Genomic DNA, 72,089 nt, shown 5'->3' with positions numbered 1-72,089 from the left:
CTTAAGAAAATGTTTGTTCAACAAGGTTTTATATTACAGCCCCTTGCATGCATTGCGCCCGTCACTGCTGCAGCGGCATTCTGGTTTGAGTCTCTGGAAGAGGCTATTCGCACAGCACCATTGGATGAGATTATGAACAAGCTTAAAGCCCTTAAGCTAGCTAATGCATTTATTTCGGATGCCGTTGTGCATTTTAACCAAACTAACGGCTAAGAACTCCAGATTCGCCATCCAGGCGCGCAGAGCGCTATGGCTTAAATCCTGGTCAGCAGATGTAACTTCTAAATCTAAATTGCTTAATATTCCTTTCAAAGGGCAAACCTTATTCGGGCCCGGCTTGAAAGAAATTATTGCTGACATTACTGGAGGTAAGGGTCACACCCTTCCTCAGGACAGGGCCAAATCAAAGGCCAAACAGTCTAATTTTCGTGCCTTTCGTAATTTCAAGGCAGGAGCAGCATCAACTTCCTCCGCTCCAAAACAGGAAGGGACTGCTACTCGTTACAGACAGGGTTGGAAAGGCAACCAGTCCTGGAACAAGGGCAAGCAGGCCAGAAAACCTACTTCTGCCCCTAAGACAGCATGAAGAAAGGGCCCCCTATCCGGAAACGGATCTAGTGGGGGGCAGACTTTCTCTCTTCGCCCAGGCCTGGGCATGAGATGTCCAGGATCCCTGGGCATTGGAGATAATATCTCAGGGATACCTTCTGGACTTCAAAACTTCTCCTCCACAAGGGAGATTTCATCTGTCAAGGTTATCAACAAACCTAATAAAGAAAGACGATGTGTACAAGACCTCTTAGTAATGGGAGTGATCCACCCGGTTCCGCGGACGGAACAAGGGCAAGGTTTTTACTCAAATCTGTTTGTGGTTCCCAAAAAGGAGGGAACCTTCAGGCCAATCTTGGACCTGAAGATCTTAAACAAATTCCTAAGGGTTCCATCGTTCAAAATGGAAACTATTCGAACCATCCTACCCATGATCCAAGAGGGTCAGTATATGACCACAGTGGACTTAAAGGATGCCTACCTTCACATACTGATTCACAAGGATCATTATCGGTACCTAAGGTTTGCCTTCCTAGACAGGCATTACCAGTTTGTAGCTCTTCCCTTCGTGTTGGCTACAGCCCCGAGAATTTTTACAAAGGTTCTGGGCTCACTTCTGGCGGTACTAAGACCGCGAGGCATAGCGGGGGCTCCGTACCTAGACGACATCCTGATACAAGCGTCAACTTTTCAAAATGCAAAGTCTCATACAGAGATAGTTCTAGCATTTCTAAGGTCGCATGGGTGGAAAGTGAACATGGAAAAGAGTTCTCTGTTCCCACTCACAAGGGTTCCCTTTCTAGGGACTCTTATAGATTCTGTAGAGATGAAGATTTACCTGACGGAGTCCAGGTTATCAAAAATCCTAAATGCTTGCCGTGTCCTTCATTCCATTCCAAGCCCATCAGTAGCTCAGTGCATGGAAGTAATCGGCTTAATGGTCGCGGCAATGGACATAGTGCCATTTGCGCGCCTACATCTCAGACCTCTGCAACTATGCATGCTAAGTCAGTGGAATGGGGATTACTCAGATCTGTCCCCTTTACTAAATCTGGACCAGGAGGCCAGAGATTCTCTTCTCTGGTGGTTGTCGCGGGTTCATCTGTCCAAAGGAATGACTTTTCGCAGACCAGATTGGATGATTGTAACAACAGATGCCAGCCTACTAGGCTGGGGTGCAGTCTGGAACTCCCTGAAGGCTCAGGGATCGTGGACTCAGGAGGAGAAACTACTCCCAATAAACATTCTGGAATTAAGAGCAATATTCAATGCTCTTCTAGCTTGGCCTCAGTTAGCAACACTGAGGTTCATAAGATTTCAGTCGGACAACATCACGACTGTGGCTTACATCAATCATCAAGGGGGAACCAGGAGTTCCCTAGCGATGTTGGAAGTCTCGAAGATAATTCGCTGGGCAGAGTCGCACTCTTGTCACCTGTCAGCGATCTACATCCCAGGCATGGAGAACTGGGAGGCGGACTTTCTAAGTCGCCAGACCTTTCATCCGGGGGAGTGGGAACTTCACCCGAAGGTGTTTGCTCAACTGATCCTTCGTTGGGGCGAACCGGAGCTGGATCTCATGGCATCTCGCCAGAACGCCAAGCTTCCTTGTTACGGATCCAGGTCCAGGGACCCGGGAGCGGTGCTGGTAGATGCACTAGCAGCCCCTTGGGTTTTCAACATGACTTATGTGTTTCCACCATTTCCGTTGCTACCTCGACTGATTGCCAGGATCAAAAAGGAGAGAGCATCGGTGATTCTGATAGCGCCTGCGTGGCCACGCAGGACCTGGTATGCAGACCTAGTGGACATGTCGTCCTGTCCACCATGGTCTCTGCCTCTGAGGCAGGACCTTCTAATTCAGGGTCCTTTCAACCATCCAAGCCTAATTTCTCTGAGGCTGACTGCATGGAGATTGAACGCTTGATTCTATCAAAGAGTGGTTTTTCAGAGTCGGTTATTGATACGTTAATACAGGCTCGGAAACCTGTTACCAGAAAAATTTACCATAAGATATGGCGTAAATATTTATATTGGTGTGAATCCAAGAGTTACTCATGGAGTAAGGTTAGGATTCCTAGGATATTGGCTTTTCTACAAGAAGGTTTAGAAAAGGGTTTATCCGCTAGTTAGTTAAAGGGACAGATTTCTGCTCTGTCTATTCTTTTACACAAACGTCTGGCAGAGAATCCGGACGTCCAGGCTTTTTGTCAGGCTTTGGCTAGGATTAAGCCTGTGTTTAAAACTGTTGCTCCTCTGTGGAGCTTAAACTTGGTTCTTAAAGTTCTTCAGGGTGTTCCGTTTGAACCCCTTCATTCCATTGATATTAAGCTTTTATCTTGGAAAGTTCTGTTTTTGATGGCTATTTCCTCGGCTCGAAGAGTCTCTGAGTTATCTGCCTTACATTGCGATTCTCCTTATCTGATTTTTCATTCAGACAAGGTAGTTCTGCATACTAAACCTGGATTTTTACCTAAGGTTGTTTCTAACAGGAATATCAATCAAGAGATTGTTGTTCCTTCATTATGTCCTAATACTTCTTCAAAGAAGAAACGTCTTTTGCATAATCTGGACGTAGTCCGTGCCCTGAAGTTCTACTTACAGGCAACTAAAGATTTTTGGCAAACTTCTTCTCTGTTTGTCGTTTATTCTGGTCAGAGGAGAGGTCAAAAGGCTTCGGCCACCTCTCTCTCTTTTTGGCTTCGTAGCATAATACATTTAGCCTATGAGACTGCTGGACAGCAGCCTCCTGAAAGAATTACAGCTCATTCCACTAGAGCTGTGGCTTCCACCTGGGCCTTTAAGAATGAGGCCTCTGTTGAACAGATTTGCAAGGCTGCAACTTGGTCTTCACTTCATACCTTTTCAAAATTTTACAAATTTGACACTTTTGCTTCTTCGGAGGCTGGTTTTGGGAGAAAGGTTCTACAGGCAGTGGTTCCTTCTGTTTGATGTCCCTGCCTTGTCCCTCCCATCATCCGTGTACTTTAGCTTTGGTATTGGTATCCCATAAGTAATGGATGACCCGTGGACTGAACACACTTAACAAGAGAAAACATAATTTATGCTTACCTGATAAATTTATTTCTCTTGTAGTGTGTTCAGTCCACGGCCCACCCTGTCTTTTTTGAGCCAGTTCTAAATTTTAATTTAAACTCCAGTCACCACTGCACCCTATAGTTTTTCCTTTCTTGTCTTGTTTCGGTCGAATGACTGGATATGACATGTGAGGGGAGGAGCTATATAGCAGCTCTGCTTGGGTGATCCTCTTGCAACTTCCTGTTGGGGAGGAGAATATATCCCATAAGTAATGGATGACCCGTGGACTGAACACACTACAAGCGAAATAAATTTATCAGGTAAGCATAAATTATGTTTTTTCAATTGACTGTCATTTTAAATTTGCGGGCAGAATTAGGCTTGCGGGGGCAAAAAAAGCTAAAGTATATTGCGTCATTTGTGGCGCGAGATTTTTTGGCGCGGTTACGTTCGATGACGCAAATTCATCATTTCTGGCATCTTAGTCGACGCCGAGTCCTTTCACAAGGTTGCATCTTCAGTGACGCAAGTGTGTAATTTCCGGATGTTGTTAGCGCCAAAAAATGTTGTGCGTCATACTTGGCGCCAAATATTTCATTATTTAAAACCCCATTCCTATATGCCTCTTGCCTTTTTTCTCTATCAGAGGGCTATTTTTTCCCATTCCTTAAACTGTCATACAAGGAAATTGATAATGTTGCTTTATATGTTATTTTTCTCTTACATTTGCAAGATGTCTCAATCTGATCCTGTCTCAGAAATCACTGATAGAACCCTGCTGCCTGATAACAGTTCTACCAAAGCTAAGTGCATTTGTTGTGCCGATTTTTTTCTCCAGCTGTGGTTTGTAATAGTTGTCATGATAAACTTTTACATGCAGAGAATGTATCTATCAGTAATAGTGCTTTGCCTATTGTTGTTCCTTCAACATCTAATGCACAAGATATACCTGTGAATTTAAAATATTCACATTTTATTGCTGATTCTATCCAGAAGGCTCTCTCTGCCATTCCGCCTTCTAATAAACGTAAAAAGTCTTTTAAAACTTCTCATAAAGTTGATGAAATTTCAAATGACCGACAACATAATGAATTATCCATCTCTGATAGGGATCTATCTGATTCAGAAGATCCTTCCTCAGATATTGACACTGACAAATCTACTTATTTATATAAAATAGAGTACATTCGTTCTTTGTTAAAAGAACTGTTGATTACATTGGATATTGAGGAAACTAGTCCTCTTGATATTAAAACTAGTAAACGTTTAAATTCTGTTTGTAAACCTCCTGTGGTTACTCCAGAAGATTTTCCGGTTCCTGATGCTATTTCTGATATGATTTCTAAGGAATGGAATAGGCCTGGTACATCTTTTATTCCCTCTTCAAGGTTTAAAACATTGTATCCTTTGCCAGCAGTTACATTGGAGTTTTGGCAAAAGAGCCCCAAAGTTGATGGGGCTATCTCTAGTCTTGCTAAATATACTACTATTCCTATGGAAGATAGTACTACTTTTAAAGATCCTTTAGATAGGAAACTTGAATCTTATCTAAGAAAGCCTATTTATATTCAGGTCATCTTCTCAAGCCTGAAGTTGCAGCTGCATCAACTTTTTGGTTGGAACATTTAGCGCAACAAGAATTGGATTCTGATTTATCTAGCATTGTTTGCTTGCTGCATGAAGGTGCGGCCCTCATTCTAGCTCAACTGGTAGGGGGCAGATAAGGTTTTTCAAGGATGTTTGGAGAAATTCTGTCTGAAATCAATAGATTCTGAGTATTGTCTCTCTGGAGTATTGAATAGGATTCAGAGTAAGGCCTCCTGTGAGAAGATTTTTTTCTCTCACGCATACCAGCTAATCCGATAAAGGCTCAGGCTTTCCTGAAGTGTGTTTCCGACCTGGAGCTTTTAGGGGTAATCATGCCAGTTCCATTTCAGGAACATGGTCTGGGGTTTTATTCAAATCTATTCATTGTCCCAAAGAAAGAAAATTAATTCAGACCAGTTCTGGATCGAAATATTTTGAATCGTTATGTAAAAGTACCAACTTTCAAGATGCATATCTTCGTATTCTGATTCATCCAGATCATTATCAGTTTCTGAGATTCTCTTTTCTAGACAAGTATTACCAATTTGTTGCTCTTCCTTTTGGCCTAGCCACAGCTCCAAGAATATTTTCAAAGGTTCTTTGTGCCCTACTCTCTGTAATCAGAGAGCGGGGTTGGTACTAGCTCAGTCTTTACATTCTGCAGAATCTCACACAAATCAACTAGTGTTGTTTCTTTGAAAACATGGTTGGAGGATCAATTTACAAAAAAGTTATTTAATTCCTCAGACAAGGGTCACCTTTTTAGGTTTCCAGATAGATTCAGTGTCCATGACTCTGTCTCTAACAGACAAGAGACATTTAAAATTGGTTTCAGCCTGTCGGAACCTTCAGTCTCAGTCATTCCCTTCAGTAGCTATGTGCATGGAAGTTTTAGGTCTCATGACTGAAGCATCGGTTGCGATCCCCTTTGCTCGTTTTCACATGAGACCTCTTCAGCTTTTTATGCTGAACCAATGGTGCAGGGATTATACAAGGATATCACAATTAATATCCTTAAATCCCAATGTTCGACTATCTCTGACTTGGTGGTTAGATCACCATTGTATAGTTCAAGGGGCCTCTTTTGTTCGTCCAACCTGGACAGTGATCACAATAGATGCGAGTATTTCAGGTTGGGAAGCTGTTTGGGGATCTCTGACAGCACAAGGGGTTTGGAAATCTCAAGAGGCGAGATTACCAATAAATATTTTGGAATTTAGTGCGATTTTCAGGGCTCTTCAGATTTGACCTCTGTTGAAGAGAGAACTGTTCATTTGTTTTCAGACAGACAATATCGCAACTGTGGCATATGTCAATCATCAGGGTGGGACTCACAGTCCCCAAGCTATGAAAGAAGTATTTTGGATACTTGCTTGGGCAGAATCCAGCTCCTGTCTAATTTCTGCGGTTCATATCCCAGGTATAGACAATTGGGAGGCGGATTATCTCAGCCGTCAGCCTTAACATCTGGGGGAGTGGTCCCTCCATCCAGATGTGTTTTCTCAGGTTGTTCAGATGTGGGGTCTTCCAGAAATAGGTCTTCCAGAATCTGATGGCTTCTCATCTAAACAAGAAACTTCCCATGTACCTGTCCAGGTCCAGGGATCCTCAGGAGGAAGCAGTGGATGCATTTAACACTTCCTTGGTGTTATCAACCTGCTTATATTTTCCCGCCTCTAGTTCTTCTTCCAAGAGTGTTATCCAAAATCATCATGGAGCAATCGTTTGTGTTGCTGGTGGCTCCAGCATGGCCTCACAGGTTTTGGTATGTGGATCTTGTTCGGATGTCCAGTTGCCAATCTTTGCCACTTCCATTAAGGCCGGACCTTCTGTCTCAAGGTCCGTTGTTCCATCAGGATCTCAAATCATTAAATTTGAAGGTATGGAAATTGAACGCCTAGTGCTTAGTCATAGAGGTTTCTCTGACTCAGTGATTAATACTATGTTACAGGCTTGTAAATCTGTTTCTAGAAAAATTTATTATCGAGTTTGGAAGACTTATATTTCATGGTGTTCTTCTCATAAATTCTCTTGGCATTCTTTCAGAATTCCATGAATTTTACAGTTTCTTCAGGATGGTTTGGATAAGGGTTTGTCTGCAAGTTCCTTGAAGGGACAAATATCTGCTCTTTCTGTTTTATTTCACAGAAAGATTGATAAGCTTCCTGATATTCACTGTTTTGTTCAGGCTTTGGTTCGTATCAAGCCTGTCATTAAATCCATCTCTCCTCCTTGGAGTCTTAATTTGGTTTTGAAGGCTTTACAGGCTCCTCCTTTTGAGCCTATGCATTCTTTGGACATTAAACTACTTTCTTGGAAAGTGTTGTTCCTTTTGGTCATCTCTTCTGCTAGAAGAGTTTCTGAATGATCTGCTCTTTCTTGTGAATCTCCTTTTTTGGTTTTTCATCAGGATAAGACAGTTTTGCGGACTTTGTTTAAATTCTTATCTAAGGTTGTGAATTCTAACAACACTAATAGAGAAATTGTTGTCCCTTCCTTGTGTCCTAATCCTAAGAATTCTTTGGAGAGATCCTTACAGTCTTTGGATGTGGTAAGAGCATTGAAATATTATGTTGAAGCTACTAAAGATTTCAGGTAGACTTCTAGTCTATTTGTTATCTTTTCTGGTTCTAGGAAAGGTCAGAAGGCTTCTGCCGTTTCCTTGGCTTCATGGTTAAAGCTTTTGATTCATCAAGTTTATTTGGAGTCGGGTCAAGCCCCGCCTCAGAGAATTACAGCTCATTCTACTAGATCAGTCTCCACTTCATGGGCTTTTAAGAATGAAGCTTCAGTTGATCAGATTTGCAAAGCAGCAACTTGGTCTTCTTTGCATACATTTACTAAATTCTACCATTTTGATGTATTTGCTTCTTCGGAAGCAGTTTTTGGTAGAAAAGTTCTTCAGACAGCTGTTTCAGTTTGATTCTTCTGCTTATGTTTTAAGTTTTTCTTTTCATTTATGAGAATAAACTTATATTTTGGGTTGTAAATTAATATTTTTCAGCGAAAAATTGCTGTTTTTATTTTATCCGTCCCTCTCTAGTGATTCTTGTGTGGAGTTCCACATCTTAGGTATTGCTATCCCATACATCACTAGCTCATGGACTCTTGCCAATTACATGAAATAACACGTAATTTATGTAAGAACTTACCTGATAAATTAATTTCTTTCATATTGGCAAGAGTCCATGAGGCCCACCCTTTTTATGGTGGTTATGATTTTTTTGTATAAAGCACAATTATTTCCAAATTCCTTTGTTGATGCTTTTTACTCCTTTCTTTATCACCCCATTACTTGTCTATTCGTTAAACTGAATTGTGGGTGTGGTGCGGGGTGTATTTATAGACATTTTGAGGTTTGGGAAACTTTGACCCTCCTGGTAGGATTGTATATCCCATATGTCACTAGCTCATGGACTCTTGCCAATATGAACGAAATTAATTTATCATGTAAGTCCTTACATAAATTATGTTTTTGTCTTCTTTTTCCAACTTGAATAAGCACATATCTCTAAAGCTAATCTTTTATTTAACATATGTTAATGTCCTTGAAATAGCTAGATTTATCCCTGAACAAACAATAATATCTCATAAAAATTTCTTTTCTTTTTAAAAAAAATATCTAATATATGATATTTTTATATAAATTAATGTGTATTTGTATTTCTAAAAACCATTATATGCTTATCTCTTCTCCTTTTTTATAATGGCTCATTAATGCTAGAATGTGTACATATATCGCTGCACATACTCAGGGCCGTTTCTAGAGAATCTGGCTCCCAGGGCAAAATTCCAAAATGCGCCCCCCTCACAGATTCTAAAGTCCCCCTCCTAGACCTTGCATGTCACTCTGTCATTTAGAGGTTATCTCCAAAGCAGCAGTGTACTTCTGGGACCTAGCTGAACACATCTAGTGAGCAAATGACAAGAGAAAAATGTGTGTTGCGGCCAACCACCAGTTAGCTCCTAGTAGTGCATTGCTGCTGCTAAGGATATGTACATATGCTTTTCAACAATGGATACCAAGAGAACAAGAACAATACATTTGTCTTACATTTTTTTGGTGTATCCTGAATTATGAAAGTTTAATTTTGACTTTCCTATCCCTTTAAATATGTCCTTTTTCTACTACAATGTTTTTTCAAATATATTGATATTATCTAAAAATATCTTTATATCTTTTACTAATTCCCATTATATTTATACTTTTCTTATAGCTATGCATATTTATTTTTTAAATGCATATCAATCCCTTTATATTCTTATCCAAAATGTATCTACAAAACATCCAATAGACTTTATTTTATAGCTATGCATATTTATTTGTTTATTGCTTATCAATCCCTTTAAATTCTTATCCATATGTATCTACAAAACCTCCAATAGACTTTATTTTATAGCTATGCATATTTATTTGTTTATTGCTTATCAATCCCTTTAAATTCTTATCCATATGTATCTACAAAACCTCCAATAGACTTTAAAGTTGAACTTTGCAAAAAAGTCATTAGGTAAGATTTTCTAAAGGATTGCAAATTGTCACTGGGTGTATTTGTAACATATTTAGGGGTCTATTACAATTATTTAGAAAAGTTATAACAATATTTTTTTACAAAATTCACTATTAAAGTCTATGAGATTTTTTTTCACATAAATAATTTGATAAAGAACTGTAATGGTTTTTTTTTTTTTTTTTTTAAATATACTATACACACTCAGGCAGTAATAGACAGAGACATGCACACACAGACAGTAATAGACAGAGACATGCAAACACAGACAGTAATAGACAGAGACATGCACACACAGACAGTATTAGACAGAGACATGCACTCACAGACAGTAATAGACAGAGACATGCACATACAGACTGTAATAGACAGAGACATGCACACACAGACAGTAATAGACAGAGACATGCACACTCAGGCAGTAATAGACAGAGACATGCACACACAGACAGTAATAGACAGAGACATGCACACACAGACAGTAATAGACTGAGACATGCACACACAGACAGTAATAGACAGAGACATGCACACACAGACAGTAATAGACAGACATGCACACACAGACAGTAATAGACAGAGACATGCACACTCAGGCAGTAATAGACAGATAAATACACACTCAGGCAGTAATAGACAGAGACATGCACACACAGACAGTAATAGACAGAGACATGCACACAAAGACAGTAATAGACAGAGACATGCACACTCAGGCAGTAATAGACAAAGACATGCACACACAGACAGTAATAGACAGAGATATGCACTCACAGACAGTAATAGACTGAGACATGCACACACAGACAGTAATAGAGACATGCACACTCAGGCAGTAATAGACAGAGACATGCACACACAGACAGTAATAGACAGATATATGCACTCACAGACAGTAATAGACTGAGACATGCACACACAGACAGTAATAGACAGAGACATGCACACTCAGGCAGTAATAGACAGAGATATGCACTCACAGGCAGTAATAGACAGAGACATGCACTCACAGACAGTAATAGACATTGACATGCACTCACAGGCAGTAATAGACAGAGATATGTACACACAGAAAGTAATAGACAGCGACATGCACTCACAGGCAGTAATAGACAGCGACATGCACTCACAGGCAGTAATAGACAGCGACATGCACTCACAGGCAGTAATAGACAGCGACATGCACTCACAGGCAGTAATAGACAGCGACATGCACTCACAGGCAGTAATAGACAGTGACATGCACTCACAGGCAGTAATAGACAGCGACATGCGCTCACAGATAGTAATAGACAGAGACATGCACACACAGGCAGTGACAGACAGAGATATGCACACACACACACACACACACACAGTAATAGACAGAGACATGCACTCACAGACAGTAATAGACAGAGACATGCACACACAGGCAGTAATAGACAGAGACATGCACACACAGACAGGCATACACACACAGGCAGTAATAGACAGAGACATATACATATATGCTCAGGCAGTAATAGGCAGATACACACACACAGAGGCAGGGATAGATAGGCATACACACACACACTCAGGCAGTAATAGCAGGCATACACACAGGCAGGGATAGATAGGCATACACACACACACACTCAGTCAGTAATAGGCAGATGCACACACATAGGCAGGGATAGATAGGCATAAACACACACACTCAGGCAGTAATAGGCAGATACACACACACACACACACAGGCAGGGATAGATAGGCATACACACACATTCATGCAGTAATAGCAGATACACACACACACAGGCAGGAATAGATAGGCAAACAAACATATACTCAGGCAGTAATAGGCAGATACACACACACACACACAGGAAGGGATAGATAGGCACACACACAAACTCATGCAGTAATAGCAGACACACACACACAGACAGGAGTAGATAGGCATACACATACACACTCAGGCAGTAATAGGCATATACACACACAGGCAGGGGATAGATAGGCATACACACACTCAGGCAGTAATAGGCAGATACACACACAGGCAGGGGATAGATAGGATACACACACACTCAGGCAGTAATAGGCATATACACACACACAGGCAGGGATAGATAGGCACACACACACACTCAGGCAGTAATAGGCAGATACACACACACAGGCAGGGATAGATAGGCATATACACACACTCAGGCAGTAATAGGCAGATACACACACACAGGCAGGATAGATAAGCACACACACTCAGACAGTAATAGGCAGATACACACACACAGGCAGGGATAGATAGGCACACACAAACACACTCAGGCAGTAATAGGCAAACACACACACACAGGCAGGGATAAATAGGCATATACAAACACTCAGGCAGTAATAGGCAGATACACACACAGGCAGGGGATATATAGGCACAAACACATACTCAGGCAGTAATAGGCAGATACACACACAGGCAGTAATAGGCAGATACACACAGACAGGGATAGATAGGCGTACACACACACTCAGGCTGTAATAGGCAGATACACACACAGGCAGGGATAGATAGGCATACACACACACTCAGGCAGTAATAGGCAGATACACACACAGGCAGAGATAGACATACACACACACTCAGGCAGTAATAGGCGGATACACAGGCAGGGATAGATAGGCATACACACACACTCAGGCTGTAATAGGCAGATACACACACAGACAGGGATAGATAGACATACACACACACACACACACACACACTCAGGCAGTAATAGGTGGATACACACACAGGCAGGGATAGATATTCATACACACACACTCAGGCAGTAATAGACAGATACACACACAGGCAGGGATAGATAGGCATACACACACTCAGGCAGTAATAGGTGGATACACACACAGGCAGGGATAGATATTCATACACACACACTCAGGCAGTAATAGGCAGATACACACACACAGGCAGGGATAGATAGGCATACACACACTCAGGCAGTAATAGACAGATACACACACAGGCAGGGATAGATAGGCATACACACACACTCAGGCAGTAATAGCAGACATAAACAAAGGCAGGGATAGGTACACACGCACACACACACACTCAGACAGTAATAGGCAGATACACATACAGACAGTGATAGATAGGCATACACACACACAGGCAGTAATAGGCAAAAACACACACAGGCAGGGATAGATAGGCATACACACACACTCAGGCAGTAATAGGCAGATACACACACACAGGCAGGGACAGATAGGCATACACACTGGCAGTAATAGCAGATACAAACACTCACATGTGACTTTGTGAAAACTTGCCATTGTCATTATGGAGTAAATGACACATACACACACCCATCACTATTAAGCATTTGTAAACAATAATTAATAAATAAAATAAAAAAAGGCATAATGTCAAAAAAAAAAAAAATTTATTCAACAGTACTGAACAGAAAACCTGTTCCTTAGTATGTGGAAACCCAATTTTTATAAAGCACCTTTTTTAATTAGCTCAGTAAAACAAAAAATATGTACATATCATTTTGTAAAGACCATGAATAATTTGTAATATGCATAAAACATCACCTCTTTAGTGACACAGATCAGTGAGCTAGGAGACTGCTTTCCTAGGGGTGATTCCTCTCCTTTTTACTTTCAGTTTTAGCTCTAAGTAGTTATCTGGTCTTAACACGCCCCCTTTGTGATCTTATTGCTCCATTAGTATGATTGACATCCAATGCAGCCAATTAACATAACAGCTTCCTTTCAAATATATATATATAATGTATATGCTTGTGATCTGTGTATTTTAAACTTTGCTATACCATGTAAGCAAGCAAGCACTGCGCCTTTAACACAATTAAAAAAAAAAAAGCACTTATTTTTTTAAGTGCTCACCACTGCCCGGTCTGCCCGCCCCTGGAAACGGCCCTGCACATACTTGTGTATCTATCTATCTATCTATCTATCTATCTATCTATCTATCTATCTATCTATCTATACTGTATATAAATATGTGTATGTATATATATATATATATATATATATATATATATATATATATATATGTGTATGTATGTATGTATATGTATATATATATATATATATATATATATATATATATATATATATATATATATATATATATATATGAGTGTGTGTGTGTTTGTTATGTCCTAACTATTTTCAAACATATTTACATGTCCCTCAAATTTTTTTTATTTTTTTTTTTAAAACAATGTTGTCTGTCATATCTCTGTGTTTATGTATACTACTATTTGTTCATTTTTTTATTATGCTTCAGAAGATTCAGATGCTTAATTAATATCCTCCTTCCACGTCAAAAAAGTATTGCATGTTCATTGTTAACTGTCTGCGACAACAAACAGCATAGAATAAAACCGTTCTGTGTTTTCAGACTCCCATTGATTTCTATGGTATTCACGGCCTCAAAGGTGGCGGTTTAACCGCTAGGTACATTGCGTCGGAATAGACGCGAGCGTACCTGTTTAATGTTTGATAAATTGTCAAGAGGGTCAATTAGAGAGGAATGTGAAGGCAGATCATCAGTATTACGCTCGAATAATGCAAGCATCGATTCGCATCGGATTGATCTTGCGGGAGCGCATATTACGCCGAACATTTTAACATTTGACGATGTGTTAACTATGACGGATAACCTTGGGGCGCAATCCGATATGCAGCGTAGTTTGCGGCGCAAGCGAGGGAACCGCCGCCGCCCGCAGTTTCAGCTCGCATTTCGTAAGTCTGATAAACCAGCGATGTCCAGAAATCTGCGTAAGTACAAATTTCTGGAGTCGCCAGTGACTTACGGCACTTTAGAAACTGCCGGTGCCTACAAAACCTGACTAAAGTATGAAATCACCCGTACTGTCTAACACGCCTCCTAAATATAGCCCGACACGTCTAACCCTCTATCCGCTATCCCCCCTCACTATCCTAACAATAAAAAAAAGTAATTAACCCCTAAACCGCCGCTCCCGGACCCTGCCGCCACCTAATAAAGTTATTAACCCCTAAACCGCCGCTCCCGGACCCCGCCGCCAGCTATATTAAATCTATAACCCCCTAATGTGAGCCCCTACCCCGCCGCCATCTATCTTACCTACCCCCTAAAGTGAGCCCCTTACACCACCGCCATCTACCTTACCTACCCCTAAGCTGAGCCCCTACCCTGCCGCCATCTGTTTTAAAATTATTAACCCCTAATTTAATCCCCCTACCCCGCCGTCAGCTATATTAAATTATTTAACCCCTAATCTAATCCCCCTACCCCGCCGCCAGCTATATTAAATTATTTAACCCCTAAAATACTAAACTATCCCTACCACTAAACCTAAGTCTAACCCTACAAATAGCCCTGAAAATGGCTTTTTGCGTGGCATTACCCCAAAGTAAACTGCTCTATTGCCAGCCCTCAAAAGGGCTTTTTGCGTGGCATTACCCCAAAGTAAACTGCTCTTTTACCAGCCCTTAAAAGGGCTTTTGGCGGGGCTTTGTCACAAAGTAAACTGCTCTTTTGCATCTAATCTAAATCCCCCTACACCGCCGCCACCTATAATAAATGTATTAACCCCTAATCTAATCCCCCTACACCGCCGCCACCTATATTAAACACATTAACCCCTAATCTAATCCCCCTACACCGCCGCCAGCTATATTAACTATATAAACCCTAATAATATTAGGGTTAATATAGTTAATATAGTTATTATATTATATATATTAACTATATTAACCCTAATTATATTAGGGTTAATATAGTTAATATCGTTATTATATTATATATATATTAAGTATAATAACCCTATCTAACTCTAACATTCCTAACTAAACTCTTATTAAAATAAATCTAATATTAATATTATTAATTAAAATATACCTATTTAAATCTAAATACTTACCTATAAAATAAACCCTAAGATAGCTACAATGTAATTAATAATTACATTGTAGCTAGTTTAGGGTTTATATTTATTTTACAGGTAACTTGGTATTTATTTTAACTAGGTACAATAGCTATTAAATAGTTAATAACTATTTAATAGCTACCTAGTTAAAATAATTACCAATTTACCTGTAAAATAAATCCTAACCTAAGTTACAAATACACCTACACTATCAATAAATTAAATAAACTACAAATATCTAAACTAAAATACAATTAAATAATCTAAACTAAATTACAAAAAAAACCCACTAAATTACAAAAAATAAAAAAAAGATTACAATATTTTTAAGCTAATTACACCTATTCTAAGCCCCCTAATAAAATAATTAAACCCCCCAAAATAAAAAATATTCTCTACCCTATTCTAAATTTAAAAAGTTCACAGCTGTTTTACCTTACCAGTCCTTAAAAGGGCCTTTTGCGGGGCATGCCCCAAAGAAAACTGCTCTATTGCCTGAAAAAAAAAAACATAATTCCACCCCACAACATTACGACCCACCACCCACATACCCCTAATCTAACCCAAACCCCCCTTAAATAAACCTAACACTACCCCCCTGAAGATCTCCCTACCTTGTATTCACCCAGCCGGGCAGAACTCTTAATCCGATCCGGGCGATGTCTTCAATCAAGCGGCAGTGAAGTCTTCTTCCATCCGGCCAATCGGATTGAACTTGAATCTGATTGGCTGATTCAATCAGCCAATCAGATTTTTCTACCTTAATTCCGATTGGCTGATAGAATCCTATCAGCCAATCGGAATTCGACGGACGCCATCTTGGATGACGTCATTTAAAAGAACCTCATTCGTCGGGAAGTCGTCGTGCCGGATGGATGCTCCGCGGCGGAGGAGCGAAGAAAGAAGATTAAAGATGCCGCTTTGCTTGAAGACATCGCCGGATGGAAGAAGATTCTCTGCCGCTTGCTTGAAGACATCGCCCGGATGGAAGAAGACTTCTTTGCCGCTTGATCGAAGACATCACCCGGATGGAAGAAGACTTCTTTGCCGCTTGATTGAAGACATCGCCCGGATCGGATAAAGAGTTCTGCCCGGCTGGGTGAATACAAGGTAGGGAGATCTTCAGGGGGGTAGTGTTAGGTTTATTTAAGGGGGGTTTGGGTTAGATTAGGGGTATGTGTGTGGTGGGTTGTAATGTTGGGGGGTGGTATTGTGTGTGTTTTTTTCAGGCAAAAGAGCAGTTTTCTTTGGGGCATGCCCCGCAAAAGGCCCTTTTAAGGGCTGGTAAGCTAAAAGAGCTAACTTTTTTAATTTAGAATAGGGTAGGGATTTTTTTTTTATTTTGGGGGCTTTATTATTTTATTAGGGGGCTTAGAATAGGTGTAATTAGCTTAAAAATCTTATAATCTTTTTTTTATTTTTTGTAATTAAGTGTTTGTTTGTTTTTGTAATTTAGTTTAGTTTATTTAATTGTATTTTAGTTTAGATATTTGTAGTTTGTTTAATTTATTGATAGTGTAGGTGTATTTGTAACTTAGGTTAGGATTTATTTTACAGGTAAATTGGTAATTATTTTAACTAGATAGCTATTAAATAGTTATTAACTATTTAATAGCTATTGTACCTAGTTAAAATAAATACCAAGTTACCTGTAAAATAAATATAAACCCTAAAATAGCTACAATGTAATTATTAATTAAATTGTAGCTATCTTAGGGTTTATTTTATAGGTAAGTATTTAGATTTAAATAGGAATATTTCAATTAATAATATTAATATTAGATTTATTTTAATAAGAGTTTAGTTAGGGATGTTAGAGTTAGATAGGGTTATTATACTTAATATATATATAATATAATAACGATATTAACTATATTAACCCTAATATAATTATTATTATTATAGGTGGCGGCGGTGTAGGAGGATTTAGATTAGATGCAAAAGAGCAGTTTACTTTGTGACAAAGCCCCGCCAAAAGCCCTTTTAAGGGCTGGTAAAAGAGCAGTTTTCTTTGGGGCATGCCCAGCAAAAAGCCCTTTTAAGGGCTGGCAATAGAGCAGTTTACTTTGGGTAATGCCACGCAAAAAGCCCTTTTCAGGGCTATTTGTAGGGTTAAACTTAGGTTTAGTGGTAGGGATAGTTTAGTATTTTAGGGGTTAAATAATTTAATATAGCTGGCGGCGGGGTAGGGGGATTAAATTAGGGGTTAATTAATTTAATATAGGTGGCGGCAGGGTAGGGGGATTAAATTAGGGGTTAATAATTTTAAAATAGATGACGGCGGGGTAGGAGCTCACTTTAGGGGGTAGGTAAGGTAGATGGCGGCGGTGTAAGGGGCTCACTTTAGTGGGTAGGTAAGGTAGATGGCGGCGGTGTAAGGGGCTCACTTTAGGGGGTAGTTTAATTTAGTTGGCGACGGTGTAGGGGGATCACATTAGGGGGTAGTTAATGTAGGTGGCGGCGGGGTCTGGGAGCGGCGGTTTAGGAGTTAAATATTTTATTAGGGATTGCGGCGGGGGATCGCGCTTGACAGGTAGATAGACATTGTGCATGCGTTAGGTGTTAGGTTTATTTTGTAGCTAGTTTAGGGAGTTACGGGGCTCCAATAGACAGCGTAAGACTTACTACTGCTGCTTTTTGTGGCGAGGTGAAAATGGAGTAAGATTTCTCCATTTTCGCCACGTAAGTCCTTACGCTGTATATTGGATACCAAACTGCGCTAGTTTGGTATACCTGCCTATGGCCCAAAAAACTACAGGAGACGGCAGAAATATACGAGCGTAACTTCTAGGTTACGCCGTATATAGGATACCAAACCAGCGCAAAATTCAGCGTCGCCGGCATTTGCGGGCGACGCTGCATATCGGATCGGGCCCTTGGCGTCTAATTTAACACAGAATTCAAGTGTATTATCAGTTGCATTGCTAAATCGGCCCCTTTATATCAGCCCCAGGTTGCATCCTGTCAACTTCTATTTTTAAAAAGAACAAACTTAAAGCGTAATTTAATTTGAAAAATACACACATATGTATAGTATGATCCAAATTTTTTAAAGTTACACAGAAACTGTGAAAGCATAATCAGAATTTGTAAAATCACAATCTTAAATACATTGATGTATATATAATCTATATGCATTAAAATAGAAAATGGAAAATGCAAAGTTTAAATCTAATAAAACTTTAATGAAAAAAATCTGAAATATAAATTAATATAAAATACAAAGCACAAAACTTAAATGCAGCAGAACTCTTGCGTCATGCAGTGCTATATTGCAATGTCTCTCCTTCACATACAGAAATGCAAGAGAAGTAAAGCAAAATCTGCCTTTTTAGATTTGTGAGGTATCTCACAGTGCTGGAGGATTATTTTATATAATTTCATCTGAGTGGAGAATTTAAAGACTTTAAGCAGTTCTAAAATGTCAGCAGTATCTAAATGCTCCAAAACAGCTCAGCACAGAAGTGTGAAATGGCTGTTAAGAAGTTAAATGAAACTAGAATTTCCAGGAAATATTTTGTTTGTAGTCTGTAGCAGCATAAAGGATTTTGAATAACTGATTAGTTCCCATATTATTCTAAATGAGCCAAAGCCAGTAGAAAAGGGGAAGGAAAATCACTGGATATTTGGAAGCCTCACCCATTTATCCTTCATATTCTTTACTTTGTGTTTAAAATTAAACTGCCTGTAGTAAAGTACATGTGCTCTGAATTACAAAAAGACACAACTACAATATTTTTTCAAATACTGAGCTGATTTAATGATGTGTGGTATTTTTCTTTAACATCTTCATGTCATCATCTTTTATTGCAGCCAATTACTGATTAGTTATTTATTAAACCACATAATTCTGTGCTTGATAAGCTGCTATTTGGATTGGTGCCATCCATCCTCGAAAGGCTATCATCCTGTCAGTCAATAATAACACTGCAATATTTGATGTGCACAAACATTTATTTATTTACTGCTTTAGAGAAAGGCAGGTGAGCTGGTTTCATTGACACGCGTGTGCATAATGAGACCTGATTGAGATGCATGTGCAACAGACCTTTTACCACTATGAGTTTTAACAAGTTATTTAAAGGACTTTTGTAGGCAAAACTAAAATACAAGACTGCTTTTCAGTTTTGTATAGAAGGAGTTTACATGACACAAAATACCACACTCTGAGCAGATGCAGTTTAAAAATCAATGTACTGAGCATATCTAGATATGCGTTACATGCTTGTGAATAGTGAAAGCTCTCAGCTTTTACTAGAAGCGTGTTTTGCTAATACATATGCAATGCAAACATGCTTTTATTTATTTTGGCTGGAAGGTCCCTTTTAAAACTATGACATCTGGGAAGTGTCTGGCATCTGTTTACTTTCTCATAGACATGTAACCAGCAACACTTCTATGCAAAGTAGTTGATTTCATGTCTAGTGCCAGTGTCTGTGAATGGGTTAAATTAATAAAGCTGCTCTATTCTCAGCAAGGACATATAATCTGTCTATGTGATACTTTTCCTGATTGGTTAGTGCCCATTGATACCCACCTGTCACTCACACATACATTATAAGATGCTGAACTGACCCTTCTCCGTTGGAAGTCTGTAGTTCCTGGATTTTCTCAGAAATAGCTCTGATGTGCAACTATAGCTGCATAAGTGACACTGATCTGTACGTTTCCTTTCTGTTTCATATACAAATTGTTGCTAACAACTGGTTTTTCCCAGTGGATGTAATCCCTGTGAGATTAATGTTAATCTCTGTCATTCTAACTATCTGTAGTGCTATAAAGAAACGCGTAGGGGTATTCTACGCAAATATCTTATGCTTTATCAAGCAGGCTGGTCCTAATTAAAGCAAAATTACAGGAAACCTTATTTTTTTATTTTAGAATAATTGTACAGGGTATAAAGGATATTTTAACTTGTAAATTCTTAAAGTTATGGTTAGTTATTTATTAAAGTGCTTGATAAACCTGCTTTTTGGGTTTGTGCTATCCATCTTTGGAAGGTGATCCTATCAGCCAATTAATAATAATACTGCAATATATGCGATATATATAGTTTTAATGTTTAAACAACTTTTACTTCACAATAGAGCTGACACCAGAATCAGATTCACAAAAGCTTTCCCCTCAGATGACATTATCTTAAAAGATTATCCAGCGCCCAAAGGTCTTTTACAGCAGTGTTTCTCAAACCTGGTCTTCTAGTACCCCCAACAGGCCAGGTTTTAATTATAGCTGAACCAGTGCACAGGTGAAGTGATCAGCTGATTAGTAACCATGGTTACTAACCTGCTCTCAACCATCATCTGATTATTTCACCTGTGCACTGGTTCAGCTATAATGAAAACCTGGCCTTTTGGGGGTATTTGAGGACCCTGGTTGAGAAACAATGCTTTAAAGTTGTGTTTTTCAACCAGTGTGCCGTGAGAGATCCTCAGGTGTGCCGCGGCAGACTGACAACAGTGGGGAGGTGTCCCTCTTTCAAATTTTGAAATATTGGGAGGTATGTGACAGGCTCATTAGGCATCATTTACAACCATGACATTGGCATTCATTCACATACATACATTATGATTGTTTGTGAATGAATGTCAACATGTCATGTATAGTTTGTAGGAGGCATGGCATGACAGCACAGTACAGAGTGTATATATATATATATATCCTGTATTAGGCTACAATGTGTGATTTTGTAAAATTTGGGATGGTGGTGTGCCACAGGATTTTTTAATGTAAAAAAGTGTGCCACGGCAAAAAAAAAAGGTTGCAAATCACTGCTTTAAAGGATTAAATAAAAGCAAAATTTAAGTTAAGCGTTGTATTTCTCTTTAAGGTCCGGATCATATAAAATACATCCTTATGATGAGAAATATACAGAATGTTTCTAGTTTTGCAAACATTTTTTTTTCCCTTCACTTTATTAAAGGGACACTCAAGTCAAAATTAAACTTTCATGATTCAGATAGAGCAGCAATTTTAAACAACTTTCCAATTTACTTCCATTAACAAAATGTGCACAGTCTTTTTATAATTATGTCTTTTGAGTCACCAGCTCCTACTGAGCATGTGCAAGAAGTCACAGAATATACTTACATGCATTTGTGATTGGCTGATGGCTGTCACATGATACTGAGGGATTGGAAATAAACAACTTTAAAATTTGTCAGAAAAAAAAATCTACTACTCATTTGAAGTTCAGACTAAGTGCTATGGCATTGTCTTTTTATCATGCATTTGTTTATTATGCAAATATACTGTATTTTCTGGTGCTTTAAGTGAAAAAAAAATCAATGAATGTATTATCACTGTGTACACAAACTAAAATAATGAATACTTAGATCAAAACTTCCAGCCACACTTTCCAATGAAACAGCTTCCAAAGTATATTGTATCAGCCATTAAAACCTCAAAGAAAATAAAAAGACAATCCCATTGTGTTACACTATTTCAATGTGTATCAATGTGGTGCAGAAGCAACAGTACTCATACAGTACAGGGCTTCTATAGCTTTAAGATATGCACTCAAGTGATCAGATAATGCCAATTGTACAGGGGGTTCCACTTTTATTAAACTTCACAATTGTGCAAATTAAAAAGGTCACACAGGGGTCATAACACTCCAAGAACACCAAAATCTGATAGGAAATCTTACAACATACGCTTTACAGCTTGCAATAACCGTATGTTCATTAGCTAATCAGTTTGTGTCCTATAGCAAAGAGTTTGCCCTCCTTGTGATGTCACAGTGAATCTCCGACGTACATTTCACCTTCCGGGTTTTTTATAAATACATTCAGTGAGATGAAACTGTGAAACCTACAGGCATAATATGCTTAGATAATTTCCGATACTAATTGCGAAAAAATTCACCAATGCTGCGAGACTCATTTCACAATAGAAGTATAAAGAAACCTCTGAAATGTTACATCTTGTTTGTGATTTCAACTTTATTTTCATAAAATAATGTACCTTAACCTTTTCACTACCGTGACTTTCAGACAAATCTTGCCCAAAATACCATAGAATTTTTGCATTTTTGCAATAACTCCATTTAAACAGAAATAGAGCCTTGTTTTTTTTTTATTTACCTGTCAAAACGATATATATATTTTTAAGTAGACAACCCAAGGTATTGATCTAGGCCCATTTTGGTATATTTCATGCCACCATTTCACCGCCAAATACAATCAAATAAAAAAAAAATGGTACTTTTTTCACAAACTTTGGGTTTCTCACAGAAATTATTTACATACTGCTTGTGCAATCTTGGCACATATGTTTGTAAAAGTTTCTCCGGTGCCCCCTTTGTTCAGAAATAGCAGACATATATGTCTTTGCCATTGCTTTTTGGTAATTAGAAGGCCGCTAATTGCAGCTGCGCCCCTCACTTCTATTATTCCCAGGAGTGAAGAAGTTTATTAGGTAGCTTAAAAGGTTAATTTTAGTTTTAGTGTAGAGATTAGCCTCCCACCTGACACTTCCCACCCCCTGATCCCTACCTGATTCCTCCCAAACAGCTCTTCCCCCCCCCCCCCCCCACTGGTAACCCCCATCCTAGGTACTGGCAGAGAGTCTGCCAGTATTAAAATAAGCTTTTTTATTTAAATAAAAAAAATTTTTTATTATTATATTTTCTACAGTGTAGGATCCCCCTTACCCCCAATTGCCCTGATCCCCCCAAACGGCTATCTAACCTCCCCCCTCTAACTATTACCTGCCATCTTAGGTACAGGCAGCTGTCTGCCAGTACCTATAAACTGTCCCCCCAACCTGCAATCTTTAGGGGGCCCCCACACCCCCTGATCCCCTTTTCTGTAGTGTAGCTGTCCCATCCCTCCATGTCCCTTTGTTTTGTATTTTCTGTAGCGTTGGGCCCTCCCACTTTCTCCCGCTCCCTCCTGGCTCCCTTACTGGGCCGCCCACACCTCCCGTCGGCACCAACAGAAGATCGTTACAGACGGTGAACTTAACAGCTGAGGGTGCTGGAGATTCCTGATGCGAAGATGTATATATACGTCTTGCAATACGATGGGCAGAGTACTGCATATATATATATATATATACGTCTTGCAATACGATGGGCAGAGTACTGCATATATATATATATATATATACTATATATATACGTCTTGCAATACGATGGGCAGAGTACTGCATATATATATATATATACTGTATATATACATCTTGCAATACGATGGGCAGAGTACTGCATATATATATATATATATATATATATATATATATATATAGATATACAGGGAGTGCAGAATTATTAGGCAAATGAGTATTTTGATCACATCATCCTCTTTATGCATGTTGTCTTACTCCAAGCTGTATAGGCTCGAAAGCCTACTACCAATTAAGCATATTAGGTGATGTGCATCTCTGTAATGAGAAGGGGTGTGGTCTAATGACATCAACACCCTATATCAGGTGTGCATAATTATTAGGCAACTTCCTTTCCTTTGGCAAAATGGGTCAAAAGAAGGACTTAACAGGCTCAGAAAAGTAAAAAATAGTGAGATATCTTGCAGAGGGATGCAGCACTCTTAAAATTGCAAAGCTTCTGAAGCGTGATCATCGAACAATCAAGCGTTTCATTCAACATAGTCAACAGGGTCACAAGAAGCGTGTGGAAAAACCAAGGCGCAAAATAACTGCCCATGAACTGAGAAAAGTCAAGCGTGCAGCTGCCAAAATGCCACTTGCCACCAGTTTGGCCATATTTCAGAGCTGCAACATCACTGGAGTGCCCAAAAGCACAAGGTGTGCAATACTCAGAGACATGGCCAAGGTAAGAAAGGCTGAAAGACGACCACCATTGAACAAGACACACAAGCTGAAACGTCAGGACTGGGCCAAGAAATATCTCAAGACTGATTTTTCTAAGGTTTTATGGACTGATGAAATGAGAGTGAGTCTTGATGGGCCAGATGGATGGGCCCATGGCTGGATTGGTAAACGGCAGAGAGCTCCAGTCCGACTCAGACGCCAGCAAGGTGGAGGTGGAGTACTGGTTTGGGGCTGCTATCATCAAAGATGAGCTTGTGGGGCCTTTTCGGGTTGAGGATGGAGTCAAGCTCAACTCCCAGTCCTACTGCCAGTTTCTCGAAGACACCTTCTTTAAGCAGTGGTACAGGAAGAAGTCTGCATCCTTCAAGAAAAACATGATTTTCATGCAGGACAATGCTCCATCACACGCGTCCAAGTACTCCACAGCGTGGCTGGCAAGAAAGGGTATAAAAGAAGAAAATCTAATGACATGGCCTCCTTGTTCACCTGATCTGAACCCCATTGAGAACTTGTGGTCCATCATCAAATGTGAGATTTACAAGGAGGGAAAACAGTACACCTCTCTGAACAGTGTCTGGGAGGCTGTGGTTGCTGCTGCACGCAATGTTGATGGTGAACAGATCAAAACACTGACAGAATCCATGGATGGCAGGCTTTTGAGTGTCCTTGCAAAGAAAGGTGGCTATATTGGTCACTGATTTGTTTTTGTTTTGTTTTTGAATGTCAGAAATGTATATTTGTGAATGTTGAGATGTTATATTGGTTTCACTGGTAAAAATAAATAATTGAAATGGGTATATATTTGTTTTTTGTTAAGTTGCCTAATAATTATGCACAGTAATAGTCACCTGCACACACAGATATCCCCCTAAAATAGCTATAACTAAAAACGAACTAAACACTACTTCCAAAACTATTCAGCTTTGATATTAATGAGTTTTTTGGGTTCATTGAGAACATGGTTGTTGTTCAATAATAAAATTAATCCTCAAAAATACAACTTGCCTAATAATTCTGCACTCCCTGTACTATATATATATGTCTTGCAATACAATGGGCAGAGTACTGCAAGGTGTATATATACGTCTTGCAATACGATGGGCAGAGTACTGCATATATATATATATATATATATATATATATATATAAATATATATATATATATATATATATATATACTGTATATATACGTCTTGCAATACGATGGGCAGAGTACTGCAAGGTGTATATATACGTCTTGCAATACGATGGGCAGAGTACTGCATATATATATATATATATATATATATACTGTATATATACACGTCTTGCAATACGATGGGCAGAGTACTGCATATATATATATATATATATATATATACTGTATATATACGTCTTGCAATACGATGAGCAGAGTACTGCATATATATATATATATACGTCTTGCAATACGATGGGCAGAGTACTGCATATATATATATATATATATATATATATATATATATACTGTATATATACGTCTTGCAATACGATGGGCAGAGTACTGCATATATATATATATACTGTATATATACGTCTTGCAATACGATGGGCAGAGTACTGCATATATATATATATATACTGTATATATACATCTTGCAATACGATGGGCAGAGTACTGCATATATATATATATATATATATATATATATATATATATATATATATATATATATATATATATATATATATATATACAGGGAGTGCAGAATTATTAGGCAAATGAGTATTTTGATCACATCATCCTCTTTATGCATGTTGTCTTACTCCAAGCTGTATAGGCTCGAAAGCCTACTACCAATTAAGCATATTAGGTGATGTGCATCTCTGTAATGAGAAGGGGTGTGGTCTAATGACATCAACACCCTATATCAGGTGTGCATAATTATTAGGCAACTTCCTTTCCTTTGGCAAAATGGGTCAAAAGAAGGACTTAACAGGCTCAGAAAAGTAAAAAATAGTGAGATATCTTGCAGAGGGATGCAGCACTCTTAAAATTGCAAAGCTTCTGAAGCGTGATCATCGAACAATCAAGCGTTTCATTCAACATAGTCAACAGGGTCACAAGAAGCGTGTGGAAAAACCAAGGCGCAAAATAACTGCCCATGAACTGAGAAAAGTCAAGCGTGCAGCTGCCAAAATGCCACTTGCCACCAGTTTGGCCATATTTCAGAGCTGCAACATCACTGGAGTGCCCAAAAGCACAAGGTGTGCAATACTCAGAGACATGGCCAAGGTAAGAAAGGCTGAAAGACGACCACCACTGAACAAGACACACAAGCTGAAACGTCAAGACTGGGCCAAGAAATATCTCAAGACTGATTTTTCTAAGGTTTTATGGACTGATGAAATGAGAGTGAGTCTTGATGGGCCAGATGGATGGGCCCGTGGCTGGATTGGTAAAGGGCAGCGAGCTCCAGTCCGACTCAGACGCCAGCAAGGTGGAGGTGGAGTACTGGTTTGGGGCTGCTATCATCAAAGATGAGCTTGTGGGGGCCTTTTCGGGTTGAGGATGGAGTCAAGCTCAACTCCCAGTCCTACTGCCAGTTTCTGGAAGACACCTTCTTTAAGCAGTGGTACAGGAAGAAGTCTGCATCCTTCAAGAAAAACATGATTTTCATGCAGGACAATGCTCCATCACACGCGTCCAAGTACTCCACAGCGTGGCTGGCAAGAAAGGGTATAAAAGAAGAAAATCTAATGACATGGCCTCCTTGTTCACCTGATCTGAACCCCATTGAGAACTTGTGGTCCATCATCAAATGTGAGATTTACAAGGAGGGAAAACAGTACACCTCTCTGAACAGTGTCTGGGAGGCTGTGGTTGCTGCTGCACGCAATGTTGATGGTGAACAGATCAAAACACTGACAGAATCCATGGATGGCAGGCTTTTGAGTGTCCTTGCAAAGAAAGGTGGCTATATTGGTCACTGATTTGTTTTTGTTTTGTTTTTGAATGTCAGAAATGTATATTTGTGAATGTTGAGATGTTATATTGGTTTCACTGGTAAAAATAAATAATTGAAATGGGTATATATTTGTTTTTTGTTAAGTTGCCTAATAATTATGCACAGTAATAGTCACCTGCACACACAGATATCCCCCTAAAATAGCTATAACTAAAAACGAACTAAACACTACTTCCAAAACTATTCAGCTTTGATATTAATGAGTTTTTTGGGTTCATTGAGAACATGGTTGTTGTTCAATAATAAAATTAATCCTCAAAAATACAACTTGCCTAATAATTCTGCACTCCCTGTACTATATATATATGTCTTGCAATACGATGGGCAGAGTACTGCAAGGTGTATATATACGTCTTGCAATACGATGGGCAGAGTACTGCATATATATATATATATATATATATATATATATATATACTGTATATATACGTCTTGCAATACGATGGGCAGAGTACTGCAAGGTGTATATATACGTCTTGCAATACGATGGGCAGAGTACTGCATATATATATATATATATATACTGTATATATACACGTCTTGCAATACGATGGGCAGAGTACTGCATATATATATATATATATATATATATATATATACTGTATATATACGTCTTGCAATACGATGAGCAGAGTACTGCATATATATATATATATATACGTCTTGCAATACGATGGGCAGAGCACTGCAAGGTGTATATATACGTCTTGCAATACGATGGGCAGAGCACTGCAAGGTGTATATATACATCTTGCAATACGATGGGCAGAGTACTGCATATATATATATATATATATATATATATACTGTATATATACGTCTTGCAATACGATGGGCAGAGTACTGCAAGGTGTATATATACGTCTTGCAATACGATGGGCAGAGTACTGCATATATATATATATATATATACTGTATATATACGTCTTGCAATACGATGGGCAGAGTACTGCAAGGTGTATATATACGTCTTGCAATACGATGGGCAGAGTACTGCATATATATATATATATATATATACTGTATATATACGTCTTGCAATACGATGGGCAGAGTACTTCATATATATACTGTATATATACACGTCTTGCAATACGATGGGCAGAGCACTGCAAGGTGTATATATACGTCTTGCAATACGATGGGCAGAGCACTGCAAGGTGTATATATACGTCTTGCAATACGATGGGCAGAGTACTGCATATATATATACTGTATATATACGTCTTGCAATACGATGGGCAGAGCACTGCAAGGTGTATATATACGTCTTGCAATACGATGGGCAGAGCACTGCAAGGTGTATATATACGTCTTGCAATACGATGGGCAGAGCACTGCAAGGTGTATATATACGTCTTGCAATACGATGGGCAGAGCACTGCAAGGTGTATATATACGTCTTGCAATACGATGGGCAGAGCACTGCAAGGTGAATATATACGTCTTGCAATACGATGGGCAGAGCACTGCATATATATATATATACTGTATATATACGTCTTGCAATACGATGGGCAGAGTACTACAAGGTGTATATATACGTCTTGCAATACGATGGGCAGAGCACTGCAAGGTGTATATATACGTCTTGCAATACGATGGGCAGAGCACTGCAAGGTGTATATATACGTCTTGCAATACGATGGGCAGAGTACTGCATATATATATATATATATATATACTGTATATATACACGTCTTGCAATACGATGGGCAGAGTACTGCATATATATATATATATATATATATACTGTATATATACGTCTTGCAATACGATGAGCAGAGTACTGCATATATATATATATATATATATATATACTGTATATATACGTCTTGCAATACGATGGGCAGAGTACTGCATATATATAAATATATACTGTATATATACGTCTTGCAATACGATGGGCAGAGTACTGCAAGGTGTATATATACGTCTTGCAATACGATGGGCAGAGCACTGCAAGGTGTATATATACATCTTGCAATACGATGGACAGAGTACTGCATATATATATATATATATATATATATATATATATATATATATACTGTATATATACGTCTTGCAATACGATGGGCAGAGTACTGCAAGGTGTATATATACGTCTTGCAATACGATGGGCAGAATACTGCATATATATATATATATATATACTGTATATATACGTCTTGCAATACGATGGGCAGAGTACTGCAAGGTGTATATATACGTCTTGCAATACGATGGGCAGAGTACTGCATATATATATATATATATACTGTATATATACGTCTTGCAATACGATGGGCAGAGTACTGCATATATATACTGTATATATACGTCTTGCAATACGATGGGCAGAGCACTGCAAGGTGTATATATACGTCTTGCAATACGATGGGCAGAGCACTGCAAGGTGTATATATACGTCTTGCAATACGATGGGCAGAGTACTGCATATATATATACTGTATATATACGTCTTGCAATACGATGGGCAGAGCACTGCAAGGTGTATATATACGTCTTGCAATACGATGGGCAGAGCACTGCAAGGTGTATATATATGTCTTGCAATACGATGGGCAGAGCACTGCAAGGTGTATATATATGTCTTGCAATACGATGGGCAGAGCACTGCAAGGTGTATATATACGTCTTGCAATACGATGGGCAGAGTACTGCATATATATATATACTGTATATATACGTCTTGCAATACGATGGGCAGAGCACTGCAAGGTGTATATATACGTCTTGCAATACGATGGGCAGAGCACTGCAAGGTGTATATATACGTCTTGCAATACGATGGGCAGAGCACTGCAAGGTGTATATATACGTCTTGCAATACGATGGGCAGAGCACTGCAAGGTGAATATATACGTCTTGCAATACGATGGGCAGAGCACTGCATATATATATATATACTGTATATATACGCCTTGCAATACGATGGGCAGAGTACTGCAAGGTGTATATATAGTTCTTGCAATATGATGGGCAGAGAACTGCAAGGTGTATATATACGTCTTGCAATATGATGGGCAGAGCACTGCAAGGTGTATATATACGTCTTGCAATACGATGGGCAGAGCACTGCAAGGTGTATATATACGTCTTGCAATACGATGGGCAGAGCACTGCAAGGTGTATACGATGGGCAGAGTACTGCATGACGTATATATACGTCTTTTTGGGTGAAGGGGTTAAAGGGAGGGTAAAGTCAAAATTAAACTTCCATGATTTTAATAGAGCATAGAATTTTAAACATTTTTCTAATTTACTTTACTTTTTGTTGAAAAGCAGGATATAAATTCAGGAGTGTGCACGTGTCTGGAGTACTATACGGCTGCAGTTTTGCAAGACTGTTATACATTTGTAAGAACACTAGATGGCAGCACTATTTCCTGTCATGTAGTTCTCCAGACACCTACCTATAAAAACAAAGACAAATTGAAAACTTTTTTTAAATGTTATGCTCTGTCTGAATCACAAAAGAAAAGTTTTGGGTTTCATATCCCTGTAATATAACACATTAAAATCCGTATTTTGTTGCTTGTTTATATGGCAGTGCTGAATGGAAGATTACTTTATTGTGAAATAAAACTCAAAAAGAAATAGATCATCCAGATGCAGATCAGGTAGCATTTTGTGTGTGCTGCTGTTTATGATGTTTAATGTGGCTCTATAACAATTGTGTTACAATTTTAAGACACATGTATGTAGCCACCAATCAACAGCCAGCTCCCAGAAGAACATATTCTATTTAACAAAGGTACGAAAGAGAATAAAGTCCATTTTACAATAAAAGTTGAATTCTTTATCTGAATCAGCAGAGTGTATTTTTGACTTTCCTATCCCTTTAAGCAATCAGTATGGTTACTTTAAATTAGTAATATTTATGTGCTTCTTTTGTTGTGGATTTGAGTGGGAGGGGCAATGCATAACATAAATGGGCGTGGCTCTGCTGCAAAGTGTCCCTGGAAATTTTAAAATGTTTTCAACTGTGCATGGTTGACTAGAGCTGGTCATGATATTAAAGGGACATTGGTCTGTCATGGTGTCATGAAAAATAGTTGAGTAAAAGTTGCTCACTTGTAACTCCCAGAGAAAATTTTGCTTAATTCAGCACTGGAACATACATAAAAAGACAAAAAGGCTGTGATACATTTGAAACATTCTCTATTAAATGGACATTTTAAAGAGATTTGAAACCCAAATGTTTTAATTTATGATTTAGAAAGAGAATGCCATTTTAAACAACTTTCCTATTTACTTTTATTAAAGGGACAGTCAAGTCCAAAAAAAACTTTCATGTTTTAAATAGGGCATGCGATTTTAAACAACTTCACAATTTACTTTTATCACCAATTTTGCTTTGTTCTCTTGGTATTCTTAGTTGAATGCTAAAACTAGGAGGTTCATATGCTAATTTATTAGACCTTGAAGACTGCCTCTAATCTGAATACATTTTGACCACTAGAGGGCTTTAGTTCACATGTTTCATATAGATAACATTGAGCTCATGCACGTAAAGTGACCTAGGAGTGAGCACTGATTGGCTAAACTGCATGCCTGTCAAAAGAACTGAAATAAGGGAGCAGTCAGCAGAAGCTTAGATACAAGATAATTACAGAGGTAAAAAGTGTATTATTATAAGTGTGTTGGTTATACAAAACTGGGGAATGGGTAATAAAGGGATTATCTTTCTTTTTAAACAACAAAAATTCTGGTGTTGACTGTCCTTTTAACTAATTTGCTTCATTCTCCTGATATCCTTTGTTGAAAAGCATAACTAAATTAGCTCAGTAGCTGCTGATTGGTGGCTGAACATAGATGCCTCGTGTGATTGGCTCACCCATGTGCATTGTTAATTATTCAAAAATGGGTACCTAAAGAATGAAGAAGATTAAATAATAGAAGTAAATTGGATCATTGTTTAAAATTGTATTCTCTATCTGAATCATGAAAGAAAAAATTTGGGTTTCATGTCCTTTTAAGTAATGCTTTAAAGGGGCATTAAATAGCTGGGTGCAACTTCAACAGGCCAGAGAGAATTGAGGCAGGTTTCTGTTCATTTTATATTAAATAAGGAGATAATTATTTAGAAACACTTGGTTGCATTTTGCATCTCACAAAAGATTGACCCACATGTTACAGATAAAACTGTATTTTAAATAATGTAGGACCTAGGATAGACCGACAGAATAATTTCCCTATGGTTAATAATTAGCCTTGGTAGGTCTGAGTACCCCTGTATTCAACAGAATATAGATTTTATAAAATACATCAGTTAAAATAATGATTTATTCGTTGAGATAGTGACAAATACATGTTTTTTTTCTTCTGCAAATGTTATCCTCTATTTTTTTCATTTTTTTTTTATATGGATCATTTTTATCTTTTTCTTTATTTATTCAAACTCAGGAGGGCCTAAATATTTTGTATAGAGGCCTTGTCACCTTTACATTACACTTATGCTAAACATAATGGGGTCAATTTATTACAATGTAGAGTATCATGTCCGCTGCACATCGCATACGCTGTCGGCATTTATCATTGCACCAGCAGTTCTTGTGAACTGCTGGTGCAATGCCGCCCCCTGCAGATTCATGGCCAATCTGCCGCTAGCACGGGGTGTCAATCAACCCGATCGTATTCCATCGGTTTGATTTCTGTCCGCCGTCTCAGAGCAGGCTGACAAGTTATGGAGCAGCGATCTACGGAGCTTGATAAATTAACCCCATTGCCTCAAAATAAAGTTACATTATACTTTACAGTACACAAATTTAAAAATACGCATGCTTAAAGGGAAATGCAACTCAAACATTTCGCAGGGTGCTGAGGGAAAAACAAAAATAAACCTTGGCCCTCAAGCCATAGTTTGGGCGTCACTGGTTGCTTAGCTTTTATATTATGGTTTAATTTGCCCATACAATTGTACGTTGTTAAAAATGCAATGTATTTTTTATTTTGCTTATTTCGTTCTTTAGTTCTTTAGTTGCCTTGTTTTGTTGTAACGCTATATAAAATGTTACTGTTTTTATCAGGATGCTGATTGTCAATTAAGGGGCTAGGAAACCCCCACATTTTCTATTGTGATTCAGACAAAGAATACATTTTTTTTAAAAAGTTTACAATTTATTATTTTACAGTTCCATTTGCTCCATTCCTATGGTATTTTTTGTTGAAGAGATACCTAGGTAGGTCTCAGGTGTACTACAAAGCTTGAAATAGTGCTGCCATCTAGAGCTCTGCAAATCAATATTATTCTTGCAAAACTGCTGCCAAATAGTGAACGCTCCCGCTGAGCTGACGTCCCTGCTTTTCAACAAAAGATACCAAGAGAATGAAACAACATTTTATAAGAGAAGTAAATTAGAAAGTTTAAAATGGCATGCTTTGTCTAAATAATGATTGGGATTTCATGTGCCTTTAAATTCTGAGAGCAGCACTTTGGGTCACTGATGTGATATAAATAAAATTCAATAAGATTCCGTCTGGCGATGCTGAAGCTTTCATTTTGTATTGATAGAAATGCACAGACAGCTCAGTGCAGTACACAGCGGTCACAGATGCCACCTGCTTAGGTTGGCCCTTCCTATCTCTATATCAAGTTTACAGAACATTGGTTTCCTGCTTGCAGGTAGCCGCTGTCCGTTCGGCAAACAGTCTGTGTAATTGCTTTCTCTCTTGGCGTTGCATTTTCTGTTTACATTTAGTACTGAATCAAAATTAGGATTTATAGAGTTTAATAGAAAGTGTGCGCAACCTTCAGATAATCGGCTAATGGGTAATGGAACATTAAAATCCTATTTATTTGATTGCTTCACAAAATATAGAAAAACAATTGCTAGGGCATTATCACTGTCACAAGTAGCCAAAATAAGCAACAATTTGCTGAAATACACAAAAACAAAATTGTCAATAAACAGTTTGATTGCTTGTTTGCCGAGCTGTTCAATGTTAAAGGGATAGGAAACCCCAAACAATTATTTTGTGTTTCAGACAGAACAAACCATTTTTAAAAGTTTCCAGTGTACCTCTATTAGCAAATTTGCTTTGTTCCCATGATATTCTGTGTTGAAGAGATACCTAAGTAGGCATCTGACGCACTACATGGCAGGAAATAGTGCTGCCATCTAGTGCTCTTGCAAATGGATAACATTCTTACAGAACTGCTGCCATCTAGTGCTCTTGCAAATGGATAACATTCTTACAGAACTGCTGCCATCTAATGCTCTGGCAAATGGATAACATTCTTACAGAACTGCTGCAATCTAGTGCTCTTGCAAATGGATAACATTCTTACAGAACTGCTGCCATCTAGTGCTCTTGCAAATGGATAACATTCTTACAGAACTGCTGCCATCTAGTGCTCTTGCAAATGGATAACATTCTTACAGAACTGCTGCCATCTAGTGCTCTTGCAAATGGATAACATTCTTACAGAACTGCTGCCATCTAGTGCTCTTGCAAATGGATAACATTCTTACAGAACTGCTGCCATCTAGTGCTCTTGCAAATGGATAACATTCTTACAGAACTGCTGCCATCTAGTGCTCTTGCAAATGGATAACATTCTTACAGAACTGCTGCAATCTAGTGCTCTTGCAAATGGATAACATTCTTACAGAACTGCTGCCCTCTAGTGCTCTTGCAAATAGATAACATTCTTACAGAACTGCTGCCATCTAGTGCTCTTGCAAATGGATAACATTCTTACAGAACTGCTGCCATCTAGTGCTCTTGCAAATGGATAATATTCTTACAGAACTGCTGCCATCTAGTGCTCTTGCAAATGGATAACATTCTTACAGAACTGCTGCCCTCTAGTGCTCTTGCAAATGGATAACATTCTTATAGAACTGCTGCCCTCTAGTGCTCTTGCAAATGGATAACATTCTTATAGAACTGCTGCCATCTAGTGCTCTTGCAAATGGATAACATTCTTACAGAACTGCTGCCCTCTAGTGCTCTTGCAAATGGATAACATTCTTATAGAACTGCTGCCCTCTAGTGCTCTTGCAAATGGATAACATTCTTATAGAACTGCTGCCCTCTAGTGCTCTTGCAAATGGATAACATTCTTATAGAACTGCTGCCCTCTAGTGCTCTTGCAAATGGATAACATTCTTACAGAACTGCTGCCATCTAGTGCTCTTGCAAATGGATAACATTCTTACAGAACTGCTGCCCTCTAGTGCTCTCGCAAATGGATAACATTCTTACAGAACTGCTGCCCTCTAGTGCTCTTGCAAATGGATAACATTCTTACAGAACTGCTGTCATCTAGTGCTCTTGCAAAAGGATAACATTCTTACAGAACTGCTGCCATCTAGTGCTCTTGCAAAAGGATAACATTCTTACAGAACTGCTGCCATCTAGTGCTCTTGCAAATAGATAACATTCTTACAGAACTGCTGCCCTCTAGTGCTCTTGCAAATGGATAACATTCTTACAGAACTGCTGCCATCTAGTGATCTTGCAAATAGATAACATTCTTACAGAACTGCTGCCATCTAGTGCTCTTGCAAATAGATAACATTCTTACAGAACTGCTGCCCTCTAGTGCTCTTGCAAATGGATAACATTCTTACAGAACTGCTGCCATCTAGTGCTCTTGCAAATGGATCACATTCTTGTAAAAACAGCTGCCATATAGTGCTCCAGAAATGGGCCGGCTTCTAAGCTTATGTCCATGCTTTTCAGCAAAAGATACCAAGAGAATGAAGATAATTTGATAATATAAGTAAATTAATAAGTTGTTTAAAATCAAATGCTCTATCTGAATCAAGAAAGATTATTTTTTCTCTTGTAAGGTGTATCCAGTCAACGGATCATCCATTACTTGTGGGATATTCTCCTTCCCAACAGGAAGTTGCAAGAGTACACCCACAGCAGAGCTGCTATATAGCTCCTCCCCTAACTGCCATATCCAGTCATTCTCTTGCAACTCTCAACACGTATGGAGGTAGTAAGAGAGAGTGGTGTAATATAGTTAGTTTTTTTATCTTCAATCAAAAGTTTGTTGTTTTTAACCCCTTAATGACCGAGGACGTGCAGGGTACGTCCTCAAAAAAAAGGCAGTTAATGCCTGAGAACGTACCCTGCACGTCCTCGGTTTGGAAAGCAGCTGGAAGCGATCCTGCTCGCTTCCAGCTGCTTTCCGGTTATTGCAGTGATGCCTCGATATCGAGGCATCCTGCAATAACCATTTGTAGCCATCCGGTGCAGAGAGAGCCACTCTGTGGCCCTCTCTGCACCGGACATTAACGGCTACCTTCGTTGGTGGGTGGGAGCCGGTGTGGGAGGTGGGTGGCGGCCATCGATGGCCTTTGTGATGCGGAGGGGGGTGGGATCGGGGGCGGGGACGACCGGGGGGACGCGCACGGACGCGCGCGCGTGCACGGGGAGGCCGGGCGGGCGCGTGCACGGGGAGGGAGCGGGTGGGAACCACTAAGCTACAGAAAATGTTTTTCTTAGAAGTGGGGATCAAAGGGGTTAATATGGTTTTTTTAGTGATCGGTTTGGCTGGTGGGGTATTGGACTGTGGGGGGGAAGCTACACTACAGAAACAAATAGTAAAACATAAAAAAAACAACATTTTTATTTGCAAACTGGGTACTGGCAGACAGCTGCCAGTACCCAAGATGGCCCCAATAAGGCAGAGGGGGAGGGTTAGGGAGCTATTTTGGGGGGATCAGGGAGGTTGGGGGCTAAGGGGGGACCCTACATAGCAGCATATGTAAATATGCTTAAAAAAAATTATTATTTTTTTTTTTTATACCTTTTATTTTAGTACTGGCAGACTTTCTGCCAGTACTTAAGATGGCGGGGACAATTGTGGGGTGGGGGAGGGAAGAGTGCTGTTTGGGAGGGATCAGGGGGTGGGATGTGTCAGGTGGGAGTCTGATCTCTACACTAAAGCTAAAATTAACCCTGCAAGCTCCCTACAAACTACCTAATTAACCCCTTCACTGCTGGCCATAATACACATGTGATGCGCAGCAGCATTTAGCGGCCTTATAATTACCAAAAAGCAACGCCAAAGCCATATATGTCTGCTATTTATGAACAAAGGGGATCCCAGAGAAGCATTTAAAACCATTTGTGCCATAATTGCACAAGCTGTTTGTAAATAATTTTAGTGAAAAACCTAAAGTTTGAAAAAGTGAACAATTTTTTTTTATTTGATTGCTTTTGGCGGTGAAATGGTGGCATGAAATATACCAAAATGGGCCTAGATCAATACTTGCGGTTGTCTACTACACTACACTAGAGCTAAAATTAACCCTAGAAGCTCCCTACATGCTCCCTAATTAACCCATTCACTGCTGGGCATAATACACGGTTGGTGCGCAGTGGCATTTAGCAGCCTTCTAATTACCAAAAAGCAAAGCCAAAGCCATATATGTCTGCTATTTATGAACAAAGGGGATCCCAGAGAAGCATTTACAACCATTTATTCCATAATTTCATGAGTTGTTTGTAAATAATTTCAGTGAGAAACCTAAAGTTTGTGAAAAAATTTGTGAAAAAGTAAAATAATTTTTTTATTTGATCGCATTCGGCGGTGAAATGGTGCCATGAAATATACCAAAATGGGCCTAGATCAATACTTTGGGATGTCTTCTAAAAAAAATATATACATGTCAATGGATATTCAGAGATTCCTGAAAGATATTAGTGTCCCAATGTAACTAGCGCTAATTTTGAAAAAAAGTGGTTTGGAAATGGCAAAGTGCTACTTGTACTTATAGCCCTATAACTTGCAAAAAAAGTAAAGAACATGTAAACATTGGGTATTTCTAAACTCAGGACAAAATTTAGAAACTATTTAGCATGGGTGTTTTTTGGTGGTTGTAGATGTGTAACAGATTTTGGGGGTCAAAGTTAGAAAAAGTGTGTTTTTTTCCATTTTTTCCTCATATTTTATAATATTTTTTATAGTAAATTATAAGATATGATGAAAATAATGGTATATTTTGAAAGTCCATTTAATGGCGAGAAAAACGGTATATAATATGTGTGGGTACAGTAAACGAGTAAGAGGAAAATTACAGCTAAACGCAAACACCACAAAAATGTAAAAATAGCCTTGGTCCCAAACGGACAGAAAATGGAAAAGTGCTGTGGTCATTAAGGGGTTAAATGGTACCGGAGTTGTACTATTTTCTCTCAGGCAGTATTTAGAAGAAGAATCTGCCTGCGTTTTTCTATGATCTTAGCAGCTTGTAACTAAGATCCACTGCTATTCTCACATATGTCTGAGGAGTGAGGTAACTTCAGAGGGAGAATAGCGTGCAGGTTACTCTGCTATAAGGTATGTGCAGTTATAAGTTTTTCTAGGGATGGAATTGCTAGAAAATGCTGCTGATACCGGATTAATGTAAGTTAAGCCTAAATACAGTGATTTAATAGCGACTAGTATCAGGCTTACTATCAGAGATATATACTCTTATAAATTTGCAATATAAAACGTTTGTTGGCATGTTTAATCATTTTTATATATGCTTTGGTGATAAAACTTTATTGGGGCCTAGTTTTTTTCCACATGGCTGGCTTAAATTTTGCCTAGAAACAGTTTCCTGAGGCTTTCCACTGTTGTAATATGAGTGGGAGGGGTCTATTTTAGCACTTTTTTGCGCAGTTAAAATTACAAAATGAGACATCCAGCTTCCCTCAGCAGTCCCATGAATACTATAGGACATCTCTAAAGGGCTAAACAGGCTTCCAAAATAGTTTATGGGGAAGGTAAGGCCACAGCATAGCTGTGGCAGTTTGTTGTGATTGTTAAAAAACGTCTATTTCGTTTTTTTGATCCGTTTTTTGCATTAAGGGGTTAATCATCCATTTGCAAGTGGGTGCAATGCTCTGTTAACTTATTACAAATACTGTAAACATTTCGTTTGATTCACTGCCTTTTTTCACTGTTTTTCAAATTTTGACAAAATTTGTTTTTCTTAAAGGCACAGTAACGTTTTTTATATTTGCTTGTTAACTTGATTTAAAGTGTTTTCCAAGCTTGCTAGTCTCATTGCTAGTCTGTATAAACATGTCTGACATAGAGGAAACTCCTTGTTCATTATGTTTAAAAGCGTTGGGTGGAACCCCATCTTAGATTGTGTACCAAATGTACTGATTTCACGTTAAGCAATAAAGATAATTTTTTGTCTTTAAAAATTTTATCACCAGAGGATTCTGACGAGGGGGAAGTTATGCCCACTAACTCTCCCCACATATCAGACCCTTTGACTCCCGCTTCAGGGTCTCATGCTCAAATGGCGCCAAGTACATCAAGGGCGCCCATAGCGTTTATTTTACGGGACATGGCGGCAGTCATGGATAATACACTGTCAGCGGTATTAGCCAGACTACCTGAATTTAAAGGAAAGCAAGATAGCTCTGGGGTTAGACCTAATACAGAGCATACAGACGCTTTAAGAACCATGTCTGATACTGCCTCACAATATGCAGAAGCTGAGAAAGGGGAGCTTCAGTCTGTGGGTGATATTTTTGACTCAGGGAAGATGATTTAACCTGATTCTGATATTTCTACATTTAAAATTTAAGCTTGAGAACCTCCGCGTGTTGCTCAGGGAGGTTTTAGCTGCTCTGAATGACTGTGTTACATTTGCAGTGCCAGAGAAATTGTGTAGACTGGATAAATACTATGCAGTGCCGGTGTGTACTGATGTATTTCCAATACCTAAAGAGGTTTACAGAAATTAATAATAAGGAATGGGATAGACCAGGTGTGCCGTTCTCTTCCCCTCCTTTTTTTAGAAAAATGTTTCCAATAGACGCCACCACACGGGACTTATGGCAGACAGTTCCTAAGGTGGAGAGAAGAGTTTCTACTCTAGCAAAGCGTACTACTATCCCTGTCGAGGACAGTTGTGCTTTTTTAGATCCAATGGATAAGAAATTAGTTTTTTATTCAACAGCCCCTTGCATGCATTGGATGAACATACTTGACAAGCTTAGAGCACTTAAGCTAGCCAATTCCTTTGTTTCTGATGCCATTGTTCATTTGACTAAACTAACGGCTAAGAATTCTGGTTTTGCTATACAGGCGCGCAGAGCGCTATGGCTTATATCATGGTCAGCTGACGTGACTTCAAAAAATAAGCTACTTAACATTCCCTTCAAGGGGCAGACCCTATTTTGGGTCTGATTTGAAGGAGATTATTGCTAATATCACTAGAAGAAAAGGTCATGCCCTTCCTAGGGACAGGCCCAAATCAAGGGCCAAACAGTCTAATTTCCGTGCCTTTCAAAACTTCAAGGCAGGTGCAGCATCAACTTCCTCTAATGCAAAACAAGAGGGAACTTTTGCTCAGTCCAAGACGGTCTGGAGACAACCAGACCTGGAACAAAGGTAAACAGGCCAAAAAGCCTGCTGCTGCCTCTAAGACAGCATGAAGGAACGGCCCCCTATCCGGTAACAGATCTTGTAGGGGGCAGACTTTCTCTCTTCGCCCAGGCATGGGCAAGAGATGCCCAGGATCCCTGGGCGTTGGAAATTATATCCCAGAGATATCTTCTGGACTTCAAAGCTTCACCCCCAAAAGGGAGATTTCACCTTTCACAATTATCTGCAAACCAGATAAAGGGAGAGGCATTCTTACACTGTGTACGAGACCTCCTAGTTATGCGAGTGATCCATCCAGTTCCAAAGGAGGAACAGGGACAGAGTGTTTACTCAAATCTGTTTGTGGTTCCGAAAAAGAGGGAACCTTCAGACCAATTTTTGGATCTAAAGATCTTAAAAAAAATTCTTAGAATTCCATCATTCAAGATGGAAACTATTCGTACCATCCTACCTATGATCCAGGAGGGTCAATATAGGACTACAGTGGATTTGAAGGATGCTTATCTTCACATCGGTTTCTCAGGTTTGCCTTTCTAGACAGGCATTACCAGTTTGTAGCTCTTCCCCTACAGCCCCAAGAATCTTTATGAAGGGTCGCTTCTGGCGGTCCTTAGGCCGCGGGGCATAGAAATGGTCCCTTATTTAGACGACATCCTGATACAGGCGTCAAACTTCCAAATTGCCAAGTCTCATACGGACGTAGTACTGGCATTTCTGAGATCGCATGGGTGGAAAGTGAACAAGGAAAGAGTTCTCTATCCCCAATCACAAGAGTTTCCTTCCTAGGGACTCTGATAGATTCTGTAGAAATGAAAATTTACCTGACGGAGTCCAGGTTGTTAAAGCTTCTAAATTCCTTCCGTGTTCTTCATTCCATTCCGCGCCCTTTGGTGGCTCAGTGCATGAATGTAATCGGCTTAATGGTAGCGGCAATGGACATAGTGCCATTTGCACGCCTACATTTCAGACCGCTGCAACTATGCATGCTCAGTCAGTGGAATGGGGATTACACAGATTTGTCCCCCCCTGCTAAATCTGGATCAAGAGACCAGAGATTCTCTTCTCTGGTGGCTATCTCGAGTCCATCTGTCCAAGGGTATGACCTTTCGCAGGCCAGATTGGACAATTGTTACAACAAATGCCAGCCTAGAAGTTCCCTAGCGATGTTAGAAGTCTCAATATAATTCGCTGGGCAGAGACTCACTCTTGTCTCCTATCAGCTATCCATATCCCAGGTGTAGAGAACTGGGAGGCGGATTTTCTAAGTCGTCAGACTTTTCATCCGGGAGAGCGGGAACTCCATCTGGAGGCGTTTGCACAATTGATTCATCATTGGGACAAACAAGAACTGGATCTCATGGCATCTAGCCAGAACGCCAAGCTTCCACCGTTTCCTCTGCTCCCTCGACTGATTGCCAAGATCAAGCAGGAGAGTGCTTCAGTGATTTTGATAGCGCCTGCGTGGCCACGCAGGACCTGGTATGCAGATCTGGTGGACATGTCATACTTTCCACCATGGACTCTGCTTCTGAGACAGGACCCTCTACCTCAGGGTCCTTTCAATGATCTAAATCTAACTTCTCTGAGACGGACTGCCTGGAGATTGAACGCTTGATTTTATCAAAGCATGGCTTCTCTGAGTCAGTCATTGATACCTTAATACAGGCACGAAAGCCTGTCACTAGGTAAATTTAACATAAGATATGGCGTAAATATCTTTATTGGTATGAATCCAAGGGTTACTCATGGAGTAAAGTCAGAATTCCCAGGATATTATCTTTTCTCCAAGATGGTTTTGGGAAAAGGATTGTCAGCTAGTTCCTTAAAAGGACAGATTTCTACTCTGTCTATTCTTTTGCACAAGCGTCTGGCAGATATTCCAGACGTTCAGGCATTTTGTCAGGCTTTGGTTAGAATCAAGTCTGTGTTTAAACCTGTTGCTCCGCCATGGAGCTTAAATCTGGTTCTTAAGGTTCTTCAAGGAGTTCCGTTTGAACCTCTTCTTTCCATAGATATCAAACTTTTATCTTGGAAAGTTCTTTTTTTTTTGGTAGCTATTTCCTCGGCTCGTAGAGTCTCAGAGTTATCTGCTTTACAATGTGATTCTCCTTATATGATCTTCCATACGGATAAGGTAGTCCTGTGTACCAAACCTGGGATTTTACCTAAGGTGGTATCTAACAAGAATATCAATCAAGAGATTGTTGTTCCATCCTTGTGTCCTAATCCTTCTTCAAAGAAGGAACATCTTTTACACAATCTAGATGTGGTTCGTGCTTCAAAGTTTTACTTACAAGCTACTAAAGATTTTCGTCAAACATCTACCTTGTTTGTTGTCTTCTCTGGACAGAGGAGGGGTCAAAAGACTTTGGCAACCTCTCTTTCTTTTTGGTTAAGAAGCATAATCCGCTTAGCCTATGAGACTGCTGGACGGCAGCCTCCTGAAATGATTACAGCTCATTCTACTAGAGCTGTGGCTTTCACTTGGGCCTTTAAAAATGAGGCTTCTGTTGAACAGATTTACAAGGCGGCGACTTGGTCTTCGCTTCAAACTTTTTCAAAATTTTACAAATTTGATACTTTGCTTCTTCGGAGGCTATTTTTGGGAGAAAGGTTTTTACAGGCAGTGGTACCTTCCGTTTAAGTACCTGCCTTGTCCCTCCCTTCATCTGTGTACTTTAGCTTTGGTATTGGTATCCCACAAGTAATGGATGATCCGTGGACTGGATACACCTTACAAGAGAAAACACAATTTATGCTTACCTGATAAATGTATTTCTCTTGTGGTGTATCCAGTCCACGGCCCGCCCTGTCATTTTAAGGCAGGTAATTTTTTCATTTAAACTACAGTCACCACTGCACCCTATGGTTTTGCCTTTCTCTGCGTGTTTTCGGTCGAATGACTGGATATGGCCGTTAGGGGAGGAGCTATATAGCAGCTCTGCTGTGGGTGTACTCTTGCAACTTCCTGTTGGGAAGGAGAATATCCCACAAGTAATGGATGATCCGTGGACTGGATACACCACAAGAGAAATAAATTTATCAGGTAAGCATAAATTGTGTTTTTTAAACAATAGTGCTTGTAACTTTACATGAATAAACTCTCAGTGACTGGAAATGCTGAAAATGTTCTTAAAGTGCCAAATTGCTAAATACTTGTTATCATCAATATGAAACAGCAGCTGTTTAGCTGTTTGAAGTTAAAGGGAAACAGTAAGTGATCTTGTCCATTATTTAGTATGTATGACATGAAGATAGATTGTATTGTCTAGTAGGTGCTTTTTTATTTGTTTGATTTAAAACAGGTAAATAAAATGTCAAGCACCTTTGCAAATGAGGGTGCACGCTACAGGGCTCTGCACTCAGCCCAAACATAAAATATATCCAAAGGAGTCGCAGCACCACTTCTACAAGTATCACAAAGAGAGAGGAATTGCCGGGTATTTCAGCACTGGAGTGACTTTAATAGGTGGGATCAGACTAATACACTACAGGAAAGTTCTACTCCGTGAAAAGCATTACTGGAATGCTTATTATTATTAGTCTTCGTGGAGCTTGAGGGGGGATTAGAAGGAGCTCAGTCTTGGACATGTTACTCTTTAGGTGGTGAGAGGCCATCCAGGTAGAAATACCAGCTAAGCAGTCGCTGACATGAGAGAGGACAGAGGGAGAGGGGGTGGTAGATCTGGGTGTCAGACTCATCAGCATAGAGGTGAGGTACTCCAACAGACATTGGAGAGGAGGAGTCACCAGCAAATGACACAGAAAAAGACCTGTGAGAATGATGAGAGTGAGTCCAAGAAAGAGAAGTGTCACAGAGGCAAAACGAGCTAAGGGTCTGTAGGAGGAGGGGGTGGTCAACTGTGTTGAAAGCAACTGAGAGGTCAAGTAAGATAAGTATGGAGTAGTTGCCATTCATTTTAGCAGAAAGAAGATCATTATTAACCTTGGTAAGGGCAGTCTCAGTTGAGTGTTTGTGGCAGAATCCAGATTGCAGGGGTCAAGCAAGGAGTTGATGAACAAGAAGTGGGCTAGGCAATTGTAAACTAGTTTTTCAAGGAGTTTTGATGTTAGTGGAAGCAGTGATATGGGGCGGTAGCTTTCAGGAGAATTAGGGCCAAGGGAGGGTTTTTTGAGTAGGGGAGTGACCTTTGCATGTTTGAAAGAAGATGGGAATAAACCAGTAGAGATAGGTAGGTTGAAGATGTGAGTGAGAGCAGGAGTGAGGGTGGAAGTCAGGGAGGGTATTAGATGGGAAGGGATAAAGTCGAGTGGGCAGGTAGTGAGGCGTGAGGAAGATAGTAACAAAGAAACTTCATTCTCAGTGGCTGGATGGAAAATGCAGAGGGAGTAACTGGGCCTGTTGTTGGAAGATTGCAGGTTGGTGTTGGGATGTTATTTCAAATAGTACGTGTTTTGTTTGAAAACTAGTCTGCCAGTTCTTGAGCACTAAAGACAGACAGGGGGAGGATGCAGCAGGTGAGTAGAGGAGAGAGTTAACGGTAGAGAAAAGCCATTTAGGGTTTAAGGAAAGAGTAGATATGAGAGAAGAGAAATAGGCTTGCTTGGCTAAATGAAGGGCAGAAGTGTATGAATGAAGAATAAACTTATAGTGGATGAAATCAGGTTCAGAATTAGTTTTTCTCCAGGCACGCTCAGCAGCACGGAGCATTTTTGCAATTAGCGTGTTTGCTGAGAGTGACAGGGCTGTAACCGACAGCGTGATGTTTTACACATTTGGGGAGGGGCAAGTGTGTCTAGTGCCGAGGAGTATATATATATATATATAGATAGATAGATAGATAGATAGATAGATAGATAGATAGATAGATAGATAGATAGATAGATAGATAGATTCATAGAAATGAGCATTTTCTGGTCTTCAGACACACACATTGGGCACTTCCTATGCTTGCTGAATGACATGTTAAATGAACATTTATACCTATCAACCAATAGCATTAGAAGGAAGTATCTGTCTAGCAATGAGCATTAAAATGAAGTTTCTGACAACCAATCAGCATTTGCAGAAAGTACACAAATGACACTACTGTATAAGTTTCAGTTTATTTTTAACAGCTTTTAATGCATGTATTTTCAAGACATTTTTATCATATTTAAATAATGGTCTTTCACATGCATAATAGATATAATTATTTTTTTATTAAAGTGTTCCCTTAAATTTAAAAAGGCATTTTTATCACATCCCCCTCCCCCCCCCCCCAAAAAAAAAAAAATCAGGCAACTTTAAGTAAGCGTTTTAGGGTCTTATCCTCTAAATATGCCCCAGTTTGTATTCTATAAAGGCAATTTTTACACAGAGAACAGTCTGTCTTGCAAAGGAGCTTTAAACTATGTGAAGCATAGCATTACAATAATGCAAGAATAATTGGAATTAAAAATTATTTAAAACAGGTAAATGAAACAATAAAAATACACAGTAAAACATTTTGTTTAATTACATTAAAAATAGTAATGAAACTTCTGCAAAAAGCATATTTTATGGAAAAATTTAATTTTTAAATGAAATAGCAAAGAAAAAAAATAATTTAAGGCACAATGTAGAAATTCAAACAACACTGGAGATTATTGCCCTAATAGAAAAACACCGGCCTATGAAAATAGAGGAGATTGTAAGATACTATAAAACGTCTAATTTGTATTGGCAGTAGGATTTCGTTTTTAGAGTGTGCCCCGTGCTCCCTGCTTCCGTCTCCCAAGTGAATTTACCTTTCCAGCGAACTCCATTACTATCTATGGGAGACATCTTGCAATTTTTTATTTTTTTTTAAACTTCCTGTGGGCAGCCGCTGCGAGCGTCAGAGTGGTTTTTCACATTCCATCTTACGAAGTTTTGATTTTCAGCTCTTAAGCTTAAAATTCACTAATGTCTGCTGTGGTTAGCAGGATTTAAAATGAAAACTTTTACTAAGGTTTTAAAAAGCATAGTTTGAATTTATCTGTTTGTTTTTTTTGCAAATGTTTGCTGCTAATAGCAAACATATGCTCTATGTTAAAGACAAATACACAAATATATTTGTCATCATTCTGAAACAGCAGTGATTTTCTTTTCCATAAGCGGTTATGACCTTAGAGAATAACGTGTGAAATCTGGCTGAAGTGCATTTTATTTAAACATACGTTGATCCCTTAAAAAGACGTTTATGCACAATTCCTATTGAATATCTTCACTGTTAGCACTTTTATTTTAGTTTTTGTGCTTATTGAGTTCACACATTAATAAACATAATCCTTTAAAAAAAAAGTTATATACTTTGCTGAATTGAAACACTTATGGGCCATTTGGTCGGGAAAACTGAATGACATATGGTAGTCAGATTCTGAGTGATGAAACTACTAAACTGCATATCCACTCCCTGGTAATTTCCCGACTTGACTACTGCAATAACTTGCTAACTGGCCTCCCTCTCTCCCACCTCTCTCCCCTTCAATCCATCCTAAATGCCTCTGCCAGGCTAATCCACCTCTCTCAACACTCCGTTTCTGCTGCGCCTCTCTGTGAGTCCCTTCACTGGCTCCCCATTCACAGCAGAATTAAATTCAAAATGCTCACCCTGACCTACAAAGCCCTCACCAATGCTGCCCCACCCTACCTGTCCTCACTTATCAACAAATATACTCCAGCCTGCTCCCTAAGATCCAACAATGACCTGCTCCTTGCGTCCTCTACCATCACCTCCTCTCATGCTAGACTACAGGACTTCTCTCGTGCGGCACCAACCCTCTGGAACACACTTCCTCGACCCATCAGACTCTCCCCTAACCGCTCCTGCTTTAAACGTTCCCTAAAGACCTTTTTGTTCAGGGAAGCTTATCACCAGACTTATTAACAAACTAACTTCGCTTAACTAACAGTTGCCCTCTATCTCCTCACTAATATCATTCTCACCTTTGCAATCCCCACCTCCTGTTTCCCATCCTCCTACCCATCTTTACTGTAAGTTACCACGGGAACAGGGCCCTCAATTCCCCCTGTATCTGTCGGTAAAATGTTGTCTTTTATTGTATTGTTTCTCCGTCGTACTTCTATCCTTGTACCCATAGGCAGCACTGTGGAATTTGTTGGCGCTTTATAAATAAAGAAGAAGAATAATAATAATTTACACATCTACGTAGTACAGTTTACAGCATTAGAATGTTCATTTAATATTTGAATGAAGTATTCAGATGTTTCAAATGTTAAAGGGACAATAAAGTAAAAGTTAAACATTTTTGGGCTTTATAGTGATTAATAAGAAACAGCGAGTAAGCACCACTTGGGATACAAATATAAAATATACAAGTGAAATTTAGTCACATTCACCAAATATATAACCAGCAAAATAAAAACTGCGTGACATAATGCTAAAATGTTTTCTTACTGGGGGGGTAGAGCTCTCTGGGGCAGCACAGTGGTGCGGTACGAAACTGAATAGCATAAAACATGGATGTCGTATATATATATAATTGGAGTCATATGCTTAGTATCACTGATTATCACGGTTAGACCTCAAATAACTTCTATATTATCCATCCCCTATATTCACAATATCACAGAAACTAAAGGGTGCATATGTTATGAACATTACAATACTTAGATCTTGGGATAATGTAGTAATAAATATCTAAAGATAGACACCCTGTAGTATACTAATGTCTTCACAATTATGGTGTATAGAGGGAGGAAGTAGTATGACATACTGAAAACAGCATAATATAAATTATGTACATAAATAGTACTTTCTTGGGTTCTTCATTAGGCAGGTGAAAGGTAAGATAACAGGGAAAATAAGTATTTAGTAAAGACCCATTATATACACATAGGATTACAAAGGATATACAAAACCATCCATTATGAATCTCAATATGCACTATATAACGGCATTACACAGTCATCTGAATTATTGCTTGGTATATACAAGGCCAGTTGATAGTAAGTGCAGGAATATGTGAGAAGTCACATAGTAAATAAATAGACTAAACATACTTGTGCAACAATAAAATACTGATATCTATAATCCTAGGTCTAGGTTCTAGCTACACTAGTAGTAAAATATAGGTATAAAAATATAGACCTCTGCAAGCAGTGGTAAGTTGAACCCTACCACCCTAGTATGGGCCCTATACCCATGCGATAGGAAGTGAGGATAGCCCTCTACCCAAGAGGGTAGTATAGTTATCCCCAATCAGAAAGTAAGTGATCTAATAAGTAGGACTTCCTTATATGAGGAGATCTGGGGGGCTGAACCTACATAAAGTGGCATAATTATATTAAGTAAAAGCATAAGAGGAGTTACATATTTATATAAAACATGAAAGTCCAGTGAACCCTAAAGCTGTACTCAAGTAGAGGGTGAGCCTTACTAGATCTAAAGCATGATAATAAACTCATACCTATAAAGGATCACAGATACTAAGCTAGCTCATGACTCAGTACTTGTAGTATGTATAAATAGTTCTGATACTGACACATTAAACTAATCACCTTACTGTAACTAGTTGTATAAGCTGCTAGTAAAAAAAGCTTAAACGGCAATCTGCCTGTGCTATAATCCTATGCTGTCTAAATGTTTGAGCAAATTTAATAGGACTCCCATTGTATAAAAGTGTTGATTAAACATTCAAAATATAAAGACACTAACGTAAAATGCTAATGCAAACTTGCAAATAACTATATGGCATAAAAAATCCTATATTTGATCGGTTATTGCTAAATCATTTCAAACATATGATGAATAGGCAATACAGTGAAAATCATAAACAAGGTAGTTGGCTTATGGGACAATATAGTTTAACAATTATCAAGCCCATATCTCCAAAACTTAGCCGATACCAGACTTATGGGTCATGGTTGTTAAGTAGCAGTGAACTGGTCTCAAACCATGGAAAAGACATGAGAGCTCCCCAAGGCTCGACACATGGCAGTTGTTCGCAGCCATTTTCCAGGCTTTTGTATATGACGACTTCACCCTAGATGCAAAAGTTCCATGCAAGTCCTCTGCATACCTAATAGACTCGGAGCTTGAACCAGCCGGTCTACTCCACTTCCATCTCTGCATGTTCTGACAGCTTCTGAGGCTTAGCAGATGAGTAATTCCTCTCTCCTGTGGTACGGTGTGTCGATTGTGTCAGTTGATTAAAGGCCGGTAACTCCAGAGAGCAGGCAGCATGATCTGTTGGCCCTGTTGTGATGACAAATGCTCTCCACGGAGTCCCGCAAACAACATCACTCACATGAAGCGAATTGGACTCATATTCTGTATCAGGTAGAATCCGGGCTGGCAGAGGTGCATATTGTACCATAATATCGGCCTCCTCATCTTCAATCCTGTTTACATTGTCTGGGGGAGCTGACGTAGCTAGAATCAGGACTTGGTAGAGTTCAAAATTCAGTTCTGCAAAATGCAGATGTAGGCTACCTTGTATCTCCGCTTCCCATGCATCAAGTGCTGCTGTAATCACCATAGAAGTAGGCATGTTGGAGGGCGTGTAGGGTCTGAAGTGCTATTCTATAAGTTTGTGAAGTCTTAAACAGACAGGGTAAGTGAGCTCGAGATTTGCTTCTAAATACTTGGATCGTGTCTGGTATAGGTTCTTGATGGGATAATAGAGTTAAGTTTAAAGTTTTTCCCCACAAAATTAGTAAAATAGCTCATATATTTTGTGAAAATGTCAGGAGCTCCTCTGAAACACAACCTGCCGCTCCAGCTGTAGGCTCTGTCCCCCCTGAATCATTCATTTTTAATGTTTACTTTACCGTCCCTTTAATTTTAATATCCATAAATTAATATAAAATAAATAGCAAAAATACCACTATTTGCTTGTATTGGTTAAAGAGGCATTTTAAAGCAAAAAATGGCCTGTTCTTATTCATATGAGAATGTAATGTTTGCTTTACTGGTCCTATCTTACATGGGTTAGATTACAAATCGAGGGTAGTTGTGGTCCATTATTTCGCACTCAGTAATGCTAGATCTGGTATTACAAGTTGTAGGTTAAATTATTTACCCAAAGAATTTGATCTCACCTAATATATATCCAGAGCTCCCTATAAATCAGTGGCAAGTACTATAGTAGTAGCAACGCATTTCTCTCCGATTAAAATTTGTTGGCTAAATTGTTTAACCAAAACATTTTATCACTCCTAATATATATCCAGAGCTCCCTAAACATTCAGTGGCAAGTACAACAGTAGTAACAACGCATTTCACTCCTATTACAAGTCGTTGGTTAAATTGTTTATCCAACGCATTTGATCTCACCTAATACATATCCAGAGCTCCCTAAATATTCAGTGACAAGTACAATAATAGTAGCACACATTGCATTGTTTGTGATTCACTATTTAATCTCTTGTTTTAGTGATTTTTGCCTCAGAATGGGAGCATTCTACACCCCTTAGAGTGCTGGTTTTTAAACCTGCCCTGAGGCCTCCCTAACAGGCCACATTTTGAGGGTATCTGAACTAGAGCCCAGGTGAAATAATCAGCTGAATCCAAGGTAATCCTGAAAATCTGACCTGTTGGGGAGGTCTGAGGAAAACCAGTGCCTTAGAGCATAATGAGCATATTTTTTAAAACAGTTGTACAAAAAGTTACTTGTAATAATTGTTTACCTGTTTATTGATTTTAATGATTTGCACGTTTTGGTTTTGGTGCTTATAATGAAGCCAACAGCACATTTCAACAAGCAATTAAACAGTGAATCTCAATGTGATAGGCATTGTGGTGTTCTGTTTATATTAGTGTCTCAAGAGAGTTTAAAAGTGCATGCTCAGCAGCCAGACAGCCCAAACGATGAGCGTGCACAATGTAAAGGAAAGGGGACGGGTGGCGGCTCTTTATGGGCTGTACCACTGTCTTGTTATTTTGAGAAGAAACTGTTTATGAGGGAAACCCAAGAAGTGATCTGTAGGGCTAGTTTTAAAGATATTTTTATACAGTGATCTTGCTGCTATTACATAAATTTGCAGAATGATTAAAACAGTTATGCGCAATCTTTCAATACAAACGGCCAGATTACGAGTTTTGCGTTATGAGCGGCTCGGTAATAACTTGCAAGTTATTTCCACCGCTCACCTTTAATAGTGCTGCTATTACAGGTTTTCCAAAAACCTGCGTTAGAGGGCAATATGGCAGCGTTGAGCTGGTTTTACGTGCTCGTGCACGATTTACCCATAGACATCAATGGGGAGAGCCGGCTGAAAAAAAAGCCTAACACCTGCCATAATGGAGCGTAAAGCAGGGTCTGAAGTGCTATTCTATAAGTAACGCAGCCCCATTGATTCCTATGGGGAAAGAAAATTTATGTTTAAGCCTAACACCCTAACATAAACCCCTAGTCTAAATACCCCTAATCTGCCACCCCCAACATCGTCACCACCTACATACATTTATTAACCCCTAATCACAGCCGCAACTATACTAAAGTTATTAACCCTTAACCTCTGGCCTCCCACATCACTAACAATAAATAAATATATTAAACCCTAAACTTAAGTCTAACCCTAACCCTAACACCCCTAACGATAATATAATTAAAATAAATCGAAATAAAACTTACTATTATTACCTAAATAATTCCTATTTAAAACTAAATACCAATAAAATAAACCTAAGCTAGGTACAATATAACTTATAGTTACATTGTAGCTATCTTAGGTTTTATTGTTATTTCACAGCTAAGTTTGCATTTATTTTAACTAGGTAGATTAGTTATTAAATAGATATTTACTAGCTAAAAGAAACAATCAGTAACACTAAGGGTGTGTTACTACTAGGGGGCGCACAGGACCCTATATGATTACTATGTAAATAGGCTAAGAGAGAAGAGAACAAGAAATTACATGTAATAACTATAATAAAATATACTATATGAAATAATGTAAACAAATAAGAAACAATTCTTATAAATATGGGACTATGAGAAACATAGGATACAACACAAATAATAGCAAATACAGTAATAAGAAATTCCTGAAAGGTTCTTATCTGGAAATGCTGTCTTCTTCTGCAATGTTATATAGATGGTAAATGTCCCAATTGGGGTGAGAATAGTCCCAAATGATGAATGTGATCAAATACCAGGATGATCAATGATCAGGCATACAGATGATGACTAGTGATGTTGCAAACCTAAAATTTTGCGTTCGCAAACGGCGAACGCGAGCTTCCGCAAAAGTTCACGAACCGGGTGAACCGCCATACACTTCAATAGGCAGGCAAATTTTAAAACCCACAGGGACTCTTTCTGGCCACAATAGTGATGGAAAAGTTGTTTCAAGGGGACTAACACCTGGACTGTGGTATGCCGGAAGGGGATCCATGGCAAACTCCCATAGAAAATTACATAGTTGATGCAGAGTCTGGTTTTAATCCATAAAGGGCATAAATCACCTAACATTCCTAAATTGTTTGGAATAACGTGCTTTAAAACATCAGGTATGATGTTGTATCGTTCAGGTAGTGTAAGGTTTTTTTTTTATGTACACTACTGTATTAGCAGATATGACTTGCACTGGTGTGACACTGTGCCCTGGCGTGCCCTGGCAGGACCTGGAGCGCACATGTGTGAAGGAAACTGACTGCTATTATTTCAAATTAAAAAAAAGTTTTTTTTTTTTTTTTTGAATGTACACTACTGTTTTAGCAGATATGACTTGCACTGGTGTCACACTGTGCCCTGGCAGGACCTCAAACGCACACGTGTGAAGGAAACTGACTGCTATTATTTCACAGTCAAAAAAGTGTTTTTTTTTATTTTAAATGTACACTACTTTTTTTAGCAGATATGACTTGCACTGGTGTGACAATGTGCCCTGGCAGGACCTGAAACGCACACGTGTGAAGGAAAATGACTGCTATTATTTCAAATGAAAAAAGTTTTTTGTTTTTTTTTGAATGTACACTACTGTTTTAGCAGATATGACTTGCACTGGTGTCACACTGTGCCCTGGCAGGACCTCAAACGCACACGTGTGAAGGAAACTGACTGCTATTATTTCAAATTAAAAAAAGGTTTGTTTGTTTTTTTTAATGTACACTACTGTTACACCAGATATGAGTGGTGGCACTGGGCAAGTGGGCACAGTATACGCTGTGAGCCTGACACACACGCTGGCAGGCAGGCAACTGCAATTAGATTACACAGGGAAAAAAAAAAAAGCAGACTGATGTTCTAGCCCTAAAAAGGGCTTTTTGGGGTGCTGTCCTTACAGCAGAGATCAGATGAGTCCTTCAGGACTGTAGTGGACACTGAATACACTAGCCTAGCTATCAATTTCCCTATTAAATCAGAAGCAGCTACACTGTCCCTCCTCTCACTAAGAATGCAGGCTCTGAATGAATCTAAAATGGATGCTGTCCAGGAGGTGGGAGGGTCTGGGAGGGAGTGTCTGCTGCTGATTGGCTGGAATGTGTCTTGTGACTGTGAGCTACAGGGTCAAAGTTTACTCAATGATGACGAATAGGGGGCAAATCGAACATCGCATATGTTCGCCGTCCGCTGCGAACTATTCGCGGCAGAACTGTTCGCAACATCACTAATGATGACTGGAGTCAGCTGCTTTGTCAGGGAAATCAGGATCTAAGAGCAAGTTTTCTCTGTGAATAAATCACAAAAAGACAAAGGCGCCTCCTGGTGTAATACAGTTGGTGAAAGAGATTTGTTAGATTATCAAAAAGGTACTCACAAGTGGAGCAGCACCCAATTGTGCTAAATCAAACAGACTGGGATCTCACAGTGTCCCAGCTCACTGACACTGCAAGGAAACTTGTTTCTCCAACGTCTTGCCGGACTCACAGAGCTCAGACTCTCACAAAGACGTTTACATAAAACCGAATTTTATTAATAAAATAAAAATCTCAGTGTCTCAAGACACTAGATATTAAAAGAACAAGCAACGAGTTTCTCAGACTGCTGTCTGAGAAACGCGTTGCTTGTTCTTTTAAATAGTAGATGCCGTCTGGTTGAAGACTTCTGCCAGCCTTGAGGACGACTTCTTGCCGCTTGGATGAAGACTTCTCCCGGCTTCGTTGAGAACTTCTGCATGCTTGGATGAAGACTTCTCCCGGCTGGATGAGAATGGATGTCCGGTCTTCAAAAACTGTAAGTGGATCTTCGTGGGTTAGTGTTAGGTTTTATTAAGGGTTTATTGGGTAGGTTTTATTTTTTTTTGTGGGGGGGGTTGTTTGTGTTGGTGGTGGGTTTTACTGTTGAGGGTTGTTTGTAATTTTATTTTATAGGTAAAAGAGCTGATTTCTTTGGGGCAATGCCCCGCAAAAGGCCCTTTTAAGGGCCATTGGCAGTTTAGTGTAGGCTAGGTTTTTTTTTTATTTTGGGGTGGCTTTTTATTTTGATAGGGCTATTAGATTAGGTGTAATTAGTTTCAATATTTGATCATTTCTTTTTTATTTTGTGTAATTTAGTGTTTATTTTTTTTTTTGTAATTTAGTTAATTGTATTTCTCTTGCAAGGTGTATCCAGTCCACGAATTCATCCTTTACTTGTGGGATATTCTCATTCCCTACAGGAAGTGGCAAAGAGAGTACACAGCAGAGCTGTCCATATAGCTCCCCCTCTAGCTCCACCCCCCAGTCATTCTCTTTGCCGGCTCTAAACACTAGGGTCTCTCTACGGGAGGGTAAAGTGAATGTTGTGTTAGGGTTACTCATGGAATAAGATTAGGATTCCCAGGATATTGTCCTTTCTCCAAGAAGGATTGGAGAAAGGTTTGTCAGCTAGTTCCTCAAAAGGACAAATATCCGCTCTGTCTATTCTTTTACACAAGCGTCTGGCAGAGGTACCAGGCGTTCAAGCGTTTGCTCAGGCTTTAGTCAGAATCAAGCCTGTCTATAAACCTGTGGCTCCGCCATGGAGTCTAAATCTAGTTCTTTCAGTTCTTCAAGGGGTTCCATTTGAACCTTTACATTCCATAGATATTAAGTTGTTATCTTGGAAAGTTTTGTTTTTAGTAGCTATCTCTTCTGCTCGAAGAGTTTCAGAATTATCTGCCTTACAGTGTGATTCACCGTACCTGGTGTTCCACGCAGATAAGGTAGTTTTGCATACCAAGCCTGGTTTTCTTCCTAAAGTTGTTTCTAACAAGAATATTAACCAAGAAATAGTTGTTCCTTCTCTGTGTCCTAATCCTTCTTCGAAGAAGGAACGTCTGTTACACAATCTTGATGTAGTTTGTGCTTTAAAGTTCTATTTACAAGCAACTAAGGATTTCAGACAAACATCTTCCTTGTTTGTTATCTATTCTGGTAAGAGGAGAGGTCAGAAAGTGACTGCTACCTCTCTTTCCTTTTGGCTGAAAAGCATCATCCGTTTGGCCTATGAGACTGCTGGCCAGCAGCCTCATGAAAGAATTACTGCTCATTCTACCAGAGCAGTGGCTTCCACATGGGCTTTCAAGAATGAGGCTTCTCTTGAACAGATTTGTAAGGCAGCGACTTGGTCTTCACTGCATACTTTTGCCAAATTTTACAAATTCAATACTTTTGCTTCTTCGGAGGCTATTTTTGGGAGAAAGGTTTTGCAAGCAGTGGTGCCTTCTGTTTAAGGTACCTGTCTTGTTCCCTCCCTTCATCCGTGTCCTAAAGCTTTGGTATTGGTATCCCACAAGTAAAGGATGAATCCGTGGACTGGATACACCTTGCAAGAGAAAACAGAATTTATGCTTACCTGATAAATTACTTTCTCTTGCGGTGTATCCAGTCCACGGTCCGCCCTGGCATTTAAGTCAGGTAACATTTTTTTATTTAAACTACAGTCACCACTGCACCCTATGGTTTCTCCTTTTTCTTCCTAACCTTTGGTCGAATGACTAGGAGATGGAGCTAGAGGGGGAGCTATATGGAAAGCTCTGCTGTGTGCTCTCTTTGCCACTTCCTGGGATCCGTGGACTGGATACACCGCAAGAGAAAGAAATTTATCAGGTAAGCATAAATTCTGTTTTAATGAATGTAATTTATTTAATTTTAGTGTAATGGTATGGTGTTAGTGTAACTTAGGTTAGGTTTTATTTTACAGGTAAATTTGTATTTATTTTAACTAGATAGTAAATAGTTAATAACTATTTACTAACTAGTCTACCTAGTTAAAATAAATACAAACTTAGCTGTAAAATAAAAATAAAACCTAAGATAGCTACAATGTAACTATTAGTTATATTGTAGCTAGCTAAGGGGTTTATTTTATAGGTAAGTATTTAGTTTTAAATAGGAATTATTTAGGTAATAATAGTAAGATTTATTTCGATTTATTTTAATTATATTAAAGTTATGGGTTTTAGGGTTAGGGTTAGAATTAGGGGTTAATATATTTATTTAGTGTTAGTGATGTGGGAGGCAAGAGGTTTAGAGATTAATAACTTTAGTATAGTGGCAGTGGCGACGTTGGGGGCGGCAGATTAGGGGCTAATAATATTTAACTAGTGTTTGCGATGCGGGAGTATGGCGGTTTATGGGTTAATATGTTTATTATAGCGGCAGCGATGTCGGGAGCAGCATATTAGGGGTTAATAATTTTATTTTAGTGTTTGCGATGCAGGAGGGCTTCGGTTTAGGGTTAATAGGTAGTTTATGTGTGTTAGTGTACTTTGTAATACTTTAGTTATGATTTTTATGCTACAGCTTTGTAACGTAAAAACGATAACTACTGACTTTAGATGGCGGTAAGAATTTTGACGGTATAGGCTGTACCACTCACTTTTTGGCCTCCCAGGCAAAACTCATAATACCGGCGCTATGGAAGTCCCATTGAAAAAGGACTTTTTAAAAAGTGCGGTAGTTACGTTGCGTGACGGCCAAAAAAGTGTGCGGTACAGCTATACCTACAAGACTCGTAATAGCAGCGGTAGTGAAAAAGCAGCGTTATGAGGCTTTTCGCTCATAACGCAAAACTCATAATCTAGCCGAAAGTGTTTTGTTCTTAATGTTAACTGTCCCTTTAAGTTTTGTACCTGCGTAATCCAAAATTCAGTTTTAATAGAACACAAGTCACAGTTAAACATATGATTCAGACAGAGCACACAAATTTGAACAACTTTCCAATTCACTTCCATTATATAAATGTGCACACTTTCTGAGGCACCAGCTACTACTGAGCATGTGCAAGTATTCCCAGAATATAGGCCAGATTACAAGTGGTGAGTGTAAACATTTCATTTGCAAGGCTTATTAAAAGTTGAAAGTAAAATGTTTGTTTGCAAGCAAAACCTAATGCGAGCTAACTTTATTACTTCAGATAATGCGACCATATTCGCCTCATAGACTTCAATGGAGCGCGTTTTGAATTTTTTTTTTAGTATGGAAGAAAATATTCTTTTTAGTTTTATATATATACCTGTATCTAAATGAATATATACAGGTATAGAAATACAGATATATATAGGAATATATATTGAAAAAGTGAAGACAATTGGAACGCAAAATATTTTTTATAAATACATAGTAAAACACATTCTAAAATATTAAAATTGAATAAAAATGATTTTTCATGTTATGAGGTATTTGAGTGGAAAGGGCTTCAAATTATATATATATATATATATATATATATATATATATATATATATATATATATATATATATATATATATATATATATATATATATATATATATATATATACACAGTATATGTGTGTGTGCATATATGTGTGTATATACATATAAAAATATATAAACACATAAATACACATATATTCAAGTTCTTCAGTAGCGTCAACCTGGCGAGCATACATTTTGTTTACGCTCGAGCAAGCACATTTACTTTCAACTTGCACACAAATTAGCATGATCGTGATATTGCTGTTCATGACTTGCGCAATTAATAGCGCTCCACTTGTAATACAGTCCTATATGTATATCCATTTTGTGATTGGCCGATGGCTGTAACATGATCGGTGGGAAGGAAAATAAGACTAAATGAAGTTTGTCAGAAAAACATATACTTCTCATGTGAAATTCAAACTAAGTGCTTTTGGATTGTCTATTTATTATGTATTTATTAATTGTTATTCTACTGTGTTTTGTTGCCCTTTAACCCCTTCCATGCCATCCTAACAGTGCAAGGTTTTAACACCATTAGGATGGCATGGAACGTCCTACCTCATATAGAACTCGGCAACCTCCTCCTTTTAGTTGATGAAAAATAAGACTGTGGGGCATGAATAGCAGCACAGACAGTAACCATGGTGAGATCCTGGTACAAATTTCCAGCGTTTACATCAGAACTTTGTTCCAATGTACAAAATGATCATCTGGGGTCGTCATTTCCCTTGTTCATAGAAGAATTTCCTGATATTTGGGAGCTGGCCTGACCTTGTTAGATGGGATCAGACTGAAATACTTCAGGAAAGTTCTCTTTTGTTAAAAGCACAATTGGGCTAAAAGAAGATACTTCCAGTTGGTAACTGGACATAGTACAAGCCACTGAGCTGTTGTTCGTTCCTGGCAGATGGCTTTTCTATCTGTATGTATATGAATTATGGCCCTGGGGAAGTCTCCCTATGGACGTAGACTCCTTTTCTAATGTGCCTAGAGGGATATGGCTGCACCTCACTGATAAGACCCAAAGGAGGCCGAAACAACCATCTGCTGTTGCCATTTACCTTGTTCTGAGAAGAATTGTCTGGTACTCAGGGCTTGACTGACCTTGTTAGGTTGGATCAGACTCATATACAGTAATCACAGTGCAAAATGTAGATAATATCCCTGATGCTTGATATCTTTATCTCCCCAAACAACAAGAAATAAATATTGATGCTGATCTTTGTAATACAAACAACAAAATGCGCAGGAATAACAACAAGCAAAATGAGGATTTGGAGCATTTAGTGATTACATCACAGGATGAGGGGTCGTGGTGCTCCAAACCCATAGAATTAAGGGATTTGAAGAGAGGCATTATAGGTATAGTTAAAGGGACAGTCAAGTCAAAATGTAACTTTTATGATTCACATAGAGCACATTATTTTAAACAACTTTCCAATTTATTTCCATTATCTAAATGTGAACAATCTTTTTAAATGCACACTTTCTGAGGCAATAGCTCCTACTGAACATGTGCAAGATTCACAAGATATATATGCATTTTGTAATTGGCTAATGGCTGTCACATGATGCATTAGGAAAGAAAATGTTAACTTTGACATTTGATAGAAAAAAGTCCACCTCTCATTTGAAATTCATACTAAGTGATTTTGCATTGTCTTTTCTCTTGTTAAGTGTATCCAGTCCACGGATCATCCATTACTTGTGGGATATATTCCCTTCCCAACAGGAAGTTGCAAGAGGATCACCCACAGCAGAGCTGCTATATAGCTCCTCCCCTCACATGTCATACCCAGTCATTCTCTTGCAACCCTCAACATAGATGGAGGTCGTGAGAGGACTGTGGTGTTTTATACTTAGTTTATTTCTTCAATCAAAAGTTTGTTATTTTTAAATGGCACCGGAGTGTGCTGTTTTTTCTCAGGCAGTATTTGGAAGAAGAATCTGCCTGCGTTTTCTATGATCTTAGCAGAAGTAACTAAGATCCACTTGCTGTTCTCACACATTCTGAGGAGTGAGGTAACTTCAGAAAGGGAATGGCGTGCAGGTTTTCCTGCAACTAAGGTATGTGCAGTAAAATATTTTTCTAAGGAATGGAATTGACTAAGAAAATGCTGCTGATACCGAAGTAATGTAAGTAAAGCCTTAAATGCAGTGAAAGCGACTGGTATCAGGCTTATTAATAGAGATATATACTCTTTAAAAAATGTGTTTTAAAACGTTTGCTGGCATGTTTAATCGTTTTTTAACGTACATTTGGTGATAAAACTTATTGGGGCATAATTTTTTCACATGGCTGGCTTAATTTCTGCATAGAAACAGTTAACTGTGGCTTCCCACTGTTGTAATATGAGTGGGAGGGGCCTATTTTAGCGCTTTTTTGCGCAGTAAAAATTCAGACTCAGACTTCCTGCTTCTTCCTGCATGATCCAGGACTTCTCTAGAGGGCTCAAAAGGCTTCAAAAGTCATATTGAGGGAGGTAATCAGTCACAGCAGAGCTGTGACAGTGTGTTTGACTGTTTTAAAAAACGTTTTTCTCTATTGTTTATCCGTTTTGGGTGTTAAGGGGTTAATCATCCATTTGCAAGTGGGTGCAATGCTCTGCTAACTTAATACATTTACTGTGAAAATTTGGTTGGTATAACTGCTTTGGTTCATTGTTATTTCAACTTGAGACAGGTTTTGTGCTTCTTAAAGGCGCAGTAGCGTTTTTTATATTGCTTGTAAACTTATTGTGAAGTGTTTTTCAAGCTTGCCAGTCTTATTGCTAGTCTGTTTAAACATGTCTGACATAGATGAATCTACTTGTTCATTATGTTTGAAAGCCAGTGTGGAGCCCCATAGAAATATGTGTACTAAATGTATTGATTTCACTTTAAATAATAAAGGTCAGTCTTTATCTATAAAAGAATTGCCCCTTGAAAGGCATACCGAATAAGGTATGCCTTTCAAGGGGCATACCTTATTCGGGCCCGGCTTGAAGGAAATTATTGCTGACATTACTGGAGGTAAGGGGCATACCCTTCCTCAGGACAGGGCCAAATCAAAGGCCAAACAGTCTAATTTTCGTTCCTTTCGAAATTTCAAGGCAGGAGCAGCATCAACTTCCTCCGCTCCATGCTATTATGGCGCCAAGTACATAAGAGACGCCCATAGCAATTACTTTACAGGACATGGCTACAATCATGAATAATACCCTGTCAGAAGTATTATCTAGATTGCCAGAATTGAGAGGCAAGCGCGATAGCTCTGGGATTAGGAGAGATGCAGAGCGCGCTGGTGCTGTAAGAGCCATGTCTGATACTGCGTCACAGTTTGCAGAACATTAGGACGGAGAGCTTCATTCTGTGGGTGACGGATCTGATCCGGGGAAACCTGATTCAGAGATCTCTAATTTTAAATTTAAGCTTGAGAACCTCCGTGTATTGCTTGGGGAGGTTTTAGCTGCTCTGAACGACTGTAACACAGTTGCAATTCCAGAGAAATTGTGTAGGCTGGATAGATACAAACTCATTTGTTTCTGATGCCATTGTACATTTGACTAAACTAATGGCTAAGAACTCCGGATTCGCCATCCAGGCGCGGAGGGCGCTATGGCTTAAATCCTGGTCAACTGACGTGACTTCTAAATCTAAATTACTTAATATTCCTTTCAAGGGGCATACCTTATTCGGGCCCGGCTTGAAGGAAATTATTGCTGACATTACTGGAGGTAAGGGGCATACCCTTCCTCAGGACAGGGCCAAATCAAAGGCCAAACAGTCTAATTTTCGTTCCTTTCGAAATTTCAAGGCAGGAGCAGCATCAACTTCCTCCGCTCCATGCTATTATGGCGCCAAGTACATAAGAGACGCCCATAGCAATTACTTTACAGGACATGGCTACAATCATGAATAATACCCTGTCAGAAGTATTATCTAGATTGCCAGAATTGAGAGGCAAGCGCGATAGCTCTGGGATTAGGAGAGATGCAGAGCGCGCTGGTGCTGTAAGAGCCATGTCTGATACTGCGTCACAGTTTGCAGAACATTAGGACGGAGAGCTTCATTCTGTGGGTGACGGATCTGATCCGGGGAAACCTGATTCAGAGATCTCTAATTTTAAATTTAAGCTTGAGAACCTCCGTGTATTGCTTGGGGAGGTTTTAGCTGCTCTGAACGACTGTAACACAGTTGCAATTCCAGAGAAATTGTGTAGGCTGGATAGATACAAACTCATTTGTTTCTGATGCCATTGTACATTTGACTAAACTAATGGCTAAGAACTCCGGATTCGCCATCCAGGCGCGGAGGGCGCTATGGCTTAAATCCTGGTCAACTGACGTGACTTCTAAATCTAAATTACTTAATATTCCTTTCAAGGGGCATACCTTATTCGGGCCCGGCTTGAAGGAAATTATTGCTGACATTACTGGAGGTAAGGGGCATACCCTTCCTCAGGACAGGGCCAAATCAAAGGCCAAACAGTCTAATTTTCGTTCCTTTCGAAATTTCAAGGCAGGAGCAGCATCAACTTCCTCCGCTCCATGCTATTATGGCGCCAAGTACATAAGAGACGCCCATAGCAATTACTTTACAGGACATGGCTACAATCATGAATAATACCCTGTCAGAAGTATTATCTAGATTGCCAGAATTGAGAGGCAAGCGCGATAGCTCTGGGATTAGGAGAGATGCAGAGCGCGCTGGTGCTGTAAGAGCCATGTCTGATACTGCGTCACAGTTTGCAGAACATTAGGACGGAGAGCTTCATTCTGTGGGTGACGGATCTGATCCGGGGAAACCTGATTCAGAGATCTCTAATTTTAAATTTAAGCTTGAGAACCTCCGTGTATTGCTTGGGGAGGTTTTAGCTGCTCTGAACGACTGTAACACAGTTGCAATTCCAGAGAAATTGTGTAGGCTGGATAGATACTATGCGGTGCCGGTGTGTACTGATGTTTTCCCTATACCTAAAAGGCTTACAGAAATTATTAGCAAGGAGTGGGATAGACCCGGTGTGCCCTTTTCCCCACCTCCTATATTTAGAAAAATGTTTCCAATAGACGCCACTACACGGGACTTATGGCAGACGGTCCCTAAGGTGGAGGGAGCAGTTTCTACTTTAGCAAAGCGTATCACTATCCCGGTTGAGGATAGTTGTGCTTTTTCGGATCCAATGGATAAAAAATTAGAAGGTTACCTTAAGAAAATGTTTGTTCAACAAGGTTTTATCCTGCAGCCCCTTGCATGCATTGCGCCTGTCACTGCTGCTGCGGCATTCTGGTTTGAGTCTCTGGAAGAGGCCATTCACACAGCTCCATTGGATGAAATTATGGACAAGCTTAAATCTCTTAAGCTAGCTAACTCATTTGTTTCTGATGCCATTGTACATTTGACTAAACTAATGGCTAAGAACTCCGGATTCGCCATCCAGGCGCGGAGGGCGCTATGGCTTAAATCCTGGTCAACTGACGTGACTTCTAAATCTAAATTACTTAATATTCCTTTCAAGGGGCATACCTTATTCGGGCCCGGCTTGAAGGAAATTATTGCTGACATTACTGGAGGTAAGGGGCATACCCTTCCTCAGGACAGGGCCAAATCAAAGGCCAAACAGTCTAATTTTCGTTCCTTTCGAAATTTCAAGGCAGGAGCAGCATCAACTTCCTCCGCTCCAAAACAGGAAAGAACTGTTGCTCATTTCAGACAGGCCTGGAAACCTAACCAGTCCTGGAACAAGGGCAAGCAGGCCAGAAAACCTGCTGCTGCCCCCAAGACAGCATGAAGGAACGGCCCCCTATCCGGAAATGGATCTAGTGGGGGCAGAATTTCTCTCTTCGCCCAGGCGTGGGCAAGAGATGTCCAGGATCCCTGGGCATTGGAGATCATATCTCAGGGATATCTTCTGGACTTCAAGGCTTCTCCTCCTCAAGGGAGATTTCATTTTTCAAGGTTATCAGAAAACCAGATAAAGAAAGAGGCATTCCTACGCTGTGTACAAGACCTCCTAGTAATGGGGGTGATCCACCCAGTTCCGCGGACGGAACAAGGACAGGGATTTTATTCAAATCTGTTCGTGGTTCCCAAGAAAGAGGGTACCTTCAGACCAATTTTAGACCTAAAGATCTTAAACAAATTCCTAAGAGTTCCATCATTCAAAATGGAAACTATTCGGACCATCCTGCCCATGATCCAAGAGGGTCAGTACATGACCACAGTGGACTTAAAGGATGCCTACCTTCACATACCGATTCACAAAGATCATCATCGGTTCCTAAGATTTGCCTTTCTAGACAGGCATTACCAATTTGTAGCTCTCCCCTTCGGGTTGGCTACGGCCCCGAGAATCTTTACAAAGGTTCTGGGCTCACTTCTCGCGGTTCTAAGACCGCGAGGCATAGCGGTGGCTCCGTATCTAGACGACATCCTGATACAGGCGTCAAGCTTTCAAATTGCCAAGTCTCATACAGAGATAGTTCTGGCATTTCTGAGGTCGCGTTGGGTGGAAGGTGAACGTGGAAAAGAGTTCTCTATCACCACTCACAAGAGTCTCCTTCCTAGGGACTCTGATAGATTCTGTAGAAATGAAAATTTACCTGACGGAGGCCAGGTTATCAAAACTTTTAAATGCTTGCCGTGTCCTTCACTCTGTTCCACGCCCGTCAGTGGCTCAGTGCATGGAAGTAATCGGCTTAATTGTAGCGGCAATGGACATAGTGCCATTTGCGCGCCTGCATCTCAGACCGCTGCAATTGTGCATGCTAGGTCAGTGGAATGGGGATTACTCAGATTTGTCCCCCCTACTAAATCTGGATCAAGAGACCAGAGATTCTCTTCTCTGGTGGCTATCTCGGGTCCATCTGTCCAAGGGTATGACCTTTCGCAGGCCAGATTGGACGATTGTAACAACAGATGCCAGCCTTCTAGGCTGGGGCGCAGTCTGGAATTCCCTGAAGGCTTAGGGATCGTGGACTCAGGAGGAAAAACTCCTCCCAATAAATATTCTGGAGTTAAGAGCAATATTCAATGCTCTTCTAGCTTGGCCTCAGTTAGCAACACTGAGGTTCATCAGATTTCAGTCGGACAACATCACGACTGTGGCTTACATCAACCATCAAGGGGGAACCAGGAGCTCCCTAGCGATGTTAGAAGTCTCCAAGATAATTTGCTGGGCAGAGTCTCACTCTTGCCACTTGTCAGCGATCCACATCCCAGGCGTGGAGAACTGGGAGGCGGACTTTCTAAGTCGTCAGACTTTTCATCCGGGGGAGTGGGAACTCCATCCGGAGGTGTTTGCTCAACTGGTCCATTGTTGGGGCAAACCAGAACTGGATCTCATGACATCTCGCCAGAACGCCAAACTTCCTCGTTACGGATCCAGGTATAGCAGCTCCTTGGTTCTTCAACATGGCTTATGTGTTTCCACCGTTTCCTCTGCTGCCTCGACTAATTGCCAAGGTCAAACAGGAGAGAGCATCAGTGATTCTGATAGCGCCTGCGTGGCCACGCAGGACCTGGTATGCAGACCTAGTGGACATGTCGTCCTGTCCACCATGGACTCTACCCCTGAGACAAGACCTTCTAATACAAGGTCCTTTCAATCATCCAAATCTAATTTCTCTGAGACTGACTGCATGGAGATTGAACGCTTGATCCTATCAAAGCGTGGCTTCTCTGAGTCAGTTATTGATACCTTAATACAGGCACGAAAGCCTGTTACCAGGAAAATCTACCATAAGATATGGCGTAAATATCTGTATTGGTGCGAATCCAAAGGTTACTCATGGAGTAAGGTTAGGATTCCTAGGATATTGTCTTTTCTCCAAGAGGGTTTGGAAAAAGGCTTATCTGCTAGTTCGTTAAAGGGACAGATTTCTGCTCTGTCTATTCTTTTGCACAAGCATCTGGCAGAAGTTCCAGACATCCAAAGCTTTTTGTCAGGCTTTGGCTAGGATTAAGCCTGTGTTTAAAACTGTTGCTCCTCCGTGGAGCTTAAACTTGGTTCTTAAGGTTCTTCAAGGAGTTCCGTTTGAACCCCTTCATTCCATTGATATTAAACTTTTATCTTGGAAAGTTCTGTTTTTGATGGCTATTTCCTCAGCTCGAAGAGTCTCGGAGTTATCTGCCTTACAATGTGATTCTCCTTATCTGATTTTCCATTCAGACAAGGTAGTTCTGCGTACTAAACCTGGGTTTTTACCTAAGGTGGTTTCTAACAGGAATATCAATCAAGAGATTGTTGTCCCATCATTGTGCCCTAATCCTTCTTCAAAGAAGGAACGTCTTTTGCATAATCTGGACGTAGTCCGTGCCTTGAAGTTCTACTTGCAGGCAACTAAAGATTTTCGTCAAACATCTGCCCTGTTTGTAGTTTATTCTGGACAGAGGAGAGGTCAAAAAGCTTTGGCAACCTCTCTCTCCTTTTGGCTTCGAAGCATAATACGCTTAGCCTATGAGACTGCTGGACAGCAGCCCCCTGAAAGGATTACAGCTCATTCTACTAGAGCTGTGGCTTCCACCTGGGCCTTTAAGAATGAGGCCTCTGTTGAACAGATTTGCAAGGCTGCGACTTGGTCTTCGCTTCACACTTTTTCAAAATTTTACAAATTTGACACTTTTGCTTCTTCGGAGGCTGTTTTTGGGAGAAAGGTTCTACAGGCAGTGGTTCCTTCCGTTTAAGTTCCTGCCTTGTCCCTCCCATCATCCGTGTACTTAAGCTTTGGTATTGGTATCCCACAAGTAATGGATGATCCGTGGACTGGATACACTTAACAAGAGAAAACATAATTTATGCTTACCTGATAAATTTATTTCTCTTGTAGTGTATCCAGTCCACGGCCCGCCCTGTCTTTTTAAGGCAGGTCTAAATTTTTAATTAAACTACAGTCACAACTGCACCCTATGGTTTCTCCTTTCTTGTCTTGTTTCGGTCGAATGACTGGATATGACATGTGATGGGAGGAGCTATATAGCAGCTCTGCTGTGGGTGATCCTCTTGCAACTTCCTGTTGGGAAGGGAATATATCCCACAAGTAATGGATGATCCGTGGACTGGATACACTACAAGAGAAATAAATTTATCAGGTAAGCATAAATTATGTTTTTATTATGCATTTATTGGTTATGCATGGTCCTTTAATATGTTTGTTTTTGTTGGGTTATTGATTTAGCTAATTGTTATTAATGTAAATGTGATAATTATTCATTATTTAACTTTAAAGGGACATATTGCTCATATGCTGAATCACTTGCAGTATAACTGTTTAAAGCTGAAAAGAAAACATCACCTGAATATCTCTATGTATAAAAGGAAGATATTTTACCTCAAAAATCCTTCAGCTCACCAGAGCAAGTGCTCAGTGAGTAAGAGCTACTCTTAGTACTATCATCTATGAAAAAATAGGGACTCAGATTCATCATTGCTGAGTTCACGCTTTGCTTTACTGTGATCTCATGGCATTTTATCAAACTCTCGCAAGATTTCATAGTAAACTTCTTGAGGATGGAAATAAAGTGACCATGCCTGCAAATGCCAGGTGCATGACCCTTTTAACTTTTTCCTCCCAAGTCACACACTGTTTGAAAGATGATTGGGCCTTAAGGGTGCTGATATTGAGGGTTTTTATACCCCCGTCCAGCTCCCTTCTAACAGGCCAGCACATCTGGGATCCCAGAGCTTAGTGACATTATCAGCATCCCCGATTACCCCAGTAACGCTGACCTGCTCTGCCATCTCATAAACTGACCTTAAGTGCAGGGCGGAGCCACAATCAGCTCAGTGTGTGTGTATGTGTGCCTGTGTATGTATGTGTGTGTATGTGTGTGTGCCTGTGTATGTGTGCTTGTTTATGTATGTGCGTGTGTCTGCCTGTGTATGTGTGTGTGCATGTGTGTGTGTGTGTGCATGTGTATGTGTGTGTTTATGTATATACAGTATGTATGTGTGTGTCTGAGTATGTGTGTGTGTGTGTATGTATGTGTCTGTATGCATGTGTGTATACCTGTGTATGTGTGTGTATGTGTGTATGTATGTGTGTGTCTGTGCGTATGTATGTGTGTGCCTATGTGTGTGTGTGTGTGTGTGTGTGCCTGTGTATGTATGTGTGTGTGTATGTGTGTATGTGTGTGTGTGCCTGTGTATGTATGTGTGTGTGTTTATGTGTGTGTGTGCCTCTGTGTGTGTGCCTGTGTATGTGTGTGTGCTTGTAAATGTATGTGTGTGTATGTGTCTGCATGTGTTTATATATGGGTGTGTATGTGTGTGTGTGTGCCTGTGTATGTGTGTGTGTGTTTGAGTATGTATGTGTGTGTTTGTGTGTGTGTGCTTGTGTATGTATGTGTGTGTATATGTCTGCGTGTGTATATATGGGTGTGTATGTGTGCTTGTGTATGTATGTATGTGTGTGTGTGTGTGCCTGTGTATGTATGTGTGTGTGTGCCTCTGTATGTGAGTGTGTGCATGTGCCTGTGTATGTGTGTGTGCCTGTGTATGTGTGTTTGTGTATGTGCCTGCCTGTGTATGTGTGTGTGTATGTGTCTGTGTATGTATGTGTGTGTGTCTGTGTATGTATGTGTGTGTGAAAAAAAACATAAAAAAAACTGCAATACTGTAACCAACTGTTAGAACCCCCAGCAGGCCGGATCTGATATGTCTATTTTAGTGCAAATATTCAGGGTAATACTCCCAATGGTTTTAATCCACCTTGTATGACAAGCGTGTTTGTAATGATGCAATAAACATAAATCAGATGACAATGTGTATACTTCGCACGCAGTGCTATTGACTATCTAGGAGAGGTATATCTCATCGTGGAGTGGTTTAGAGTACTCAGTCTTATGTATATAGACTCTACACTTATATATCAGAATACGTTCAGTTCACATTCAAATATAGACTAGAATGGTATGTACATCAAGAAACAGCTAAACAGCTGAACTCACATTTCTCCTGTTCCCGTTGTCTCCTCTGCCAGCAAGCGTTATCTCAATAGTACCTTTCAGTGAGGTCCGATGTTATCCCATTTCCGATGAAATGGTATACCGCTCATCATCTGGACTTCTCTCCTGCTTTACTCCTGATAGTATAGCACTGCCGTGCAGCCGGTCCTTAGTATTTCTCACCCTCCTGTACAGACTGATCCTCCCTGCAGTTACCCGTGCTCACAAAGTGGCCAAAATAGTATATAGAAAATAAAAACTTGGAGCACCGAGTCTGGGTAGGAATATAAAAGAAAAATACTTTATTGGCAACATGCATTTAGGGACTAGTGTCCCCAGGGTAAAAACTGAGTATATAGGTAAAAAATGGACATAATTAGGCTAACATGTTTCGGCACCCACGCCGTAATCTTAGCCACATGTAAAACTTTTACACCACCAGACCTTAAAATACCTATGTTGTTAGCCCATTGGCTCAGTGGTACACACCTCCAGCCATACGGGCCAATCTTAACGTCAGCAGTTCCTGATATTTTCATTTGCTAGTGAGGCACACCTTCCTAACTCTAAGCCAATCAGGAACTGCTTGTGACCAAAATCCCCATTCAGATTGCGCTGCTAGAATGTGTATGTCATGTTAGGCACTCACTAATGAATTCTCCTCTTAGCTATCTAGATCAATAGTGCGATTCACAGTAATATACTAAGCTTCTGTAGCTTCTCAATTTCGATATCGCACTCAGTACATAAATAAACAGAGTCTGTCAAAATAGATCCACTTCATCAGTGATATTGAACGCTGATCACTCGTATGTCATTCAGATCCACCCTTTTTTCATGTATACTACATGGTCTGTTGCAGGATGTAAAGATTAAGATTATTAACAGTATTCATAATACAGTACATTAGACAGATGGCTATAACCCTAATAAAGAAGCGCATATAGAGAAAAAACATATATGGTGAACATAAGCAAACAAATAGATATCCTGTCAAATAACTTTGCACATAACGATATAATGAGATGTTAAACCTAACAGAACCGATAATTCTTATGCTTAAGTATTAACAGTGTGCAATGATTTTGTAACATAGTTTATTTTATTTTATTTCATTTTATTTTATTTTATTTTGTTTTATTTTATTTTATTTTGTTTTATTATATTTTGTTCATAGAGGACCCATGTAGTTCTGTATATGAGGGTAACGCTCAGGTTTTTGTGCCCACTCATGGGTATAATAAAAACTGGAATGATAAAAAATTAGAATGATGAAGATTTTAATCCTCTTTATACAGAAATACATGGTGAATAGGTTTATTAATTATCTTTAAACATTGCAAGTATCTAAAACATCAAAAATGTTTTAAATAAAGAGTTTGTCTGTTTGTTTGTTCATTTTATATGAAAATATTAGGAACTGCTGACGTTATGATTGGCCCGTATGGCTGGAGGTGTGTACCACTGAGCCAATGGGCTAACAACATAGGTATTTTAAGGTCTGGTGGTATAAAAGTTTTACATGTGGTTAAGATTACGGAATGGGTGCCGAAACATGTTAGCCTAATTATGTCCATTTTTTACCTATATACTCAGTTTTTACCCTGGGGACACTAGTCCCTAAATGCATGTTGCCAATAAAGTATTTTTCTTTTATATTCCTATCCAGACTCGGTGCTCCAAGTTTTTCTTTTCTATGTATGTGTGTGTGCCTGTGTATGTATGTGTGTCTGTGTGTATGTGTGTGTGTATGTGTCTGCCTGTGTATGTGTGTGTATGTGTCTGCCTGTGTATGTGTGTGTATGTGTGTGTGTATGTGCCTGTGTATGTATGTATGTGTGTGTCTGTGCCTGTGTATGTATGTATGTGTGTGTGTGTATGTATGTGTGTGTGTGTGTGTGTGTGTGTGTGTGTGTGTATGTGCCTGTGTATGTATGTATGTGTGTGTCTGTGTATGTATGTATGTGTGTGTATGTGTCTGCCTGTGTATGTGTGTATGTGCCTGTGTATGTATATCTGTGTGTGTATGTGTGTGTGTATGTATGTGTGTGTGCCTGTGTATGTATGTGTGTGTGCCTGTGTATGTATGTGTGTGTGTGTGCCTGTGTATGTATGTGTGTGTGTATGTGTCTGCCTGTGTATGTGCCTGTGTATGTATGTGTGTGTGTGCCTGTGTATGTATGTGTGTGTGCCTGTGTATGTATGTGTGTCTGTGTGTGTGTGCCTATGTATGTATGTGTTTGTATGTGTGTGTGTATGTGTCTGCTTGTGTATGTGCCTGTGTATGTATGTGTGTGTATGTGTCTTCCTGTGTATGTGTGTGCAGGGCCGTTTCTAGGGGCGGGCAGACCAGGCAGTGGCCCGGGGCAAATTAGGAAGCAGTGAGAAGCACTTTAAAAAAAAAAAAATTTTTGATTGTGTTAAAGTGGCAGTGCTTGCTTGCTTGATAAACTACTTGTATAGCAAAGGTTAAAATACACAGATCACAGGCATATACATTAATATATATATATATATATATATATATATATATATATATATATATATATATATATATATATATATATACATATATTTGAAAGGAAGTTGTTATGTTAATTGGCTACACTGGATGTCAATCATACTAATGGAGCAACAAGATCACAAAGGGAGCGTGTTTAGACCGGATAACTACTTAGAGCTAAAACTGAAAGTAAAAAGGAGAGGAATCACCCCTAGGAAAGCAGTCTCCTAGCTCACTGATCTGTGTCACTAAAGAGGTGATGTTTTATGCATATGACAAATTATTCATGGTCTTTACATAATGATATGTACATATTTTTTCGTTTTACTGAGCTAATTAAAAAAAGTGCTTTATAAAAATTGGGT

The sequence above is a fragment of the Bombina bombina genome, chromosome 3, assembly GCF_027579735.1.
Source record: "Bombina bombina isolate aBomBom1 chromosome 3, aBomBom1.pri, whole genome shotgun sequence".
Classification (NCBI taxonomy): Eukaryota; Metazoa; Chordata; class Amphibia; order Anura; family Bombinatoridae; genus Bombina; species Bombina bombina.
This window is presented reverse-complemented; position numbering follows the sequence as displayed.